The 72,089-nt window shown below is 33.5% G+C and overlaps 1 protein-coding gene, 1 long non-coding RNA gene and 2 pseudogenes across 2 annotated transcripts; 2 read left to right on the forward strand and 2 right to left on the reverse strand.

Moving 5' to 3' along the window:
- The first annotated feature begins 2,667 nt into the window (after window positions 1-2,667).
- LOC122310975 lies at window positions 2,668-4,537 on the forward strand. The gene is made up of 3 exons (XR_006242709.1): window positions 2,668-2,988; window positions 3,404-3,888; window positions 4,050-4,537. It is a non-coding gene; the product is annotated as an uncharacterized LOC122310975 (long non-coding RNA).
- Window positions 4,538-14,896: 10,359 nt separating this feature from the next.
- LOC122310414 lies at window positions 14,897-15,947 on the reverse strand (annotated as a pseudogene).
- Window positions 15,948-21,114: 5,167 nt separating this feature from the next.
- Window positions 21,115-25,176, forward strand: LOC122310972 (LEAF RUST 10 DISEASE-RESISTANCE LOCUS RECEPTOR-LIKE PROTEIN KINASE-like 2.7). Its single transcript, XM_043125276.1, has 7 exons — window positions 21,115-21,969; window positions 22,187-22,219; window positions 22,380-22,412; window positions 22,598-22,633; window positions 23,116-23,178; window positions 23,623-23,661; window positions 23,903-25,176. The coding sequence occupies exons 1-7, from the start codon at window positions 21,162-21,164 to the stop codon at window positions 25,045-25,047; spliced, it is 2,157 nt and encodes a 718-aa protein (XP_042981210.1). The 5' UTR covers window positions 21,115-21,161; the 3' UTR covers window positions 25,048-25,176.
- Window positions 25,177-43,427: 18,251 nt separating this feature from the next.
- LOC122310974 lies at window positions 43,428-45,866 on the reverse strand (annotated as a pseudogene).
- Between the last annotated feature and the right edge of the window lie 26,223 nt (window positions 45,867-72,089).

Here is a 72,089-nt window from a genome sequence, read left to right on the forward strand (position 1 = left end):
ATAAAGCAAGGTTGGTTGTCAAGGGGTATGTGTAGCAACATGGAATAGATTATAATGAAACTTTTGCTCCTGTTGCAAGTATGGATACCATTAGAGCCTTAGTCTCACTTGTTGCTTAAAAGGGCTGGAAAGTATTACAACTAGATGTGAAATTATCATTCCTAAATGGAGTGTTGGAAGAAAAGGTTTATGTGGATCTACCTGAGGGGTTTGAAAAGGAAGAATGTAAAGTTTATAAACTGAAAAAAGGCTTTGTATGGATTAAAACAAGCACCAAGGGCCTGGTATGGGAGAATTGATTAATATTTCTCTAAGCAAGGCTTCAGGAGGAGCAAAAGTGAGCCTGCTTTGTATGTAAAATCTCAAAACAGTAATGACTTGATTATAGTATCTCTTTATGTGGATGATCTGATTTTTACAGGAAGTAATGTTGGAATGATTGAAAATTTTAAAAGGGATATGATGGCAAGTTTTGAGATGAGTGACTTAGGAAATATGCATTATTTCCTAGGCATGGAAGTGAGTCAAGAGGCTAAAGGAATTTTCTGTTCTCAGAGGAGGTATACTGAAGATCTTTAAGAAGATTCAACATGGCAGGTTGTAAATCAGTGGCTACTCCATTAATTCCTAATGAGAAATTGAAGAAGGATGATGGTGGAAAGAAAGTGGATGTATCGATCTATAGAAGTCTTGTGGGAAACTTGTTGTATCTGTGTAACACCATACCTGATATATTGTATGCCACTAGTTTACTTTCAAGATTCATGCAACGTCCTAGCCAAATTCATCTTGGAACAGCTAAGAGAGTTATAAGATACCTGCAGGGAACTATCAGCTTTGGTATTTGGTATAAGAAAACTTCAAATACAAAGCTCGTGGGATTTACAGATAGTGATTGGGCAAGTTCTTGTGATGATCTAAGAAGCACTTCAGGCTACTGTTTCAGTCTAGGATCTGCTATGTTTTCTTGGAGTTCAAAAAAGCAAGACAATGTGGCACAATCAACTGCTGAAGCCAAGTATGTGGCAGCTGCAAATTGTACAAACCAAGCCATTTGGTTGAGAAGAATACTTGAGGATATGGGGGAGAAATAGTTGGGATCTACTGAAATTTTTTGTGATAATAAATCAGCAATAGCAATTGCCAAAAATCCAGTCCAGCATTGTAGAACTAAACATATTGCAATCAAATATCATTTTTTACGTGAAGTTGAATCAAATGGTGAAATTGCTTTGAATTTTTGTAGATCTGAAGAGCAACTTGCTAATATATTTACAAAAGCACTCCCAAGAGACAAGTTTCAGTTTCTCAGGTCACAGCTTGGTGTAACTGGAAATGACATCAAGGAGGAGTATTAAAGATCAGTTAGTGTGATGTTTATTTCCTAAGAACTTTTCATTTATGTTTTACTATATTAAGCTTTTCTATTATTAGCTTGTGTTTGGAAGTTGTATCTCTGCTTTTAATGAAATTTGTGAGTCTCTATGTAAGCATATATATCAGACTAATGAGAAATGAAAGGGCAGAACAATCATAATTAATCTTCACGTTGGAGATTGAAGTTTCTTTCAAAATACTCTGTTTTTTTCTCTGTTTTGCCTCTTTGGTTAAAACTAATAGATTCTCGTTCTATTCTGATGAAGTAAACATGAGATTAGCAAAAGATCATCTATTATATGCTAAGCCTGCAAAATTGTTAAGAATTTGAGTAAAGAGTTGGTAATTGTATAGAAGATGATAGCGTTGTGTTTGGGGAAGCATGGAATTTCTAACTCGGTATTAATATTTATTGATCTACATTTTCTGCAGGCTGGTGTGGACCAGTTTAAATAAAGGATATCGTCACCATTATATACAATCTGAGCTGGAATTGATCTAACACTATACATCTTTCTACAAGGTAGTGTGGGCAACTCATTGATGTCTGAATAATTATTCAAGGCATAAACTTGGTGGCTATATCTAGGGTCATTAAGACAAGACATCATAGGATAATCACTGCGTTCTTCTCCTTTAGAATGTGAACAATTGAAAAAGGAAAAGTCATAATGGTACTGATCTGTGAATTGGAAAGGTGAGGAAGATAAATTGAGTCACCGGATCCCTCTAGGAAAGCAAAGATCAGGATGATATACTTGAATTGCCTAAGATTTGTAGTCAATCTTTTCGACAAAAAGCTTGACTGAAATTGGCAGCTCGAGCACTGTATTGTTGGCCGTGGAGGTCCTTGAGTCATAAAGGAAATCGAATGGCTGGCCGTGGCTGCCACACTGCCATGAATCGGCACACTCATCATGTTGGCCTTGGCTGTGGTGTAAGATGAAAAGCATAAACAAGAAGAAATATGACTTTGCCATTCTTTTACGATCGAGCAAATGCTAAATTGTCTGATCTGGTTTTCCGACCTCTCTCGAAAGGAAAACAATCAAACTATCTTGGTGACACGACCAATTTATTGACGCAATAATCGTATAAAATAGAAAGAAATGTGATGAGACGATTAATTAACAACATGTGCCACGCGCAGGTGCCCGCACCCAACTAATTTAAACTAATAATTAGTAGCATCCTGCGACACGAGTACTACTTGCTAGTAATACTAAGTACAAAGTTTGATCCTTTTGTAAAAAATTGAATTCTATTAACAAACAGTTTTTTTTTTTTTCCCTGAAGTTATGCATGAAATTGTATATGTATAACTTGTAAAGATCATTTCTCACTACTCAAATATTGTTTCTTCACAGCTGTGGAAGCTATGCGCTATGCTCTCTCTCTCTCTCTCTCTCTCAGAAATTAGAATGAAGAGAGGTGTGCCCCTTTCTGCAGGACCTGTGGCCCTTATCATTCTAGTTGTGCGCTAGCTCTTCATCAAACTTGCAGTGCCAAGGATGCAAATCGGCACTGTGTTCCTTCTTCCTGCGGCAATATCCCCAACATTAGCTCTCCATTTGGATTGGAACACGATCCTCCAAACTGCGGCAACCCAAGGTATATCCTGTCATGTCAGGACAGCCAAACTGTGTTATACTTATTGTCCGTAGAACACTACGTACAGGAAATCAATTACACTTCCCAAACAATCCGAGTTGTAGACACAGGTATTCAGAAGGATAACAACTCCTACATCCCTTCTGAATATTTATGGAATTATACTCCATATTAAAGAGACTAAAGAATAAAACTGAGAAGAAAGGCAAGGAAAGTGCTTGACAGAATTTCACTGTTGATTGTTTTTCCTCTCATACATAATGCTCTGTTTCCATAGGTATTTATAATGCAAGTCTCGACAAATACAATTCTTAGATTAAATCCTCACTGTACAGCTCAGCTAGTTAGTTACACAAATATTCTTCCAGAGGTTTCCACAATATTCCATTAGCTCACATGCGCATTTCTATTACAGCAGGTCTGGTGCATGAGCCATCTTTTGCTGTTGTGCCATTCACTGCATCCTTTGGTGTATCGGCCAGAGTAGCGTCCTTAATACATATTATAGAAAGTGGGGAATCAGAGAAACCATGGTTTTGTTGAACTGTGAAAAGCGAGTGAATTCCCCAGGGTATCTGAACACATCTACTTGCTTTGGCAATAGATCGTATGCTTCCAACTCATCTTCATCCCAACCTGAGGTCGGGTTTAGATGTGTGATATATAGCCAGATGAACACAGGGGATGTGGAGGACTTGTGCCAAGTAGAGCATATATTCCAGACATCGTGGTCAGTCCGCAATCTGGTACTAGAAGACCCAAGTAGTATTTCCTGCACAGACTTACACAACCTATTGCTATACGGTTTTGAGCTTTCTTGGATGACCCCTACAGATTGTGGAAAGTGCGGCATCTTCGAGTTCAGCGAACAACGTCGCTTTTGCTGAAAAAGCCATACGGGTGAGTAAACAGTGCAGGTCCAATTTCTTATCAAGTAAACGATGAATGCTACTTTTACGAAATTTCTTTATGCATGTATACCCCATAATCCCCCACCTTCTTATAATATATAGGAATGTCTCCAACCGCTAACATTATTTATCTTTTGTTTGTCAAACCAGGAATCCTTGGAATACCATTTTGGGTTTACAATGGTGAGGTAAATTTTTATCTCAAAATTGATCACAATGAAAAGCTTGATATATATCTTTAATTTATGAATATATCTTATTAATTAATATATCAACATTTCATATTCCTTATCCTCCTATGCCTATAAAATGGTGTATTAAGGATTATTTGTGCAAGTTACAAGAAATTTAAAGTGAATGATATTCAGTTCATGATACCCCAAAATTGTGGTATGCCCTGACAAATTACCGATTCTCTAATTCTACGTAGCACAAATGTATAAGTCTTGATATTTGGAAGGAAGATAGTTGGTTAACACAAGATTTTAAAGGCTTTGATATAGGAATTATAGTTTTCTGTTAAGATCTATTCTACCGAGGTCTACAAACAAATCAATTTTTAAGTTTAGCTCTAATTCTAGTTTTTGTTACTTTTAATTACATAATTTAATAGTTCAAACTCTACTGAAATATAGGGAAATCTCTCTCTCTCTCTCTCTCACACACACACACACACACATATCTATATATATCCTTGATGCCTAAAAAATCATTTTTATAAATATCAATTTCTAAAAGATGAGAGAGCTCTTTGTATACACCTAGTAAAAATTGAACAAACTAAAACTTTGTCCTTTTATTTTTCGAGATATTTATTTCAAACATTTATTTTGAGATTTTAGTTTGGGCAAGTTTGACATGTGAGTTATGATCATCAGATCATTGTTGTACTCTAGCAATTTATGAAGGCCCATCACATATCAATATGTCTCAAGGCCTAGAGAGTAAGCCCATCCCTAAAAGAGTGTGAAAAACCTCAAAAAGCCTGATGCCCCTCTCTCTCTCTCTCTCTCTCTCAATTAAAGCCCACCCCCAATACATGGGCTTCACTACTCATTAAAGAAAAAAATTGATGGGCTTGGTTACTTAACACATTCCTAGCAAAATTACTAAATTATGCATATTTATTAGTTGTTGTTATCTCTTTCAATTATTTAAATGGACTTGATTAATTATTTTAGAATTAAAAGTAGTTTTGATAGATGCCAACCTTAATTTTTAAATATATATATGTGTGTGTGTGTGTGGGTGGGTGCGGGTGTGTACACCATATTGAGCAAAGAATAATAAAAATAAATTATAAAAAATTCAAAAAATATGTATAAAATATTTGTTGTTCTCCATATCTCATCTTAAATATTTATTGTCTTTCATTATGCTCCCTAGAACCTCTCTATTTTCTCTATTTTTTCCAACAAGGGAAAGTACAATTTTATTTTTTAAAAATGTATGATCGCTAACAAGAGATGAATTTACTTAAAACATAACTATTAGAAAGTAATATTTTGAAAATAAGATAAATGGAAAATGAAAAAAAGGAGACGATTTTTGGAAATAAAGAAATGAGAATGTTAACATATATAACGTAGTCAAGAAATATCACGATTTACTATAATACCTAGGAAGAAGTAATATAATAATTATAAAGTAATGTTAATGAATACAGTTATGACTTAACAGGTTGTGAGCGTGAAGAAGATGCCAATGACTAGAAAAATCAGCACCAGTGATGAGCATGTTTTCTACCAACCATTGATATCTTACTTAGGAAATGTTAAGAATTTGTAAGGTTGTGTAAATAAATTGAATTCGTACGCGATTAGACTTCACTGAGTCATCGAAAATCAATTTTTATTTGTTTAATTTTATTTTCATGATGCTGTCTTTTCAACATCAAGAGGCCCGTCTTCTATATAGTGGTCAAACATGTCTTCAATGGGACATAAATTATGCGGTCTACCCCAGCTTGCAATTGATTACAAGATTTCTGCATTGCGTATATATTGGGGTAGAAAAAAATGAAAAAGAAGATTGGCACTATTTTCATTCCTATTTAAAAGAAAAACATATTTAATTTTTCATTCACAAAAAGCTTGTGAATCACAAAGTAATTGAAAACATAATATCGTTGTCAAATGCCAAAGTTTGTAGAAAATTTATGATTTATTGTTTTCAGATATATAGCATCATAATTTCATTGCAAAATGCGAGCTCGTATATATTGGTTTTTGCTTATAGTTAATGCAGCACAAAATAATTGGAAACATTTATTGGGTTTCTGGAGTTTAGTTTATTCTTGTGACAGTCCGATTTGATGACCCGATTTGACAATGATGCTTTATAGTTTTTTTGGCGGATTTTCAACGAGTCTTGAGTGCAGGCTTGGGCTAATAGACCCAAGCCGAAGCGAACATTGCAAAGCCTTGTGGGGGCCTTAGGGTAGCACCACCGAAAATTTTTTTTGACCATATTGGTGACTTCACAATCATTAGAAAGAAAGTTCTTCACGTGATAGATCGATCCGGCAAAGCTTAGGCAGAGAGTTTGCTGGACACTCATTCGACATGTTGCTCGAGTGAACATCAGACAGAGAATTTGCTCAAGGCTCGCTCAACACCTCACTAGAGTGAATAATGTGATAATTGAGGAATTAGATTTTTCGCAGTGTAACTTCATGTATATGTTTATTATGAACAGTATGATGGTTCTATGTATTATAATTTCATGCCACAGTGTACTTTGACATTTTGCAAGATAATAAAATCCTTTGTAGTTTTGTGGACATATGTCTGTTGCCGAACAACACTTTATATATATATATATATATATAGCATTGATTTTAATATTCATATTTTTAGACACACGAACAAACACTTCATAATTTCCTGAATGAGCTAAAATTTATCAAAAGTTGAATTTGATATAAATAAAACTGTAGTGAACTTATAAAATAAATCACGATTTGTGCCTAATAAACTAATTTTCTATGATCTATGCGTACATATAGGGATATAATCGGTCTGGTTCGGTCCAGTTTTGTATCTTTTTTAGATTTAAACCGGTATATAGTGGTCGACTGCTTGTATATTGGGACGACGTTGATTATGCGGGTCTATGCGCGGCCACTTGCAATTGAAAAAGAAGATTGGCTGGGACTGGTAATTTGGTTCCTATTTTAAAGAAAAACATATAATTATTTTCGCATATGTTATGAGATGAGATGAGATGAAAGTTTAAAATTAAATAAAATATTATTAGAATATAATTTTTTAATATTATTTTTGTTTTTGAGACTTTATAAACGGAAGGACCAATTAGAAGATATTCTCATAGTTTATGCAACTCATAATAGTTGGAAACATATTGTTTAAATTTCTATCAGTTCTATTGTCTACAAATAATTTTAAAGCAAATCCTAATTTTGCACTAATCTTTGAATTAAACTAACGCGCGAACGTGCTAAATAAATATTTACAAATTCGTATTAATTTAGTAGCATTCTAAGAACTTGGGGCTTGAATGCGTCCATGGCAATTTTGAAATGTGAGTCGACCCACTTGTGAGCTGATTGAAGAAAAAAGCTCCTCGGGGACCACCGCGTACAAGTAATCATGTGGATTGGGAATATCTAAACTAAAATGAAGAAAAGTCATTAATTAGCTAGGTCGACGGTCAAGTCGTGCACTAGTGCGTGCATGGGCGTAAACAACATGCCAACGACTAGAAAAACCAGCACCAGTAATGTAGCATCATGTTTTCTATGACCCATCGATATCTAGCAGTTACTTGGAAAATACTAGCTAGGCTGAGGCTCTAACATTGGCCAGGTTTATTTATTCCAAAATCTTCTTCAAAACCTACCGCCCAATGAAGTTGCAATTGAATAGCACTGAAACTTCATGGAAATTAATCCAATTGCAATTGTAATCTAGACTACGTAATTAACATGCCAAACACGGGATACATGGTTGCATTGACCCTGAACCTTTCAACTCCAGTACTACCAAGTGTTTCACTTGATTTGACTAGGTTATGTTTGAACGTGTTGATGTGATTTCAGATGATTTGAATTGATCTATAAATAATAATTTTTTGTAGGTTTCATTGGGCCGTTGATTATGTGGCTAACCAATTCTTACCAATTAGATTTCTGCCTTGTATACGTATGTATTGGGCTAGGAAAAATGAAAAAGAAGATTAGGAGTACTGTTAATTAGGCTGCTTTATTTTATTTTTCTTTTTTTTAATAATAAAACTTTCATTTGCAAAAAGTGTATAAATATTCCAAAAATTAAGACGTTTATCTACAAATAATTTTAAAGCAAATTCTTATATATGCTCTGATTTTTTAAGACTGATGAAAGATAATCTGCTAGCTAGATAAAATATTTTATAAATTCACATTTTATATAATAAAAATTCTGAGAGAACGAGCTAATTCAGGCAGCCTGCATGTGTCCATAGCAATATATAATAAATGTGAGACCCACTTGCATGTTAGACCTTGATCCGCCAATAATGTATAATGTGGATTGGAATTAATATCTAAACCACAATGAAGATCAAACATCATAACGTGCGTGGATGGTCAGTGCATTTAGTAAATGAATTAAAATAAGTTGGAGTCAATCGCTAATAGCCAGCTTACAATTTTTAAAATTAACCGAATGCATAAATATCGCACTCTCGTGATTGTCATATTTTCCACTGAAATAGCCTTAAAGCAGATTGAGCTACCGCTCAGCCAATGCAGCAGTCGTTGCAAGTGATCAATATGATTTGATCACTTGCAAACCAGTAATGGAACATGTTTTCTATGACCCATCCATATCTAGAAATTACTTGGAAAATGTTAGCCTTTAGCTAGTGGTGGATGATCAAATTTTATTTGTTTCATTAATTTATTCAAACACAAGTCGAGTTAGAATTTTTTATCATTGAATTGTATTTTATATTTATGAACAGTTAATTTTTCCTACTGAGTTTGAACTTATTCGCAAGTTGTACGCTTACTTAATCAGTTTTTTTTAATTTCTTTTTAAAATATTTAAGAAGTTTTAAAAAAATATAATATATATACTTTTTGTAAATATGTTTTTACACATTTGATTATATATACTCATATAAAAAATCTATAACTTATATAGATTAGAGATAAATCCAGTACTGTATTAGTTTGTGATTTAATGGATATGAGGTGATTTAATGGATATGTGTCCTCATATCCATTAAATCACAAACTGCCATTTTCTTAAAAAATGGTCTAACATATCCATTTATCCAATCACTGTAGGCGGGGAATCACAGTTAGGACTACCACCATCCTTGCTTACTACCATCTCTACCACGTGCACCTTAGGAGGGAATCGTAGGCAGGACTATCACTATCTCTGCTTACCACCATCCTTACCGCTAACTCTATAGGCGAGAATCACATGCGGAACTCTACCATCATCCCTACTGTGTGCACCGTAGGCGGGAGTCACAAGCGGGACTACCACCATCCCTACAGCTTGCATTGTAGGCGGGAATCACATGTGAGACCACCACCATCCCTACAGCTTATTCTGTAGGCGGGACTCTACTACCGTCCCTGCTTACCACCATCACTACAGTTCCTCTCTCTCAAATCGTTCAATCCGTTCATTTCAAATATGTCCAAAATCATATCTCACATGACAATCCAGTTTTCAAATATACACATGAACATGCATGCAATTATGCGAAAACCTAGTTTTCATTTACAAACATGAACATGCGTGCAATTATGCAATGTATATGACACGACATAAATATTCAACAGCCAACAAATCCCAACATAATCCAATTCCATAAACAATACCATCCTCTAATCCAATCGACCCCCAAACTCCTCGAACTCAACGTTCGGTACAACCAACTAGATCACAAAAGATTTGTTAGTGCAAAATATATTTAAATCTCATAAAGGTCTTTGGAAAATTACTTACAGCGCTATAATATAATTTTTAGATGATCAAAGAGGTGCTAGAAGTGGTGGCACAGCCACACAAGAACGAAAATTGGACAAGGGTCGTGGGTTTTAAAAACCCAACTTTTGAACGGAGATAAACGAAGACTTGGGATGGCTATGGAAGGATTTAGGGGTGTTGGTGAAACTAATGGTAGTGGTGGTTGGCCGTGAGTGGCGGCGTGGGCTGGGGTTGAAGGCTAAAAACACAAATCGGAAAAATGAGACGGATGGACTTCAACGGTGGTGGATTAGAGCTAAGGAAGAGTGGTTTAGGTAGCTCGGAGGTCGGTGATGAAGTGGTAAAGAGGTAGTGGGCAAAGGTGGCGTGATGGTGGCGTAAGGTGAAGAAAACCGTAGGGGGTCGTGGGCTTCTTAGGAGTAAACGACGACGAGTTAAGGGCCGAGATCTGTGGAGAATGTTGGCCGGTAGGAGGGGGAAGCTATGATGGTGGTGGTGGTGCCATTGGGCGGCGCAATGAGCTTATGGCCCTTTCGGGCTCTAAGCGGCTAGGAGAGAGAAGGATGGGGCATGGGCGTGGTGGCTGGGGTGGTTGAGCTCGCCGAAGGTTGGGGAAGGTTGTAGGCTAGGCGGTGTCGTTGAACGATGGAGCACGACGGCGTTGAGGGTAGTGAGATAGAGACTCACGAAAGGGAAGAGAGGGAGAGGGGGTGGCTCGCACGCGGGAGGAGAAACAAGGGAAAAAGAAAAGGAAAAAGAAATGAGAAGAAGGGAAAAAAAAAGAGGGAAAAAGAAAAATGAAGGGAAAGAAATGATGTCCAGCCCTTTCAACTTGGGTCACAAAACTAATCCAATGAAAATAATTTTCAAAACAGCCAATTAAATAAATTAATTTAAACGTAGTGACTACATAAAATAAAATAATAAATTCCAACAACACAAAAATTTTAAAGCCCAAAAACTAATTTAAATCAAAAAGCAATTTAAATGCAAAACAATAATTAATATCAAGAAAGCACATCAAAAATAAATTCTACAACTTAAAAATCACAAAATAAATCCAATGAGAAACATATTAGATTTAAAACAAGAGAACCAATATTTAAATTAAGTAAAATAATCTTTCAATTAAAATACACTAAAATACGGGATATCACAAAGCATCATAATATAGTTTTGGTTACTTTTAATTACATAATTTAATAGTTCAAATTGTAGCGACATATAGGGAAGTATATATATATATATATATATATCTAACTCTCTCTCACACATGCACAATATATTTAAATTTGCTAAAAAAATCATATCTATAAGCATCAATCTCTAAACAATCAGAGAGTTCTTTGTACTCAACCTTTAAAATGGAACAAAATAAAAACTTGTCCTTTTCTTTTTCAAGATATTTATATGCAAACAATTCTTTTGAGATTTTATTTTGGACTAAGTGAAAAGATGAGTCAGGATGATCATACCTATGCAATTGATGATGGCCCAGAAAATAAGACTAGAAAACCTCAAAGCATGTTGCTTCTCTCTCTCTCTCAAGGCCCAACCCCCAATATATGGGCTTCACTAGCACCTCTCTTCTTGTCTCCACTTAGTTGAGTTACCAAAGTACAATATATATATATATATATATATAGGAATGCTACACAACCTCCCAACACTCCACACTCCACACTCCACTTTTTTTTAATTTTTTAATATTTTTTTAATATTTTTTTTGAATTTATTATTTTTAAATTAATTTAATTCTTTTATTCATTATTTATATATTAAATATTTGATAAAAGATCAAATAATAAAAATTAAAAAAAAATGTGGAGTGTGGAGTGTTGGGAGGTTGTGAAGATTTTTTCATATATATATATATATATATATTTAAAATATGATCACTAAAAATGGATGATTTGTTTTTTGAAATTTAAATATTAGAAATTTGAAAACAAGATTAATAGAAAGAAAAAGATAATTTTTTAAAAGAAAGAAATGAGAATATTTATATAATCAAACTATTTTCTTAAAAGCTTTCAAATATCAAAGTCAAACCCAATTAAAAGTTGAAATCCAAGATTCCAAATGCAGCACACAAACGCTTCTCATGATTTCTTGTGGCCAGTGTGAGTGTATGATATGAGCATTGTGAGACTCTCCTAGTAATTATGGTTTAATTATGGTGAGCTTTGTGTAATATTGCATGATTTGGGCCTACATATATATATATATATTTGCACTGACTCCATATATCTTTCATCCGTGAGCTGCTTCAACGTACGTAGCCAAGCCCACCCTATCTCTTTTATGCTAATTTGTATGTTATTTATCAATTAGCAATGGACACGTAGATGATTTTAATAATGCAATGCGTGTGAGGTCTGTTGGAATAGCGCTGTCATATGGAGTGTCAAGGAGCTTTCAGCCTGGTACTGGGAGACAATACATTTATAGTGGTCGACCCCATCTTCTATCAACGTACGTAAAGGAGAAATTAGATTTTAATAATGCAATGCGTGTGAGGTCTGTTGGAATAGCGCTGTCATATGGAGTGTCAAGGAGCTTTCAGCCTGGTACTGGGAGACAATACATTTATAGTGGTCGACCCCATCTTCTGTCAACGTACGTAAAGGAGAGTAATTTCCAGGGCAGGGCAGGTATTGGGAGAAAACCAAAATGATTGAATAAAAAAGCTCCTCGAGGACAAACCAAAATGAAGAAAAGTCTATTTCAAATAAAATAAAAAAATGAAGCAAAGTCAATGGTCAAGTCGTGCATTTAATCGGCCGTGGGCGTGGAGAAGATGCCAATGACTAGAAAAATCAGCACCACTAATTAGCATGTTTTGGACGAACCATCGAATCGATATCTTAATTGGGAAAATGTTAGGAATTTGTAAGGTTGCGTAAATAAATTGAATTCGTACACGGTTAGACTTCACCGAGACGTCGAAAATCAATTTTTATTTCTTTATTTGTTTAATTTTATTCTCATGACGCTGTTTTTTCAATGGGACATTGATTATGCGGTCTTTTCAATTTTTAATTGTTTTTTCAATTTTTACGCTGTTTAAGTTTAATTGTTTAATTGTTTAATTTTTCATAATTTGTTTAATTGTTTTTTCAATTTTTACGCTGTTTAAGTTTGAATAGTAATAGGTGAGTGGAATTACTAAAAGGAAAATAGTAATCTTCAAATCAGTATCAACAGAGGGAGTCGTCGTAGAATATGAAGCATGGTAGCTAGAATATAATTATGATATTAAAAGTTAAATGCATAACCAAATTAATATTCAAGAGTTTCAAGATTTTTGATTCAATAGCTAGGCTTTCAATTAGGAGTTGGAATCAGAGGCAAGGTGGGGGAACTTAGGGGTTGTTAGCATAAGGATGTTTTTTTTCACTATCTGCAATATAATAACTTTGTGCATTTTCAACTTTCTTAAAACCTGTGTCGGCACTAGGGTTTACCATAATTAATCCGCAGCTCTTGATTCATTCATTCAACCAATCCGTTCAACTTGACTTTGATGATTAATTCCTTGAAGAAATTGAGTACTTAAAAAAGTTAAAACAATTAATTGGAAACGAGCTAGTTACTTGTAATGGCTTCTATTCGGTTAAAATTAGTTTGAGATTCTTATCATAACTATGTATAGTGAACTAGGCTTATTCATTAAGTACGTGGCATGAATAGTGAGAAGTTTGAATACTCACATAATGATATCTTATCTGTGGCCGTAAAAAAAAATAAAAAATAAACCGGTCGGACATTTTGAAAACCGATTCTCACATTTTGAAAACCGGTTTGAATGGAATGAGACCAGTTTCTTTATATATATAATTTAATATTATATATGAAATATTTCTTATATGAATTTTTATATTATATTATAGGTGTAAATTGCTAATTAATATAAGCTAAAATTTTAATCTTATTATTTATGACTATTAATCTTATAACATAAAATTAATAAAATTTTCATCTTAAACATGAACATTAATATTAAGTTATTAATATAAACTTACTTTTGATATATATCAAGGATAAATACATTTTGGCAAAGAAAATGATATTCTCATCTAGACTTTGCATTGATTGGTTTTTTTTTTACTCAATGATTAAAAAAGTATTTCTTAATCAATTTCTGTATTTTTTAAAATATTTAAGGAGTTTAAAAAAATGGAATCTGGCTGTCTCAGTGGAGACTCTCAGTAGTCTCGGTGAGTGTAGCAGTATCCTTTGGAAAAATAAATATAATATATATTATCTTCTTGTAAATATATTTTTACACATTTGATTATATACACTCATAGAAAAAATTTATAACTTATGTAGACTATAGATAAATCCAATACTATACTAATGTGTATTAATTATTAAAAAATAAATAAGTAATGTACTTATACTATAATAAGTATATACGATAATATAAATAGACTAATATATAGTTTAATATATGTAAAGATCATATTATTATTAACATAGATAATACTTAAAACCGAAAAAAAAAAGGATCGGACTAGACCGAAACCAGAAAAACTATAAGTTTCGGTCTCAATGATGAATCGATTTGACATCGGTTCTTTTTTTAAAAACTGATATACACAGGTTCGATTTAAAAAAAAAATGTCCAAAATTAAAATGAACTAGACCCGTTATACTATATGTTTGAATCATAATTCAAAATCTAACCTCATTAGGTTAATACTAATAACATAAGGTGAATCCATAACTTAGTATATAACAAACAACTACTTAAGAGCATTGAGTCACTGCCCTTAATGATTAATGGGTCATGTACGTATATTGCGTTGCAACATACTATACCATACAAAATGGGAATCTTGACAGAAGAACGTGTCTACCATGAGGGTACTGGTCAATACTGATTAGCCCCTTCCAAACTACTAGATTTTATCCGAAACAAATATGATCATTTCAAGTTCATAGAAAAGAAACAACCTTGAATTCCTTTATGATTGCAAAATCAAAAGTAATAATGCTCAACTACGACAAGATTTCAAAACAAAATCTAAACAATTATACTTAATCTAATTCTGGGATAACCTCCAAATCTTGACCTAAATGCGTGGTAGGCTTCCGTGCTTGAACTTTTGTAGGGCCTGAGGAGGCAAAAGGATTAGGAGGCATGATTAATTTATCTTCTTCTCCTTCCAACATTTGAACTACAAGTTTCATGGAAGGGCGATCCATTGGGTGCCATTGTATGCACCATAGTCCGACAATTGCAAGTTTCTCTACAATTTTAGTATCTCCATCATCTTCAATAAAGACCCTTAGCTCTTCTTTTTGGTCTAAAAGATTATAAATCCATTTTGGAAAGTAGATCTTGCTAGTGCTTTCCACTGTGACATCAACATTTCTCTTCCCTCCAACAATTTCAAGTAGCAACATTCCAAAACTATAAACAGCTGCTTTATAAGACACATTTCCAAAGTTTCTAGAGAACACTTCGAGTGCAATATACCCCATGGTCCCTCTGCCCGTAGTCATAGATACTACACTTTGATCCTTGGAACACAATTTTGCAAGACCAAAATCATAAATTTTTGGATTAAAGTTATCGTCCAGCAAAACATTGTGGGGTTTGATGTCAAAATGGAGGATTTGGTGGTCACATCCTTGGTGAAGATATTCAATTCCTTTTGCAACGACGATGGCAATATCTTGCAATTTGTCCCATCCAAGAAAACGGTTCTTGACATTTGCTGAAAATATGAACTTCTCTAGTGAGTAATTTGATAAAAACTCATAAACTAGTGCTCGCCTAAATCCATCAGCACAAAATCCAACAAGGCGAACCACATTAACATGGTGAATTCTACCCATTATTCCCACTTCATTTATGAATTCTTCACCATTTTCCTTTAGAACTGTTGTTCAGGATCTTCACGGCAACATGAATTTGATTGGAAAGTCTTCCTTTGAATACTGTACCGTATGCTCCTTGGCCCAACTTCTCAGCAAACTGATTTGTAATCTTTTTAATATCAGCATACGAGTATCTTGTCGACTTGAAATTTCTATAATCCTCCAAGAACTTTTCAATCCTCGCCCGATATTCTTTTTCTACCATATCATTCATATAGAGACATTGGAGAGCAAAGACTACCAACAGTACAAGAAATGAACCTAAGACGGCACCTACATATTGAACAATCGCGAGTGATCAAGAAGTCTGATATATATCCCATGGTCTTGCCCGATGATGAAAATGTCATATAGCCATGGGACAACTTACCAGCAGTGACAACTAGTTTTGTTGATGTACCTGCGAAATGGTTTAACATATCAGATTCTCATCATGCTTATGATCATTACAAAACAGAGAGAATATTTTTTTTTTCTCGTGAAAGTAAGGTGTTAATGTTGTTTATTAATATTGAGTGAAGTGGTGATTTCACATGATTAATCATGATAAAACCCTTCAATATATGTGTATATATATTATATATATTTAATTTCATATTTCTTTGGTGCAAAATTAAAATTTCGTTAATGCAGAAAATTCAACTCGGCAGTTTGCAGAAGAGCCTTTGTAAGCTAGGCATTAATAAAAGTGTGAATAAATTGAGTGCAGAGGTGGAAATTAGATAGAATAGAATATATACCTTTCACTTCATCTGGTGGCTCATCGTTGGATACCAAATAAGGTGGAATCGATCTAACGTTATAAATCTTTATACAAGGGGGTAAGGGAAAGCGGGTGATGGAATCTTTAGTCCGGTTTTAGAAAAAAGAAAAATCAGAACCGGATCAATTTTGACCGATTTAAAGAAAAATAAAACCGGTACTAGATAGAATCAAACTAGAGACCAGATCAATTCCACCGGTTTGGTCCAGTCCGGTCCGGTTTACCTGTTCACCAGTTTTTTTTTATGCCCCTATTTGTATTCCTTTGGGCCAGGCTCCAACGACTCGGGTCTTTAGTCTTAGGCTGCAGACTTAGAGAAAAAACTGAGAGTTGGGAGCCTTGGTGGAGGCCGGGTAATCTCCGATGCTTGAGGCAGTATTACCTTAGTAGAATAGAGAGTTTAAAGAGTGTTTTCACTCGTCCATACCCCATGGTAGGAGTATATGTTCATCAACTGTTATTTTAGTCAGATTCCTTTAATATGACATGACTTCTGAAATGACGCCACTAATATAGCATGGCTTCCTGTCCTTTTTATCCTATAGGTGCATGTCGCCAGGCTCCTCATCCCTTGCTATCAGAAGAATAAGGTCTCCCCACATTTCCTGCCTACCTGCCTATACAATGTTTCCTATGGCTAGGCATCGTAGGGAGTGCCGGTGCAAAGTGCCCCCTCCTTCCTTGCATTTTTGGACTTGTCGTGTAATTATGGTCATCGGCTAACCTCAACTTTGAGGTTGGCGCCCTTAGTGGGCCAAGGGGCCGTCCAGTTGGATTCGGCTCCCATGATCTGGGCTTGCCTTATGAGCCTGTGGCCCGAGTGGAAATATCTGCTTATAGCTAGAAAGTCGTCAATGAGTCTCATTGCTCCCAAGAGAACCAATACGACCTACATTTGTTTACGTTGTCGCCATTATTGCTACATATAACTTATCATAGCCGATCGAGTTAACTTGTGGAAACCCTTAATGAATCATATGTTATTGGAATGGCTGCATGTGAAACCCACTCTTCTTAATGATATCATTGCTCCCGCATTTCTCTTCTCAAACCATGCCCTTTATGACCTTCGCTCCTGTTATCCTTGTAATGCCCCCATTGCAATACTAGAAGACCTAATATTCAATCTTGGGTGAAACTTTAAAAAACAAAAACAATATAACAACATTGGGCCATTGGTTGCTCATGAAATAGCTCAAAGAAATCTCATTACCCTTTTGCCAATCTTAGTAGCAAATCGTTCATCCATCTCAATAGCTCATGATAAGCTTACAATTGGAGAGAAAATTAACCAATCCGAGTTAAATATTTATGAAATTTACATTTTATACAGTCTTTTTTCTTCCAAAATAAGAACAAAATAATGGTCCGTTGAATATATATAAAGCAAGAAAAAAATGTTGTTTTAATAATAACACAGAGGGCTTGAATCTCTTTAAAGAGAGCAGGATTTTCATGCCTCAGTCTAAATTGATTTCATTTAAATGTTAATTTTATTGTATTGTATATTTCACTAACACTTAGTTATATACTTAAAACTTTCATAATAAGATTACAAAGTGATCAAATGAAGACCCATTAGTTGTTATTATCTCTTTCAATGTCGAGGGGCATGTCTTCTACATATATAGTGGTCGAGCCCATGAAGTTGATTATGCGGTCTACCACTTGCAAAATTTACACCAGCAAGATTTCTCATGCGTACGTTGCGTATATATTGGGGTAGAAAAAGAAGATTGGGATTGCTTTGGTTTTTTTTTTAAAGAAAAATATAAATTTTTTTCATTGACAAAAAGTAAAAAGATATTCCAAAAACTAAGGCATTTATTGAAAACCCATTTTTTTATAATATAGAAAATTAATTTTATGTTTTCAGATAACATAACATTGTTTCCAACTTGTATAGATATATTGTATGTGTGCATGCTCCATAACAATTTATAAATGTGAGACTCACTTGTTAGATGATTGAAGAAGGAAATCCCTTGGAAACTGTTGGAATTTATAAGTGTGTGCATGTAAACAAATTGAATTTGTACGTACGTGCAAGTTAGACTTTAGGATCAGTGGTGGATGATCTAATTTTATTCAAATAAGACTTAAGTACTTTACTATCGAGTTACATTTTATATTTAAGAATATTTTATTTATTTCTTGTTGTTTGGAGTCGCTAAAAGAAAAGTATCATAGGATAACCCTCTCCTCGTTGTGCATCTTTCTGACCTTATAAAAAAGAAGAATTTTTACTTTATACAATCTCCTCTGCATAATAAGCCATTTTTGTGAAGGCTACATGTCCTATTAATTGTCAAAATCCTTCTCGATCGGCTACTGTGGATGAATCAAGTTGTTTCATGATGTTTATATAATTTCCTAATTTTAGGCCATGTTAATTATATTTTGTATAATTTCTTTGTAATTAATGTATTTTCGTATATTATAATACAATGCGTGGATGATTATCAATAATGATAATCAACATGAATCTATGTGAGGTCTAAATTAAACAATTCGTTAGGAGGTAAGTCTTTTAAGAGGGTCATCTTCTGTGATGTTGATTAGAACCTAAAATCCATCTATCAACAAAAATAGCGACAGGCTTTAGTGCAAGTAGTCTATTGGAATGATGCTCGCTGTGATCTTTTCAATGTCAAGGAGCCCGTTTCTATATATATATATATATATATATGAGACATTGATTATGTGGCCAATCAATTCTTACCAATGAGAGTTTTGCGTTGTATATGTACGTATTGGGCTAGAAAAAATGAAAAAGAAGATTGGGATTGCTTAGGCTACATGCTTTATTTTCTTTTTCTTTTTTATATAAAATTTTCATTTGCAAAAAGTATATAAATATTCTAAAAATTTAGACGTTTATCTACTAATAATTTTAAAACAAATTCTTATATATGCTTTGATTCAAGACTAACGAAAGATAATGTGCTAGCTAAATAAAATATTTATAAATTCACATTTTATATAGTAGAGATTATGAGAGAAAGAACTAATTCAGGGAGCCTGCATGTGTCCATAGCAATGTATAATAAATGTGAGACCCACTTGCATATTAGACCTTGATCCGCCAATAATGTATAATGTGGATTGGAATTAATATCTAAACCAAAATGAAGATCAAACGCCATAATGTGCATAGATGGTCAGTGCATTTAGTAAATGAATTAAAATAAGTTTAAATTTGTTGGAGCCAATCGCTAATAGCCAGCTTACAATTTTAAAAATTAACGGAATACATAAATATCGCACTCTCGTGATTGTCATATTTTCCACTGAGATAGCCTTAAAGCAAATCGAGCTACCGCTCGGCCAATGCAGTTGGCTTTGCAAGTGAACTATGATTTGACTTGCAAACCAGTAATGGAACATGTTTTCTATGACCCATCAATATCTAGAAATTACTTAGAAAATGTTAGGAATTATTTTATATAAGGTTGTGTAAACAAATTGAATTCGTATGCGGTTAGCCTTCAACTATATGCCATATAATAATTAACTTTGTGCATTTTCAACTTTCTTAAAACCTGTGTTGGCACTAGAGTTTACAATAATTAGTCTGCAGCTTTTGATTCATTCATTCAAACAATTCGTTCAACTTGATTTTGATTAATTCCTTGAAGGATACGAGTATTTCAAAAATTAAACAATTAATTGGAAACAAGCTAGTTACTTGTAATGGCTTACATTCAGTTAAAATTAGCTTGAGATTCTTGTCGTAACTATGTATTGGACTAGTCTTATTCATAAAGTAGGTGCCATGCATAGTGAGAAGTTTGAATACTCACATAATAATATATTATCCGTTAAGAATGAGATAGGAGGGGTCTAGATGGGATAGCCATAGTGGCCGCTAGCTCCATTAATCAGATTTGAGTAGGGCCATAAAAATAAACCAAAAAACCGGTCGAACTGACTGAACCCACCAACACTGAACCCACCAACCAGCCTGTTCCAGTTTCGGTTTCTAAAAAAAAAAAAAAAAAAAAAAAACCCGGTTGGAATCAATCTGTACCGATTCTCGCATTTTGAAAACCGGTCTTATATATATATATATATATAACTTTATCTTATATATGAAATATTTGTTATATAATTCTTTATGTTGTATATAAGTTTTTATATTATATTATATGTGTAAATTGCTAATTAATATAAACTAAAATTTTTACTTAGTGATTAAAAAAATACTTTTTTAATCAGTTTCTAATTTCTTTTTAAAATATTTAAGGAGTTTTAAAAAAATATAATATATATACTTTTTGTAAATATGTTTTTACACATTTAATTATATATATTCATATAAAAAATCTATAACTTATATAGACTATAGATAAATCCAATACTATTAGTATATATAAGTTATAGATTATAGTATCGGATTTATCTAATTATTAAAAAGATAACTTTATCTAATTATTGGTATGGTGGGGGCCAGATATATTTGTACTGTCAATTTGATGGATGCAAATAATGATAAAAGATATTTTGAAACAAACAGAAAGAAAGACTCCCATTTTTAGGACTCAGTGACGCATGTGCTTACGTCTAAGTATATACACTATTAATTACATGCTTGTTTACAGCGGTTCTCTCTCATAAATTCATAATCCCCTTTTCTGGCTCTCTCTCTCTCTCTCAATGACGAGATCAGGTGTGTCGCTCCTCCCTGCAGGACTCACCGCCGTTATTGTTCTAGTACTGCTAGTCCATCAAACTTTCGGCGTTAAGGACGGTGATCACTGTGCTACTTCCTGCGGCAATATCCACAACATAAGTCATCCGTTTCGATTGAGAGACCAGCCAGCAAACTGCGGCGACGAAAGGTATAATCTGTCATGTGAGGACAAAAAAACTGTGCTATACTTATTTGGCGGAAAATATTACGTACAGGAAATCAATTACAGTTACCGAACAATACGAGTTGTGGAATCGGGTATTCAGAAGGATAATTACTCCTCTATCCCTCGTTATTTTCTTAATGACTACAAGTTATATACAATATTCGATGCTCGGACTCCATATTATCTGTACTCTGATCTGAACTGGAGTGCGGTGGCTTTTTTGAAGTGTGAAAAACCAATGAATCCTGGGATCTATCTGAACAAATCTACTTGCTTTGAGAGTGGAGTGTATTCTTCCAACTCTCCTAATAATTTGACCCAATCCAAGCTGGGGTTTGATTATGTTACATATGGGTGGACGAAAGCAAGCGATGTTGTGGATGAATCGTGCCAAGTAGAGCAGATTGTTTGGACATCGGAGCAAGGCCAATTACCAGATGATGATGAAAGAAACTTCTCCTGTACAGACTACCACAACAAATTGGCCTATGGTTTTCAGCTTACATGGTTCCCTATGGATTGTATTAATAGGTGTGGCGATTGGGTTTATTGCAGCGTTGACCCGAATGGCACAGTAGTCTATAGCGACGACGGATCATGTATTGGTGAGTAAAGAAAGCGTGCTCCAATTTCTAATCCAATATTATTATATATGTTGAATTACACAACGAAGCTAGCTAACATTTGTACATGTGTAAAAAAGGGAAAGAAAGAGAGTAATAGTAGCTATAAATAATAACAAGTACTTAAATAATATTTATGTTGAATTACACAAAAAAGCTAGCTAACCTTATTCCTTGTTTTATTTTTTTGTGAAACCAGGACTCCCTAAAGAACTATTTTGGTTATACAAAGGTGAGGTTTCTATCTCTCTATATATATATATAGGCTCATGATGTGATACATAAATAAAATTTAGTTTCAAATTATTATAATGGCTTTGATGTTTATATATAAGTTGATTTCTAAGGTACCATGTAACTTCTATATATTCTTTTCTTTGTCAAATTAACAGGATTCCGCGGCATACTACGTACTTTATACCGGGGTGAGGTTAATCTCTTTGATTCTCAATAAAACATAATTTTCTTAAAAAATTGGCTTAGAATAAAGAATTTTCTTAGTTAATTATCCAATTTAGAATGAAGAATTTTCTTAGACTCTTAAAATTATTTAAGTATTCAGCCTTTCACTTATTAATAATTTTTTTATTCATTTTTGTCACGATCATAGCTATTCGAGAAAAGTTTTTCCATCAGACAGACTACGGTAAGAATCCATAACTCACTTTTATTAATTTTCCTTATAATTATTTTTTGTCTTCAGTTGATTATTCTCTTTTTCATTTTTTAAGGTACATGTAAGTGAATCATATATATACTGACACATGCCCCTAACTAATTAAAAACAGTTACAAAAATAAACTCATGAACCCCTTGCCGTATCTTTTTTTTTTTTTTTTTTTTTTTTTATGAGAACGGCACCTCCCGCGCCTTTTATTGAATAGAACCTCACTTAAGGCAGAGGAAAACTCTTGCCGTATCATTCATATATAGCCCGCGTTAATGTTAAACGTGATATATATTAAGCAGTTCCAGCACTTAGAAATTGAATACGCTTATTATAATGACATGACTTTCATGAAAATTATAACATGAAATGCTATTAATGACAATTAATAGAAAGATGATTGATTGTGAGTTTCCAAATGCCTGATGTTAACGTTCTTCTTTTCTTCATCATTAATGCAGTAGTACCCCTGAATAATAAAGTCGATGTTCAGATCTACAGTTATTTATATGAACGTGACAGAGGTGAGGTTTCTATATATCTATATATAAATTAAAAAGTTGTTTGAAGGATATATATATGATTGAAAGACACATGAATTAATGACCTAGAATTGGATCTGTACGTTGGGTCCGATGATGATTATCCAAGTAGATGATCAGGATAATAACCGATCGAAGTGTCTACCTAATGATGGATTTGATCTTGTTTTTTGCATTCGAAACCTCGTTTATAATAACAAGCCTCGAATATTATGAGCAAACTATTCACCCTTAGCCACAGGATATAGCTCAAGAACGTCGGAAAGCTGGCATATATAGAATCTCGAGCTCAACTCAATTTATAGAACTTATTTATGCAATTTTCTTACGCCTTGAACTTTTAAATTTGTCCTAGTCTCTTGATTACTTAGTTTATTCTTTCATATTCTTGCAGTTTACTTAGTTTATTCTTTCATATTCTTGCAGTACTTTCAGTCCAACTAATGATCATTCTCATCGAGTTCGGTAAGAACCTGCATCTTTCCTTTGGTCTTCATTATTTTTTTTAATTACATTTTTAGCAAATCATTCTTTAGGCTATAAAGAATGGAAATAAATGCAATGGAAAACATTAATGAGTTTTTGACAGAAAAACTAATAGTCACTATATATGCCGATTAGTTTCAAGATCAATTTGACAGTTGTGCAACTACACAATTTTTTCTCTTATATATGATCTATTTCGGTGATGCCCTTTCTTATATAGGACCATACTGTGGACCAAAATTACTGGCGACTCCATTTGTGTTTGCATTCTTGATATATAAGTGGCGTAGGAGACATTTATCAATGTATAACGCCATTGAAGAATTTTTGCAAAAGCACAATGATCTCGTGCCAATAAGGTACTCTTACTCAGAAGTAAAGAAGATGACCAAAGGTTTTAAGGATAAACTGGGTGAAGGTGGTTATGGCACTGTCTTTAAAGGAACACTTCGAAGTGGCCAACTTGTAGCTGTAAAAATGTTGGGTAAATCCAAAGCTAATGGCCAAGAATTTATCAGCGAAGTTGCTACCATTGGAACGATTCACCATGTTAATATAGTGCAACTCATTGGCTTTTGCGTTGAAGGATCAAAGCGTGCTCTTGTATATGAATTTATGTCTAACGGATCTCTCAATAAATACATTTTTTCACAAGAAGGAAGTATTCTTCTAAGCTTTGAAAAAATGCATGATATTGCTCTTGGAATAGCTCGTGGCATTAAATATTTACATGAAGGTTGTGAAATGCAAATTTTGCATTTCGATATCAAGCCTCACAACATTCTTCTCGACGAGAATCTTACACCTAAGGTCTCAGACTTTGGCTTGGCAAGACTTTTTTCAGTAGATGATAGCATTGTTTATTTGACTGCTGTAAGGGGGACATTGGGATACATGGCTCCCGAGTTGTGCTATCAAAATATTGGGGGCATCTCAAAGAAAGCCGATGTTTATAGTTTTGGAATGTTATTGATGGACATGACAGGTAGACGAAGGAACTTGAATACATTTGCAGATCATTCTAGTGAAACCTACTTCCCTACTTGTGTCTATGATGAGTTGCACAATGAAAATGGTATAGAAATAGAAGATGCCATCGAGGAGGAAAAGAAAATGACTAAGAAGATGATCATAGTTGCATTGTGGTGTATACAAATGAAACCTAATGATCGTCCTTCAATGAACAAAGTCATAGAAATGCTTGAAGGAGATATTGAATGTTTACAAATACCTCCAAAGCCTTTCTCAGCATTATCAGAAAGATACATACAATCAGACATTGAAGAAAGTTCAAATCAGTCTTGGTCATCAATTCAATCGAGCGAATTGAGTCAATATACACAATCGTCAATGCAATTTAACTGATATGTTAGTTTGTTGATTTAGTTGCATAAAAAAGCTAGTCTCCCTAGCTAAGGATGGCAATCTTCTCATACTTCACAATTCAAAGGTTCTTCATATTATTATATATGTAACAAATAAGTGTTAGCTTTCCTTCTTCATATTGTCCTTTATTTCTGAATTCAGTTTGCTTATGCTAAACTATTGAATGGGTTTTTAGTTAATTTTTGACGAGGTATGGCGTTAATATTGAATTCTCATTGGTCGTTTCCACTAGCTTGTTGAATTTTGGATATTCTATGAGACCAATCAATATAATTTAGTTGCACTTATATAAATGTGTAGACTAATTTTGGGCTAGCTAAGTACTAGCTAGCGTATCATTGAACATGCAACTATTATTAAGAGACTTAGATGCAATCACCTTACACAGCTCCACCCCATTTAGAAAATATAGCACTATATATATATATATATATATAAACTCATGCATGCAAAAGAATATATCAATATATATACATATTTATGTGTATATAAATGCAATTTATGCATATATGTCTCTGTATATACATAATGCTTAAAGCACCCATCAAAGTTATAAAGTTAGAAAAATTAAAATGCTATAAAATGAAAGGAAAATGCTATCTACAATGCCATTATCTCACTATGTTGATTTATCATTTTGAATTCCTTTTTTTTTAAAACAAAAAAAAAAACAAAAAAAAAAAACAAAAAAAACAAAAAGAGGATCCAAAGGTAATGGAAAGTAGCACATTTTCAAGTACAATAAAATTTGAAGAGGAGTGCATTATATAACATTGCTCAAAATGAATTCCAAATATTAAATATAATAACGATATAAATAAGGAAGATACCTCGTAGTCATGTTTCATTCTTACAATTACATAATAATGTGATTGGATTATTATGTAATCACAAGTAAATATTAGGTTAATTAGAGAATAATACAAGTTAAAAGAATAGGTTCAAAATAAACACGATTTATCATGCTTCAATATAAACTATCATTTAGGGCTAAGATCAGTATATAATCTCTTTTGCATGTAGACCATTGGTTAAAAAATTATGCATGCCATGGTGCCATCATAATTTCCTTTAGCGTTTGACGATTAAAAAAACAGTGCAAGTCCATGTACAATTGCAAATAGGGCTTAAAACACTCCAAATGCCCTTTTTCATCTTTTCTTATCAACCGTTGAGCTGCAACAAAATGTTTTTTTCCATCCAGAGCATGAATTATTTTTTACAAATGTCGATCACGAAGCATATATACCATCGGCAAGATAATATCCCATTGTGTAGTTATTTTCATTGATTGAGTAGTTGACCTTTGGTGCACATTATTGAGCAAGCTCTCTAAATGGAACATTCTTTCACAATTCTCTTGAGAATTTTATTTCACAATTGTTGAAAATGAATATTCTTGTAATATATTTTGAGAATATTCTCATAATATATTATATTTTTTAATATTTTGAATCAATTTAAATTTTGGTTTGGCTTATAAATTTGGATTAATCTAAACTAGGACATAATTATATAACATTGTATATGCGTAGATATTGCAAATATCAAAAGATACGATGATATGATTGGTAGTTAGAGTAAATATTTAAAATGAATAAAAAATATTAAATTATAATATTTAAATGACATAAAGAAAAAAATAGATAAGCTGATGTATGTATAATATATTGTAAAAGTCAGTATGTTAAAAAAAGATTTTTATGATGTACTTTAAAGGATAGGATAAAAGAACCATTGGGAATGGTGTTAGCTGACCTCAGCAGTGAAATCAATTATCTATCATACCCATATCTAAATAGCCTTAGCCAACATTTTTTTAAGCAAACAAATATATAATTTAGATACAGAAACCGAGATACATGAGAAGAGTGTGAGATTCTCCAACAAACACCACATTACAATAACCATAGCACAAAAGCAAAATAAAGAAAAAAAAAAAAAAGGTTTTGGGACCAAAATCTTGGTCCCTACCTATACCCTTCCATGAGGGTATCGTCTTAAATGATGGTTATTAGCTGTTTGCACACCTATGGGAACTGTGATCCCACCGTTAAAGGGGATGGATGTTGAAGGTGCACTGCATTTTGTTGTCTTGAGATATTTTATGAAAGGACCCGTTTTCCCTTCCTCAAGATCATCAGTTAGGGAAAGCGGAAACATAGTAGGAAGACCGACATCAAATGGCCGACTGCGGTTTACTGAGTTTTTGGGGTGGGGCGTGGAGACCACGTGCTAGTGATTGTGGGATGGGTTAGGTTAGATTTGGAATATCTTGAGGTGGTGAGTCTACTAGTACGATGTGAGATAGCCATGCTTGAAAGAAACAGCATGTGAGTATCACATAGCGAGATTTTCCCTGTGGTTCTGCTTTGTCTTAATAGATCAACAGTTGGGCAGTTGCGTGATGGGGCACGTGCAGGTTGTCGATCACCGAAGTACGGTAGATTTGACCAAAACCGAGCCAGTGGAAATGAGGGGTTAAAAACCCTAGAAGAGGAACTTTTGCACAGACAAAGATTGGAAAATGAGTGGAGTGGAGGATGGGAGCCAAGACTTCATCCTCCTCTCACTCCATCCTTCTCTCCGATGGAAACACTGATGAGAAAGGGTTAGTAACTTTTCTAGAGAGAAGTGGGAGTTTCTCTTTCTAGAAAGGGCTAATCCAACCGACTAGTACCTGAATCTTTTAATTGATGCATCAAGCCATCCACATGAACAAATTCTATGGTATTGTGAAACGATAAGTGGTCTTGTCTTGACCTTGTCCTCATAATGGGCCATTATTGCCTTGCTTAGTCTTTATGATGCCAAAATTATTGTACTAGTCCATACAACTGCAGCCATGAAGTCCATCCTAATGTCACACTTTCGTAAACTTATGGTGACCAAGCCCACAATCTCATCCATCTTTCTCCACCTATTTCCTTATTTGTGCTGAAACTAACTTGTCATCACAAAGGCAAGACATTGATCAGTAGGCTATCCAAATATGATGCGGCAACGTTGTGACGTCCTTAACTCCCATGTACTGAAATGCTGGAATCAAGGTGTTGGGATGATGATAACACAAGTCACACATCCCAACGAAAAGTACTTAAGTGTGTGCAACATACAAAAAGTGTACAATAAAAGTCGCAGCGATTAATTAGAAGTTAGCCAACTAAGTACCTGAAATTTAAATATAGATTTCAAAATAAAATGGCTTTAAAAGTTATACAGTTATCCAATATAAATATAATACAAACCAATTATATAGCCAAAAAGTGGGAGACAATCCCAATACACAAGCAAGTGATCCCAAATCACTTCTCTGACAGAGCTAAATTCTCAGGCTCTACATCAATATCATCTGCATCAAAATCTACGGTACTGCAGGGTGTCAAATACCGTCACATTGTGAATCTCAGTAAGTAATAAACCAAATAGCCTAAGAGATGAAAATACATTTATGCAACAACAAATATGCATGCATATGATGAAATATGCATGAGACCCAAAAATTACAAATTTTCCCTAAAATGAGCATTTTTGCAATTCAAGCCAAATATCCCATTTGACCCAAAGCATACCATTAAATACCATTCGCCATTTTTCCAGAAAATGGCCCAAGCACAAATCCACAATTTTTTTCAGAAAACGGTCCTCATATCCATTAAATCACAAGCTGCCATTTTCTCAGAAAATGGTCTAACATATCCATTTATCCAATCACTGTAGGCGGGAATCACAGTCAGGACTACCACCATCCTTGCTTACTACCATCTTTACAGCGTGCACCTTAGGAGGGAATCGTAGGCAGAAAGCTGAAAAATGAAAGGAAAGAAATGATGTCCAGCCCTTTCAACTTGGGTCACAAAACTGATCCAATGAAAATAATTTTCAAAACAGCCAGTTAAATAAATTAATTTAAATGTAGTGACTACATAAAATAAAATAATAAATTCCAACAACACAAAAATTTTAAAGCCCAAAAACTAATTTAAATCAAAAAGCAATTTAAATGCAAAACAATAATTAATATTAAGAAAGCACATCAAAAATAAATTCTACAACTTAAGAATCACAAAATATATCCAATGAGAAACATATTAAATTTAAAATAAGAGAACCAATATTTAAATGAAGCAAAATAATCTTTCAATTAAAATACACTAAAATACGGGATATCACAAAGCGTCATAATATATGTCATCTTATACCGCTTATATGGCTTCTATTCTTGAAAATTTGAACTAGCCTAAGGTACACCATTCATGGTCATGATTCAGTGGTGCTTGGACTTTTGCACAGATATCTCAACCAATTTATTTATAGAAGACAAGATAAAAATTGAAAAACACCTTACCAGTTTATAAAACCTGTAGAAGAACAAAAGGGAAGCCGAAAAGAACATGTATAATGGAGAGGAAAATAGTTTGATTGGTAAAATTGAGCTTTTTACTACTTAGAAAGCCGTCAATGAGTCTCATTGCTCCCAAGAGAACCAGTGCAACCTACATTTCTTTACTTTTTCGCCATTATTGCTACATATAAGTTATCATAACTTATCAAGTTAACTTGAGGAAATCCTTAATGAATCATATATTATTGGAACGACTAAGAAATCCACTCTTCTCAATCATACCATTCCTCCCGCATTTCATTGCTCCCAAGAGAACTAGTGCAACCTATATTTCTTTACGTTTTCGCCATTATTGCTACATATAACTTATCATAACTTATCGAGTTAACTTGAGGAAATTCTTAATGAATCATATATTATTAGAACAACTATGAAATCCACTCTTCTCAATCATACCATTCCTCCCGCATTGCTCTTCTCAAACCATGCCCTTTATGACCTTCTATTATCCTTGTAATGCCCCATTGAAATACTAGAAGACCTAACATTCAATTTTGGGTGAAACTTCAAAAAAATAGCTATAGCCCAAAGACATCTCATTACCCTTCTGCCAATCTTGGTAGCAAATCTCTCATCCGTCTCAATAGCTCATTATAAGCATACAATTGGAGAGAAAATTAACCAATCCGAGTTAAATATTAACGAAATTTACAATTTATAGTCTTTTTTCTTCCAAAAAAAAAGTGAAACAATGGTCCGTTGAATATATATAAAGCAAAAAAAAAAAACATTTTTTTTGCAAAATAAAAGTAACATGCACGAACCAAAGTAGGATTTCTGTTCAATTACTTCTAGCAAGAGAATTGTTGATAAGAAAAGTTACAATAAACGTTGCAAAGAAGGAAAAAACATGAGACTTAAAAGAGAGAGAGACAGAGAGACCTGAAGCAAAGGATTTAGGTGTCTTTGTGGGAATCTAATGCGTGGAATCCTCTTCAAGACGTGCTAATTCTCCACCCATTATCGCCCTCTTCAACTGTACGTTTCTCTTTCTCTGATGCGATTGCAGAATTTGTTTTGTGGTTGTTCTTTGAGGAAGCCTAGTACAACATGATGGCAAAATGTGACCTTTACACATGCATGTTTAATTTTGGGGGGCGTGTTTGGAGCTCTCGTAAAACAGCTAAGCTATTTTTGGATAACATTATTTGTTGTTTGATATGTTTGGTCTAATCAATGTGACAATAAAAATTCATGGTACAAGAAAAATAATTAGATTTCATATCTAAAAAAGCAAAAGCCATTTAATTTTTATGAAAATAATAATCTTTTCCTATAATTTTGATTAAAAAAGAAGACTTTCGTAGAATATATAAGTTAGAGATCTATATATGTTTCCCTCTTCCCTCATCACCTTTTTTAGGTAGTGCATGCCATAGACCCCAAAATTGTGGTATGCCCACACAAATGGCCTATTCTCTCGTTCTAAGTATCACAAATGCTTAGGTCTTGATATTTGGAATGGAAGAATCTAAGTAGCATAAAGGTACTGATCAAATAAATCAATTTTTAAGTTTAGTTCTATTAATTCTAGTTTTGGTTACTTTTAATTACATAATTTAATAGTTCAAATTGTAGCGACATATAGGGTAGTATATATATATATATATCTAACTCTCTCTCACACACGCACAATATATTTAAATTTGCAAAAAAAATCATTTCTATAAGCATCAATCTCTAAACAATTAGAGAGCTCTTTGTACTCAACCTTTAAAATTGAACAAAATAAAAACTTGTCCTTTTCTTTTTCAAGATATTTATATGCATACAATTCTTTTGAAATTTTATTTTAGACTAACTGAAAAGATGAGTCAAGATGATCGTACCTATGCAATTGATGATGGCCCAGCACCAACTAAACCCGTATCAATATGCATTATGGCCCAGAGAATAAGACCAGAAAACCTCAAAGCATGTTGCTTCTCTCTCTCTCTCAAGGCCCAACTCCCAATATATGGACTTCACTAGCACCTCTCTTCTTGTCTCCACTTAGTTGAGTTACCAAAGTACAATATATATATACTAGTAGAGGCAACGTCCTTTGGACGTTTGCCTAGTGGGGGCACAATTTAGACTCCAAAATAAATCTTCATATTGTTATAATTTTTGACAAAATAAAATGTAAACATTTGCCTAATGCTGGAGCGTAAGTTTGGTTGTTAATAAAAGAAAATTATTAAAATAAAAAATTGTATAATCTTTGACACTATGTTAATAAAATAAATATTAATAAAAAGAAATCTAAGAATTTTTGTTGGACTAAAAAACCATAAATATTAAATCTGATGTTTTCGATAAAAGAAATAAAAGCATAGTAGACCAGCAAACTAATCATAATATACTTATTTGTACAAGCAATTAAGCTCCAATCAAATAATGTCCAAAAATCTATGAATTTTAATATTTACATGATGGTACTAATGGTAAATAATTTGGTTTAAGAATTATAGTGTGTAATATTTGTCTAAAATAATAAGATCTTCTTTGCCGTTTTCCTATATTAAAAAAATAAAAAATAAAATTATTAAAGATAAAATATTAAATAATGATATAAAAATTAACAAAAAAATGTCAATTTGTACATTACCTAAATTGAAATTTGAGGTTCTTTCAAAATTGAATTCATCTTCATTTAGATAATTAACCTATAGAAGCATTTTTTTTAATATTTATTGAATAGAATGAGAAAAGAATTGAAAGAAAGATTTTTTTTAATAACAAATGGTTATGAATAAACCTGATTGGTCAATATTGAAGTTGATGTATTGTTATGGATATTAATTTCAGAAAAGTTAATATTCGAAAACGATCCAATTTCTCTTATACAAATGCCTTCATTATCGTTTGAAGAAACAGAGAGAACATTTTGAAATTGTCTTTACCTTCGTATTTTATTATGTTGAAGATTTTTCAACTCAGCATATATCTTTCTTTTTTTTCGACGGATCTCTTTTTTTTTTTTTTTTTTTTTTCATTTGATTGGGTACTATACCAATTTCTTCTTGGTAGATCGTTTTCACTCTTTTCTGGATTTATTCATAAAAGAAGTTAGATAAAAGAAAAAAGAAATAGTGTTAATAATGTTTTAAATATATTTTTGCATTTAATAATATTGTCTTACCAGTCGGCATAAAGTTATAAAAAATTGTAAATTCTGTATCGATTTTCAAGCGTAATCTAAAAAAAAGTTTGAAAATATATCAAAGATGTGATTAGATATATACATATGGCAATATATATGCATAAGAAATATCATAAACACTTATAGTCAAAGCAAAAGAAGAAAATAATTAATTCGAAATAATTTCCCACAGATCATATTAAATGGATCAAACAAGATAACAAATCTTAGAATAAAACAAATGTATGAAAAGAAATGAATATGATGAAAAAAACAAATATTCACATAACAAGAATACAATATCATCAATTTATCCTAATTATAAGTGCACTTATATGAACATAAAAAATTGAATAATATTTTTTCAAATGAGATAGAAAATAACATACCTGAAAATGGAGGACAAATAGAGGAAGAGTGTGAACATAACAAATTGATAACAACCAGAATGATGAAAAGCCAAGTAAAAACAAAAGCAACAAATCTGTAAAAAGAATTTACATAAAAAAAATATCCTAACAATAATGAGAAATGATATAAATAAATTTAGTATTTACAAAAAAAAAAAAAAAACTTACAAGCAAAGAATTAATGCATTAAATGAAATTTATTATCAAAAATGTTCTTAATAAGACATATAAAAAAATAAAAACAAATAGAAAGCTGTAAAAAAATCAACAACCAAAAAAAAAAAAAAATGAAAATGCTACTTTTTTTAATTTTTTGTTACAATGTTTGTAATAATCACCTACTGTTTACTAAACTTTTGAATTTTTTCTAACAAATTTTGAATATAATGAGACTAAATACTGGACGTATGTATAAAAACTTAGAAACCATAACTTTGAAGTGATTAGTGAGTAAAGTAGTCTTTTGATATTTGCTTCCAAACGAACACCATCATGATGATGTTCAGGATTAACTGAAAAAATATTTTAAATTTCATTTTTTTATATTTTAAATTCTTAATACAATTTTATGTAAAATTGATATATTAAATGAAAAAAATTTAAATGAACTATGTGCTAATAGCTAGCTAAGTAACAAAAAGTTTTTATAAACATTATTATTAAATTTGCAATAATTATTAATGTATAAATTAAAATAAATCAAATTAATATCATAAATTTATCCTAATTACAAGTACACTTATATGAACATAAAAAATTTGAATAATATTTTTTTAAATAAGATTGAAATGAACATACCAGGAAGTGGAGCACAAACAGAGGAACAACATGGACACATCGAATTGATATCAACCAGATTGATGAACAATCAAATAAAAGCAAAAGCAACAAATCTGTAAAAAAAAACATACATAAAAAAAATATTCTAACGATACAAAAAATGATATTAATAAAATATATAAAAAAAAAAACAAAAATAAATAAAAGGCTATAAAAAAAAACCACAAAAGCAACAAATCTTAAATGAATCAAACAAGATAACAAATCTTAGAATAAAACAAATGTATTAAAACAAATTAATATAATGAGAAAAGCAATTATTCACATGACAATGATATAATATCATCAATTTATCCTAATTGCAAGTGCACTTATATGAACATACAAAAATTGAATAATATTTTTTCAAATCAGATAAAAAAGAACATACCAGGAAGTGGAGCACAAACAGGGGAACAAAGTGGACACAGCGAATTGATACCAACCAGATTGATGAAGAGCCAAACAAAAGCAAAAGCAACAAATCTAACAAAAACAAACATACATAAAAAAAAAATAAAAAATTCTAATGATAAAAAAAATAAAAAAAAAGATGATATAAATAAATTCACTATTTACACAAAAAAAAAAAAAAAAAGCTTACAAGCAAAGAATTAATGTATTGAATGGAATTTATTATCAAACATATTTTTAATAAACTATATAAAACAAAAAAAATAAAAACAAATAAAAGGCTATAAAAAAACCACAAATAAATGGAAATGCTATTTTGTTTTATTTTTTTATTATAATGTTTGTGTTAATAAGTTAATGTTTATCAAATTTTTAAAATTTTTCACACAAATTTTGAAAATAACAAGACTAAATACTATATTTATGTATAAAAACTCAATAACCATAACTTTGAAGTGATTAGTAAGTAAAATGGTGTTTTACTATTAATTCCTAACAAATAGTTAATTATAAGAATTCATCAACTTTCTTATCAGTTTTGTTTGTTGATATAAATCTCTTGTTAATCCGCCTGGATCATTACTTTGTTACTTGATTTAAAAAAATGTTTATCATTTTTTGTTTACAGATAATTTATAAAAATGATAGCATGAATAATAATAAAAATAAAATGATAGTTAGAAAAAAAGAATATGATGCGCATATTAATCAAAGACATTAAAAATAGAGATGAATTTTTTTGTCAACATTTTTATACAAACTATCACAAATCAATTACGGGATCAACAGTCTAAGAAGCCTCTAAATTTGCATATAAAAATAATAATTAACAATAATAAAAGATAATATAAATAAATTTAATATTTATAAAAAGAAAGCCTATAAGCAAATTTATGAGCAATTATCATATTAATTTTAAAAAGATTTGAACACAGTTGAACTGAATAGCAATATTATATATATTTAAATATATATATATACTTATCGATATGAACGTTTTTTTTTTTTGGTGAAAAGTTTGTATTTAGCTTGTGAGTGAAGTTTTAAGATTTGGGTAACTGAAAGATAAAAGCCATCTTCTAGGTTTGAAATATGGAACACGCTTTTAACAGATTTATCAAAGTAGTAATATTTTTGCTGTCCTTTCTAGCAAGACAGAGACAGGGCCCGTAGTAATAAAAGAAAATTAATTTCAAATATCAGAAATCTAGCATGCAACAGCCTACTTATGGGGTCTTCAAATATTTTTGCTGTCCTAACCCTAACCCTACGCCCATTGATATAAAAGCATCCTTATGCTTTCAGCACTCCTTTCGGCTGCCCCCCTCCTCTCTCTCTCTCTCTCTCTCTCTCTCTCTCTCTCTCTCTCTCTCTCTCTCACACACACACACACACACACACACACCTTTCTTCTTCTTGTTCTTCCGTCTTCTTTCTTCTCTCATCTACGCCGTTTCTCTTCTCTCATCTACACCATCTCTATTTCCTTCTCCATTTTTTTTAAACCTCCCAAATTTTAATTTCTATGTCTCAGATATGCCGAAATTTTTTTTTCCTTTCGTTCAACATGTATATTGCAGTGCAAGTTCTTGTTTCTTTCATCTATTTGTGCTGGGATTTATTTAGTTGTTGGTTTGTGGTTCGATTTTTTTGTTTCTTACTCGTTTCGTTTGATGCTCACGTTTTTGTTTATTTTTTTTTGCGTTTAAATCTGTGTTCTTAACATTTTTTTGGTTTATTTTCTTGCATTTATTTACAGATCTAAACAGATTCTTGCGTTTGTTGTTACATTAATGTAGAAATTTTTTTTTCTTGCGTTTCATGTATATTCTTAACGTTTTTTTTCATTGCATTTCAGATCTGTAGAAGATTTTTTTTTTGCGATCTGTGTTCTTGGTTTATTTTCTTGCATATATTTAGAGATCTGAACAGATCTTCACAGTTCTTAAGATATTTGTTTGTTCTTCCGTCTTTTCTATTTTTTGTTTCTTGTACAAATTTTATTTTTTAAAATGTTGCGTTCGTTGTTACAGTCATGTAGAAATTTTTTTTTTCTTGCGTTTAATGTATATTTGATTTACGTTATTTTTTTCCTTGCATTTCAGATCTGTAGAATAGATTTTTTTTTTTTTTTTGCGATCTGTGTTGCTAGGGTTTTTCAGTTTCCATTCCAAGTTAGTTTTTTTTTTTTCTTGCGTTTGATTTCTTCCACTTGTTTTTCTTGTTCATCGCCCTTTGATATATATTACCTTTGCATTTTTCACATCTTTTAAACAAATTTCTTTTTTCTTTCCATTTGTGTTTCTATGCTTTTTCTATTTTCGGTTAAAGTTTTTTTTTTTCTGTGTTTGATTTCTTTTATTTTTCTTCTTGTTATTCGGCTTTTTTTTTCACACTAACTTGTTATTCGGCATTCTTTGGTCATTTCTCTCGTGAAGTGCCAGCAAATTAGAAGACAAAAGATAATATTTGTTTGATTTTTTTTTTGTTGGGAATATTTTCTGTAAACTACATATGTGAATGTGCAAACATCGTTTTTATTCTGTTTCTAATTTTTTTTTTTGTCTCTGATATGTAATTATATATATTGAAATATTTCATTCATGCAAATACCGAAAGAATAAAGAATAAGAAGCATACCTTCATTTGTCGGAGATTGACGAGTAGCACCAATCGGAAAGACACGGGAAATTTTTTTTTTATTTGAGAAAGTGAGAATACAGAACACAAATGAAATGAAATGCAAATATGAAGTTTTAAATTTGTGGCAGATGATAAGATCTTAAGTGTAAAAAGACAATAATATTTAGTTGGTGAAGTAAAACGGCAGCAGGCATAACGAACTAAGCAATAGAACGTGGGGGCAAAGTCGGAAATAAAATAGAGGAAAAAGGTAGGGCTCTAAGAATGTACAAAGACCGAAATAACTGTCGGTAAAATGAAAGTAAAATGTAAATTACCGTAATTATCAAATAAAATTAAGGGTAAAATAGAAAAAAAAAAAGTTAAACGAAAATACTGTAGATAAGCGATTTGTACTTTATATATTAGTATAGATATATTTAAAATATGATCACTAAAAATGGATGATTTGTTTTTAGAAATTTAAATATTAGAAATTTGAAAACAAGATTAATAGAAAAAAAAAAAAAAGATAATTTTTGAAAAGAAAGAAATGAGAATATTTATATAATCAAACTATTTTCTTAAAAGCTTTCAAATATCAAAGTCAAACCCGATTAAAAGTTGAAATCCAAGATTCCAAATGCAGCACACAAACGCTTATCGTGATTTCTTGTGGCCAGTGTGAGTGTATGATATGAGCATTGTGAGACTCTCCTAGTAATTATGGTTTAGTTATGGTGAGCTTTGTGTAATATTGCATGATTTAGGCCTACATATATATATATATATATATATATATATTTGCACTGACTCCATGTATCTTTCATCCGTGAGCTGCTTCAACGTACGTAGCCAAGCCAACCCTATCTCCTTTATGCTAATTTGTATGTTATTTATCAATTAGCAATGGACACGTAGATGATTTTAATAATGCAATGCGTGTGAGGTCTGTTGGAATAGCGCTGTCATGTGGAGTGTCAAGGAGCTTTCAGCCTGGTACTGGGAGACAATACATTTATAGTGGTCGACCCCATCTTCTATCAACATACGTAAAGGAGAGTAATTTCCAGGGTAGGTAATGGGTGTCCATAGCATCATTTATAAATGTGAGACCCACTTGGAGACCCACTTGTTAGCTGATTGAAGAAAAAAGCTCCTCGAGGACCACCTACTAGCTAAATGAATCAAAATGAAGAAAAGTCATTATCAGGTCAATGTTTGGGCTGGGCCTCATTTATTTTTAAAGATAAAATAAGATGAGTTAAGATTAAAATTAAAAATTGAATACAATATTATTAGAATATATATTATTTTAATATTATTTTTGTATTGAAATTTAAAAAAGTTGTATTGAGATTTAAAAAAGTAACATTGTTTATTTTATTTTGTATAAAAATTTAAAAAATTATAATAATTAAATAAGATGAGATAAAAAATTTTAAAAAATAACCAGGCCAAGTCGTGCATTGACTTAACAGGCCGTCGGCGTGAAGAAGATGCCAATGACTAGAAAAATCAGCACCAGTAGTAATGAGCATGTATTCAACGAACTATCGATATCTTGGTTGGGAAAATGTTAGGAATTTATAAGGCTGTGTAAACAAATAGAATTCATACGCGGTTAGACTTCACCGATTCGTCGAAAATCAATTTTTATTTGTTTAATTTTATTCTCACGCTGTCTTTTCAATATCAAGGGGCCCGTCTTCCATATAGACTAGTGGTCGAACCCGTCTTTAATGGGACATAGAATATTATGCGGTCTACCACAACTTGCAATTGATTACAAGATTTCCGCGTTGCTTATACATTGGGGTAGAAAACAATGGAAAAGAATATTGAAATGTTGTGCACTTATTAATTAAGCAAGCGGTGGACGAGAAGAAGATATCCATTGACTAGAAAAATCAGCACCAATAGTACTAAAGCTTGTTTTTTACGACCCATTGATATCTAGGAAATCCCTTGGAAACTGTTAGGATTTATAAGTATGTACATGTAAACAGATTAAATTCATATAACGTGGTTAGACTTTAAGAGTGGTGGCTAGATGGTCTAATTTTATTGAAATACGACTTGAGTAGTTAACTATCGAATTATATTTTATATTTAGAAATAATTTATTTATTTCTTGTTGTACGTTTGGAGTCCCTAAAAGAAAAGTATGGCGGGATAACACCCTCTTGGTTGTACATCATTCATAACCTTATAGAATCATCATTCAAGATTTTGAAATCCACAAAAAAGTAAAAAGAAAAAAAGAATTTCTACTTTATACAATTTCCTCTGTGCAATAAGTCATTTTTGTGAATATACAATGTCCTCTACTTTATGGTCTTTTTTCTTCTAAAATAAGAACGAAATAATGTTCCGTTGAATATATCTAAAGAAAATAAAATATGTTGTTTTAATAATACTACAAAAGGCTTGAATCTCTTTAAAGAGATCGAGATTTTCATGTATCGGTCTAAACTGATTTCATTTAAATGTTAATTTGAATGTAATTTTTATTATATTACTGTACATTTTACTAACACTTAGTTATACTTAAAACTTCCCTAACAAGATTACAAAAGTGATCAGACAGAGACTCGTTAGTTGTTATTATCTCTTTCAATGTCAAGGGGCTTGTCTTCTACATATGATATATAGTGGTTGAGCTCGTCTTATATGGGACGTTGATTAAGTGCAATATTTAAACCAGTGATTTCTACCTTGCGTATATTGACCAGAGTAGAAAAAAAAGATTGAGACTGCTTTGGTTCTTGTTTAAAAGAAAAATATATTGTTTTTTCATTCGAAAAAATAAAAAGATATTTTTAAAACTAAGACATTTATCGAAAACCTATTTTTTAATAGTATAGAAAATTAATTATATGCTTTCATAGTACATAATAACGTTGCCACCTCGTATAGATATATTGTATCCTAGCAATTTATAAATGTGAGACCCACTTGTTAGGTGATTGAAGAAAAAAGCTCCACGATCGAGAGGACCTCCGCCAGTAATGTGGATTGGGATTATCGTTCTAAATCTAAATGAAGAAAAGTATGATGTTGATGGTCAAGTCATTAAATTTGAAATGTCGTGCACTGATTAATTAAGTAGGCGGTGGACGTACGTGAATAAGATGTCCATTGACTTGAAAAATCAGCACTAGTACTGAATTAAGCATGTTTTCAACAACCCATCAATATCTAGGAAATCCCTTAGAAACTGTTGGGATTTATAAGTGTTTGCATGTAAACAAATTGAATTCATAAGTATGTGGTTAGACTTTAGAAGTGCTGGATGTATGATCTAATTTTATTCAAACATGACTTGAGTTTACTATCAAGTTACATTTTATATTTAGGAATAATTTATTTATTTCTTGTTGTACGTTTGGAGTACCTAAGGGGCTTTGTGGATAGGGAGATGAGATGGTTTTAGATAAAAGTTGAAAGTTAAATAAAATATTATTTCTTAATATTATTATTATTTTAGAATTTAAAAAAATTGCATTGTTTATTATACTTTGTGTTAGAATTTAATAAAGTAGTAATAATGAGATAAGATAAGATGAGATGGTTTTTGAATCCAAACAACTCTTAAAAGAAAAGTAATGTGGAGGTAACACTCTCCTTGTTGTACATCATTGATATTACCCTTGTAAAAACATCACCCAAGAGTTTGAAATAAATAAAAAAATAATAGAATAAAATAAATAAAAAAAGAGATTTTACTTTATATAATTTATAATAAGCCATTTTCGTGAAGGCTACATTTCCAATCAATTTCGAGATCCTTCTCAGCCACTAACGCAGATGAATGCTGCATGTTTCATAATGTACATATAATTTCATTCTTTTAAGCCATGTTAATATTTTTCAAGACCTACGAAAGATAATGTGCTTACTAGATAAAATATTTATAAATTCACATTTTATATAGTAAAGATTCTAATTCGGAGAAAGAACTAATTCAGGCAGCCTGCATGTGTCGATACCAGTATATATGTGAGATCCACTTGCATGTTAGGCCTCGACCTGCCAATAATGTGGATTCAAAAGCGGCCAGTGCATTAATTAGTAATATAATTAAATGAATTAAATTAAGTTTAAAATTGTTGGAGCCAATCTCGGCCAGCTTATGATCATCTAGTGGTTTTGTGATGGCCAAGTTTCCTTTTATATTATATTTATTCCAAAATCTTCTTCAGTAGAAAAAATCAAGCGGTATATATAGCATATAGAAAATTAATTTAACGAATGATATATAGGAATTACAATTTTAAAAATTATCCGATTAATGCATAGATATGGCACTCGTGATTGTCATATTTTCCACTGAAATATATAGCCTTAAAGCAAATCAAGCTACCGCCCGCCCAATGCAATCGTTGCAAGTAGTGAATATATATGGTTTGACTTGCAAACCAATGTGATTAATTGACTAAATGTTTACGACTAGAAAAACTAGCACCGGTATTATTGGAGCATGTTTTATATGACGAGGATTGCTATGCATCAGCCCCTGTAGCAGCGCACTCTTTACACACCTTACGTGGCATCTATGTTTTAATTTTAAAACCCAAAACGTGCTTTTTGTTGGTCGGTTTGTATTTCTTCACCAATTCAAATTTGCCCCCCCGCGTTCTTACCTCTCAATTTCTGCCCGCCGTCTCTCTTTCCAACGTTCTTACTTCTCAGACGCAGCTGCACAGCGCTACCACTCCACTCGTCGCCCAGCTCTACTCCCTCCCCGTCGCCAGCTCATCTCATTTTCTTCCTCTCCCCACCCTCGGCGTCGCCCCCCACCCCCACTAGCTGCTTCGCCCCCCACCCCCACTAGCTGCGTCGCCCATCCTCTCCCCCACCCCCATGAGCTGGGTCACAACACATGCCGTCTTTTCGTCGGCGTCGCCCCCCACCCCCACCAGCTGGGTCACAACTCACAAGGTTGTACTCTGGAGTTTAATTTCTAGCGATGTGCATCATACAGAAACAACCCAATTAATTTCTAGCAAATTACCATTAATTTACAGCTAATATACCTAAACACTGGAGGAAAAAAGAATGGAGTAAACAAAGAGAAAAAAATAAAGAAAAAAGACCTAGAATCACAGAGAAAAAAGGAGTACTACAAGAAAAATTTTGAAGAAGATTATTTACAATAAACGATACATCACCCCTCCCACAAATCTGAGGGCTTCACGTCGATGGAATGAGGGCTTCGCGTCGGTGGATTGCGTGCTTCATGTCGGTGGACTGTGTGGTTCATATCTGAGTATGTCGAAATTGCAGAGAAGAAGAATAAGAAATCTTAGTGCAGAAGAAGAAGAAATCTCATCACAGAGAAAAGGAAGTCAAAATCTCACCGACGGAACTCGAAATCGCATCTCGCAAATCAAATGTTTGCTAGAGCTGAGGGACGGAACGGAAAGTCAGAGACTATTTTGTCATTACACAGCACCACGTAGGGTATACGTCTGGCTGCTCCCAAAAAGGGGCTGACGCGAAGATTAATTCTTATATGACCCATGATCAATATGATCTAGAAGTTACTTGGAACATGTTAGGAATTATTTATAAGGTGGTGGTGTAAATAAATTGAATTTCGTATGGGATTAGCCTTCAGCTAGTACCGGTGGATGGTCAAATTTTATTTGTTTCATTTTATTTAAACATGACAAGTCGAATTAGAAATTTTTATTATCGAATTATATTTTATATTTATGAACATTTTATTTTTCCTAGTGAGTTGGAATCAGAGGCAAGGTGGGGAAGGGGTTGTTAGCAACTTAGCATAAGGATGTGTTTTTTTTACTATTTACAATATAATAACTTTGTGCATTTTCAACTTTCTTAAAACCTGTGCCGGCGGGGTATACAATTAGTCCGCAGCCCTCGTTAGTCTCGGTGGGTGTAGCAGCATCTTTTGGAAAAATAAATATAATATATATAATCTTTTTGTAAATATATTTTTACACATTTGATTATATATATTTATATAAAAAATTTATAACTTAAATAGATTATAGATAAATCCAATACTATACTAATATGTATTAATTATTAAAAAATAAGTAATGTACTTATACTATAATATAAGTATATACTATAATATAAATAGACTAATATAAAGTTTAATATATGTAAAGATCATATTATTATTAACATAGATAATACATAAACCAAAAAAAGGGGATCAGACTAGACCGAAACTTAAAAAACTATAAATTTTAGTCTCAGTGATGAATCTATCTGACATTGGTTCTTAAATTTTTAAAAACTAATATACACTGGTTCGATTTTTAAAAAAGGTCCAAAATTAGACCAAATTGGACTGGTTACATCATATATTTGAATCATAATTTAAAATCTATTCTCATTAGGTTAATACTAATATCATAAGGTGAATCCATAACTTAGTATATAACAAACAACTAATTCAGAGCATTGAGTCACTGCCCTTAATGACTAATGGGTCATGTATAATATGTTGCGACATACTATACCATACAAAATGGGAATCTTGACTAAAGAACGTGTCTACCATAATGGTACTTGTCAATACTGATTAGCCCCTTCCAAACTACTAGATTTTATCTGAAAGAAATATGATCATATCAAGTTCATAGAAAAGAAACAACCTTGAAGTCCTTTATGATTGCAAAATCAAAAGCAATAATGCTCAACTACAACAAGATTTCAAAACAAAATCTAAACAATTATACTTAATCTGATTCGAGGATAACCTCCAAATCTTGACCTAAACGCGTGGTAGGTTTCCGTGCTTGAACTTTTGTAGGGCCTGAGGAGGCAAAAGGATTAGGAGGCATGATTAATTTATCTTCTTCTCCTTCCAACATTTGAACTACAAGTTTCATGGAAGGGCGATCCATTGGGTGCCATTGTATGCACCATAGTCCGACAATTGCAAGTTTCTCTACAATTTTAGTATATCCATCATCTTCGATAAAGACTTTTAACTCTTCTTTTTGTTCTAAAAGATTATAAATCCATTCTGGAAAGTAGACCTTGCTAGTGCTTTCCACTGTGACATCAACATTTCTCTTCCCTCCAACAATTTTAAGTAGCAACATTCCAAAACTATAAACATCTGCTTTATAAGACACATTCCCAAAGTTTCTAGAGAACACTTTAGGTGCACTATACCCCATGGTCCCTCTGCCCGTAGTCATAGATACTACACTTTGATCCTAGGAACATAATTTTGCAAGACCAAAATCAGAAATTTTTGGATTAAAGTTATCGTCAAGCAAAACATTGTGGGGTTTGATGTCAAAATGGAGGATTTGGTGGTCACATCCTTGGTGAAGATATTCAATTCCTTTTGCAACGCCGATGGCAATATCTTGCAACTTGTCCCATCCAAGAAAACGGTTCTTGACATTTGCTGAAAATATGAACTTCTCTAGTGAGTAATTTGATAAAAACTCATAAACTAGTGCTCGCCTAAATCCATCAGCACAAAAGCCAACAAGGCGAACCACATGAACATGGTGAATTCTACCCATTATTCCCACTTCATTGATGAATTCTTCACCATTTTCCTTGGAACTGTTGTTCAGGATCTTCACGGCAACATGAATTTGATTGGAAAGTTTTCCTTTGAATATTGTACCGTATGCTCCTTGGCCCAACTTCTCTGCAAACTGATTTGTAATCTTTTTAATATTAGCATACGAGTATCTCGTCGGCTGGAAATTTCTATAATCCTCCAGGAACTTTTCAATCTTTGCCCGATATTCTTTTTCTACCATATCATTAATATAGAGACGTTGGAGAGCAAAGACCACCAGTAGTACAAGAAATGAACCTAAGACGGCACCTGCATATTGAAGAATCGTGAGTGATCAAGAAGTCCTATATCTCATGATTTTGCCCGATGATGAAAGTGTCATGATATAAACGAGGGACACTTACCAGTGGTGACTAGTTTTGTTGATGACGTACCTGCGAAATGTTTTAACATATCAGATTCTCATCATGGTTGTGAAATTAAAAAACAGAGAGATTATTTATTATTCACAACCGGCATCGATTTTTATTTATTATTATTTTCTAATTTTAGTTTTTTTCCAAATTTCAGGAATAACGTTCATGATAAACACTTCAATATATGCGTGTGCGTGTGCGTGTGTGTATATGTATATATATTTAATTTCATTTTTCTTTGCTGCAAAATTAAATTTTTGATAATTAATGCAGAAAATTCGCGGCTGCAGATGAGCATTGGTAAACTAGGCATTAATAAAAGCGTGAATAAATTGAGTACAAAGTTGTAAATTACATAGAATAGGATATATACCTTTCGCTTCATCTGGTGTTCTGGACCAATTCATTTAAATAGTTTCGCTGGATACCAAATAAGGTGGAATCGATCCAAGGTTATAAATCCTTTTACAAGGGGGTAAGGGAAAGCGGGTGATGGAATCTTCATAAGCCAAGGTATGAACTTGGTGGTTAGGGCCACTAAGACAAGAGATCCAAGTGTATTTATCTTCTTCTGTTTTTTTACAGGAACAACCGAAAAAGGCATAGTCAGCTAAAGCGTTATCTGTTGCGAACTGGAAAGGCGAGGAAGGTAAATTGAGATGCGGAATATCTCTTAGAAAGCAATGGTGTGGATGATACAATTGGATTCTCCGAGATTTGTAGTCAATGTTTTCGACAAACAGTTCTACTGAATCCGGTAGGTGGAGCACCGTTTGGTTTTTATCAGTGCAGGACAGAAGAAACCCAGAAAAGCCACAGTGGTCTGGGTGTCGGTCTTGAAGTCGGAAAGGAGATCGGACGGCTGGGCCGTGGCTTGCACACTGTAATGAATCAGCACACTCATTTCAGCCTTGTACGTGGGCGGGTAAGATGAAAATTACCACAAACAAGAAGAAGTAGGAGATGATAATCATTGCCATTTCTTGTAAGCAAATATTTTGTATCTGTTTTATGGAAGGAAGGTTTCTCAGCCTCTCAAAGGAAAACAGATATATTTGTACTGTCAATTATTTGGTTTTAAAAGATATTTTAAAACAAGCAGAAAGAAGACTCACATTTTTATGACTCAGTCAATTATTTGGTTCTCATTATGTGACGCATGTGCTTTTTATTTATTTATCAAAAGGTGGACAGGGCGTCCGTATATTGATGATTAACCTTACTTACAAAGAAGAAGCCATTACAAAAGACCCACTTAAGAGAACAGCAAAACACTATCTTTGCCACAACAAAACAGAGCCTATCGAATACGTAGGTAAGGAAGATTCAACTTGTCCGTACGGATAAGGCCTCGAAACTTTGACGGCAGTGGCGAGGTGTTGTGCCATACCTGATTGTGTCCTTGAGCTCCAAACTTTGCTAGAAAATCAGCAGGGAAATTTCCTTCCTTGAAGACGTGCTGGATCAAATGCCCTCCTTCTCGTATAAGGCTGCAGCTCTCCTTCCAGAAATCTTCAAGGTACCACACTCCACACTTATCCTTGCTGAACCACTGGACCACCATCAGAGAATCAGTTTCAACTATTACTCCCCCTATCCGTCTCTCTCGACACATTCTTAGCCCTTGGAGGATGGCTTTGCTTTCTGCTGCTGAGCTGCTGCCGATGCCCAGGTTTGCTGAAAAAGCAAAAATTAAATTTCCCTTCTCATCACATAGAAGACCCCCTGCACCTGAAATCCCTGGGTTATTCAAGCTGCACCCATCTGTGTTTAACTTGAATTCTCCCTGTCTGTATTTTATCCATCTAACCACCTGAACCTGTCTCATCTTCACCGGGAGGATTTTGATGTTCATTGCACTTAGTATTTCTTTATCTCCGTTGGCAAGTTTTCAGAAGGAAGATGTTTCCTTCAATAGTCTCATCAGCCATAGACGAACCACAAACCAAACCTCTTCCATCGATTCCACATAACCCTCCATACGTGATCTGCACCTTCTTGTCCAAAGTTTCCACGTTATAATGGTGGGGAGGATTCCCATGATAACCCCCATCTGAGAGCTCCTGGACGCTCGCCTAAACCATAGATTCAAATTTTCCTTCCATGTGATATACTCCCGAAACGGAAGACCAAATGAGTTAGCATATTTCCTCCATATTTTCTGGGCAAATTTTCCAGAGTATAAGACGTGATTAACATCCTCATAGCCTCCTTCAGCACAGCACGAGCATTTCAATACCACTGGGATCCCGATTCTCCTAAGTCTGTCATCCACACTTAGGCTGTTATGCCACGCTTTCCAAACCATAATCGACATTTTTTGGGGGAGGGTCTCATGCCACACCCACGCCACCCATGGAGTTTCAGATGATCTCACACGTATACATTCCCAGGCACTCCAAGTTATGAACTGACCATCTATTACAAGAGTCCACACTAGCAGATCCTTCCCCTGCCGAGGTTTTCCTAGTTCTTCGATTATTTCCTCTGTTTTTTGCACTCCCACCAGCCTCTCCAGGAGCTGTATATCCCACTCATTGCCAAGTTTACAGTCATGAAGTTTTAAACCTGGGAGTTCCGTAAGTTGAAGGGAGTCTACTAGAGGGCCAGTTCCAGTCCACGCATCAAACCAAAAAGAAATTTGACCATCTCGCACTTTCCACCTTGACCTTTCCAGAACATGTGGAATTTGTTTCATTATCATCTTCCAGAATCTTGTTCCTTTTGTTTTGTCTAGAAGGGAGAGGTGGATGCCCTTCACGTATTTGCCCCTGAAGAATTGAGCCCATAAAGAGTTTTCCGTGATGATCTTCCATGCAAACTTCATGTGTAGTGAATTTTGGACCTCTTCAAGGTCTCGCACGCCAAGTCCTCCTTCTTTTGTTGGCTTGCAAATTTTATTCCAAGCACACTATTTTCTTTTTGGACTACCATCAGATTCTCCCCAAAAAAAATTGCTAAGGATTCGGTTGATGCTGTTTAGAACTGACTTCGGGACCTGAACCACTGAAAGGAGATAAATTGGTAAACTCAACAGCACATGTTTTAGAAGGATAAGTTTTCCACCCGCTGACAACAATCTGGTCTTCCAGCCACTTACCTTGTTTCGAATTTTATTAACAAGATCCTCCATATGACTAAAGGCGACTCTTCCTTCCACAATGTTCACCCCTAAATACTTCATCGGAAACCATCCCTCCCCAAAACCAGTAAGATGCAGAATGCTCCTTCTTCGGGTTTGCCTTATGTGTTTCGAAAATATTATTGCCGATTTTTTTCTACTCACTTGCTGGCCCGACCATTTTTCATACAGCTCAATAAGTTTAAATAACTCCTTAATAGACCGTTTAGATCCATTTGTAAATATCACAATATCATCTGCGTATAGTAAGTGAGAAATTAAAGGCGTACCTCTAGGTTGAGAGTAGCCTCCTATTAACCCACTCTCAAATTTTTCCTTTAGCATTCTTGTGAAGACTTCTTCCATAAGAATAAATAAATAAGGCGAGAGAGGATCCCCCTGTCGTAGTCCCCTTTCTCCCTTGAAAAAACCCCTTACGGTTCCGTTTAGTAGAATGGAGTACCACGGCGTCGTGATGCAATTTTCAATCAGCTCTCCTACCTTCTCATCGAACTCGAAAGCACCCAAAACATGCCTCAGAAATTTCCAATTAACTCGGTCATACGCTTTGGACATATCTACTTTCAATAAAACATTTCCACCATTCGACTTTTTGTGTATAGATCGAGCCATTTCTTGAGTTAGGCTAATACTTTCGAAAATGCTTCTGTTGGGGACGAAAGCTCCTTGTTCTTGAGAGATTAACCTCGGTAATAAACATGTTAGCCGGCCAACAATAATCTTAGAACATACTTTGTAAATCACGGAACACAGACTAATTGGCCTAAATTTATCGAAACCTGTTGGCTGCTGTACCTTGGGGATAAGAGCCACATACGATGTCGTGTAGTACCTTGGGAGTTGTTTACCTTCAAAAAATTCTGCAATAGCTTCCTCTACATCCCCCCTGACAATGGCCCAGCAAGCTTTGAAAAAACCCGACCCAAAACCATCTGGACCCGGGCTGCTCTCCACTGGAATGCTATTGATTGCCTGCCAAATTTCTTCCATCGACGGTCTCTTGTAAATATTTTTGTTCTCTTCTTCTGTGATGACCTGATCAATGAAGGAGCTCAGATCCGGCGGCTCCCCTTCAGCTTTATGACTTAGAAATTCTTGAAAATATTGGACTGCACCCTCGTGTATAGCTTCAGGGGTGTTAAGCGAAGTGCCATCTGGTTTATTCATTTTAGTAACTTGGTTCTGTTGCCTTCTCTTCAAAACTGCATGGAAAAATCTGGTATTATTATCACCCTCGCGTAACCATTTAATTCCAGCTCTTTGAGCAGTCAAACACTCCTCTCTTTTTTGCCAAATATCTAGTTCTATTTTAAACACTAGGAGATCCTGTTCCACCTCTACCTCATAATCTCCCTGTAGAATGGTTTCAAGTGATTCGACCCGCCGTTCTAGCTCCTTAATTTTTAATTCGACACGGCCAAAAATATCCTTATTCCATCTTCTCAAAACCTGTTTCATGCGCTTCATTTTAAAAGCTAGATTTTCCAGCCCACCTCCCCTTCCTTCTGCTTTCCAGCACTGCTCAACACAAGAAAGGAACTCCCCATGTTCCACCCACATTTGCTGGAACCGAAAAGGTGCTGGTCCATACCGTTGGGAATTTTGGTCGCACAATACAATCATCGGGGCATGGTCTGATGTGTTGCGCACCAGATACTTTAACTTGGAGTGGGGCAGTGACTCAAAAAACTTTGTATTTACCATCCCCCTGTCCAAACGAGCCCAGCTCCTAGCTAGACCTTCCTGCCCATTACACCACGAGAGATTATTTCCTTCATAATTCAAGTCCATCAGACCACACACATTAATCCATTCATTGAATTCCTCTAATGCTATCCTCGGACGTGGAGAGCCCCCTTTCCGCTCCTCATTATTTTTTATTACATTAAAATCACCTAGGATCATCCATGGGTCATTACTGTGATCATCTTCTTGTAAGTCCCTCCAGAGTTGTCTCCGAAGCCCATAATAGCATTTGGCATAAACAAAAGTAATGCTGAGGGCCAAGTCCCCTTCGAGTACTTTGACTGTTATAAACTGATCACTCATGCGTACAATGGTTACGTTCACATTTTTTTCCCACAAAAGCTAGATCTTACCAGCATTCAATTGGTTTGAACTACCCTCCTCCAAGCCTAACTGCCTCATTAATCTTCCCATTTTACTATCATCCACAAAAGTCTCTGCCAATGCAACTACCTTGGGCTTAAATTCCTTTACCAACTTCTTCAGCCTTCCTCTTGAGGTTCCCAGACCTCTTACGTTCCAGTACAAAATGGGACCTATCATAAATTTAATTTGGAAGGCCGGTTGATGGCCTGTTTGGTGCTTCTCGACGTTTTCGCACCACTTTTATTCTTTTTCCTTTTAGAACCACTCTGATCCTCATCGGATTGATATTCTTTTTCTCTCCCTGTTACCACATTTCTCCTTTCCTCCTCCGGTTCTGATAGTGCTTGTTGTTCCTCTGTTTCCTCTACCAGCACCACATCTCCTAGCCATTCCTCGTTTACAATATTACATTCCACACTTTGTATTACGCAAGTCCCTTGTACCATGCTATCTGGTACGAATTCCTGCTCTTCTATTCCCTCGTCCTCCCCTTCGACACAAACATTTATCTTAGGGGAGATCAAGCTGTCACACCCCTGTTCTTCGTGCTGTTCTTCGGGTTCCCCCTCCAACCTCATCGGGCTTTTACTTTTTTCTCGGTGGTCTTCCTTTTCTTTTAACATTTCCTCCCCTCCCATCGTCACTTTGACTAACTCCAAGGCATCCAGGTCCGCTTCTGTGACGCATGTGCTTACGCCAAAGTATACACGGCCAAAGAATTGACCATGGACGTACCCTAGCAGTTGATGATGGCCAATGCATGGGCTTCTCTGTCTCAAAAAGTCCACGCCCCAATGCATGGGCTTCACTACTCTTTATAGAAGAATTGATGGTCTTAATTACTTAAAACTTCCCTAACAAAGATTAATAAAGTTATCTCTTTCAATTATTTAAATGGATTTGATTTTTATTTTTAGGATTAAATTTAGGGTGGCTTAGTATAAATTGAGATTTAAAGAAAAATTGTATTTATTTTTAAATTTTTAATATAATAATAGGATGCAAATTGTATTTTTAAATCTATAATTTTGAAGCTTCTTTAAAAATCATTATTCTAATTTTTGATATACGAGAAGGTTGTAATAGAAATAAAAATATGCCGAAGAATGAAAAAGAAAATGAGATAAATTATGATTAGAGAGTTGTGATAATTTACGTTATCGGTTTCGCAATTCTTTCTCTATTATTTTGTTGCTTCCAATGTCATCTGTTTTCTCAAAAAAAAAAAAAAAAACAGTTTTGAGTCATTTTTTATTTATTATATTCTTTTTATGTATAGTTTACATACTTTTCTTTAGGTTTTCTATTTTATTATTATGTTTCCACTTTTTTGCAAAAATGTATACACTACAAGAAATTTAATTTTTAGGGACGAAATTTCTTAGGGATGAAATTAATTTCGTCCCTAAAAGTACTTTTCTGAGACGAAATTTTAATTTCGTCTCAAAACATGGAAAACCTTATAAATCCGTTCGAACTAAAACATAGTAGTTCAAACTTGAGATTCTGAGACGAATTAGGTCGTCTCCAAAAATCTATACCGTTCGAACTAATTAAATTTAATTCGAACAGAAAATTAATTAATTCGAATGCAATATTATTGGTTCGAATTAGTATTAACGTGTTCGAACGGTATTATTTAATTGAAAAGATATATTGTTAAAATTGTAAGAATACATATTTTTTCTATTAATTTTTTATCATTTCCAAAGTAAATAAAAAGTTCTATATATTATATATTATGATTTACAATGAATTAAAATATTTACAAATTCATAAATAATTAATTTTATGTAATTAATTTAAAAATATTTTAGTTAACTAAATATTAATTTAAAGATAGTGTCATTTTTTCAATTATCGTGAACACTAAGTATAGGGGGGAGTTCGGTCCGGTTCGGTTCGGTCCGGGGAGGTTTTGTGGACCGGACCGAACCTATTCGGTCCAGGGTTTTCTCACCCTGGACCGGACCGAACTCCCTCAGGACCGGTTCGGTCCGGTCCTATTCGGTCCGGTCCGGTCCGGTCGGTCCATTCGGTCCAAGGTTGACTTTTTTTTTTTTTTTTTTTTTTTTTTTATCTAATGACATTTTTTTAATACTTATGTAATTATATTGTAATATATTTAATATATATATATATATAGTATACTATTATATATATATATTAGTAATATGCTAATACTATTAGTCTATTAGTAATAATACTATAACTAATAACTATATGTAATAATAACTATACTATAACTAATAACTATATGTAATAATAGTTATAGTGATAACTATATATGTAACTATATGTAATACTAATAACTAATACTATTAGTCTATTAGTACTAATAACTATACTAGTATTAATAACTATACTAGTACTAATACTATAACTAATAACTATATGTAATGATAGTAATACTATATGTAATACTATATTAAATAATGTAATACTCTTATTACTAATACTCTATGTAGTTATAGTGATTTAATACATATTATAACTATAGTCTATATTAGACTATTAATATTTTTTTATACCATATATAATTATATAATTAATTATATACAACTATTATATAAATAATATATATAAATATATATTTTTTTAATTTCTATTCGGTCCGGTTCGGTTCGGTCCGGGGTGAAAAACTCCCGGACCGGGACCGGACCGAATCCTCTCGGTCCCTTAAAAATTGGACCGGACCGGACCGGTCCCAATTCGGTCCGGTTCGGTTCGGTCCAAACAGTGCCGGTCCGGTCGGTTTTGCCGGTCCGGACCGGCCGATACTCACCCCTAACTAAGTATAATGAGAAGAAAATATAATTAACAATAAAGAGGCTAGCAAACACTAAAAATAAAAACTATACTGCATTAATTACATTCCAAAATGAGTTAGACGTTCTATACAACATAAAAAAGTAAAAAAATTACTAACAATATTTATTTATTATATAAATCAAAATCCTTCTATAAAGTTTGCAAGCGTCCTTCTAGGTCCTTAAGCTTCTCCATCATGGGCTGAATGAAGTCCCTCAATAAAATGTCGCGGTGGTCCGCCAATATAGCTCGTACCTCATCTGGAGTAGCCCTAGCAGGGTGTCTCTCAATAGGGGCAGCAATAGTAGAAGCTGTATCTGTAGGCAGAGGCTGATCCTGTAGGACTGCACGAGTCTTCGACAAGTGACCCTTGCTCTTACTGAATGTGATCTTGTTAACGGGCCCCATCTGTGGCGACCTCCGCTCAGTCAAAGTCATTGTAACCCCTGAATGGAGTAAGAGGTTAGATATCAAAAGCGCAAATGGTAGAATACCTCCACCCAAATAGCGTGATTCTGTGCGAATGCGGAGGAAGAAATATAATGCCAGATCAATCGGCTCCCCCTGTGCTAACCGTAACAAAAATCTGGCCCGCTCGATCCCAAAATCAGTCTTATGTTTTTTCGGATCAATGTTATACCCAACAATCAAATTAAGCATTCTGAAAAATGCTATACAGTCGGCCTGTCGGATCACTTTACTGCCATCATATGGAGGAGCCTCAGGGTCTCGCACTAGGTCACGAACCTGATCGTCTGTGAGACCATCATCAGGTACCTCATCACCGCTCTCGCTATCATCCGAGCTAGCATCCAGCTCTGCGGTCTGTACATCCGGCACTGGCGATGAGGATGCGACTGTTGTGTCCTCTCCAGATGGTGCAGTCGCTGATCTCGCTGCTACTCTTGCTGCTGCTGCTGCAGGATAGGCACCGGGCTCTCGCCGCAAATCTAGAAACTCAGCAATAACGCGGGGAGAGAATATAATACTCACTCCCCGGACTACTAGGTTATAGCATATAGCATCACCAGACTGCTCACCCATGGCACGGTAAAACTCACCGACCATCTCAGGATATGCTGTGCCCCTTTGTCGACAGATCGGGGTCCATCCACGATCGGTGATGATGTCATGTATGCTCCGCCCCTCCCAAGTGAGGTCACGGAAGTCACCTAGAATGATCTCCCGCTCAACTAGTATAGGCCTGACGGCCGGCTGAGAAGGAGATGCGGAGGTAATTTCGACTGTCTGGGGTCTGGAACGTTTTCTTCCGCTACTGCTTGCCATTAGTATACTGTTGATGTATAAAAGATATATGTGATCTAATTAAAGTGAATTAGAGGAATGATGATGTTGTGCTGTCATGGTTGACAACTGCTTATTCGAATGGCCTTTAATTCCATTCGAATTAAATTATATTCATTCGAATGAAATTTAAATTCATTCGAATGAACATAAAATTAATTCGAATGACCTCAGATAACTCCATTCGAATTAGCCTAAAATCCATTCGAATAAAATTATATTCCATTTCGAATGAACCTAAATTTAATTCGAATGGACTTGACTTCAATTCGAATGGAATTTATATTCATTCGAACGGACCTGAGCCAAACAGACATGGCTGAGTCGACTCAGAACCGAACCGACACATTCATTTTTCACAAGGAATCCAATATTTTAATCGATAGAAATGATTTAGGAGTAAATCCCTATCATTTCTACCGATTATAGTTGTGTCATTTGCCCCCAAAACAACAAAATGGGGCCGGATTGATTCAAAATCCGACCCCCCCAAAACTAACTAAAAAACTAATAAAAATAAAGCACATTTAACCCATACCTCTTGTTCTAGGAGATTTGCAGAGTTGGTCGGAGTTGGTGGCGGCGTTGTGGCTGCTAACGGCGGAGGAATCGAAGAGTTTGAATGAGAGGAGGCACGAAATGAATGGAGAAGAAACTGGTTCGCGGCTTAAATAACGTGATTTCGTTCAAACGGAAGTATAATCAGTTCGAACTAAAAGGGTATAAGTTCGAATTAAAAGGGTATAAGTTTGAACGAATTATATAATACTTCATAAAAATATATATATATATATAAGTACAAGAGATAAAACAATTGAGAAGTATTAGTAATACCAGTATATAATACAGAGTATTAGTACTAATAAAAAATTTCTCACTAGTATATATAATAATATATATTAGATAACTATATATCGATAGTATAGAGTTTTATACTAGTTACTTATATATATTGTAAGTATCTAGTATATATATATGTAATAGTATATATATTATGCATTAGATGAGTATAAACCTGTATTGTCTAAAGCATTGCATTATAAAGTAAATATAGTAAGTATATAGTAAAACATTGCATTAATTATATGTATAAAAAACATATTTCTAATATATTTAGTTTGTATATTAATAATAAACCAAGTACTTGGACTATATTATAAAGTATTATAGTATTATCAGTTTTCATATTTTGATGCTATCTATACTTTAATATCACTTAGTATTATACTATTAGTGATATTTAGTATTATACTTATAGTGATACTAACTTATAAGTATAACACTATTAGTGATTGTAAATAAAATATTATACTATTTTAAATACTTAATATTATAGATTGATAAGAAACTTAGTATTATGATATTAGTGACACTTAGTATTGTATAGTCTATATAATTTTTACATATACACATAATAATATTGGGTGTATTATGTGTATAGTTATATATTTCTCTAATTATCTGTTCGAACTAATATAATGTTAGTTCGAATAGAGATAATTCATGTTCGAATGAATTTTTTTTGTTTGGAGGGAAAATTCGCGCCAAGTTATCAGTATATACTGGAGAATATTCCTTTTTCTGTTCGAACTGGAAAAATATTAATTCGAACGGGAAAAAATTGTGGGAAAAATTAGCGGTATTTGGATTTTCGCGTTTGAACTTATTAAAATTTAGTTCGAACTGAAATGCACATATTATTAATCCGATCCTTTTATTTCATTTTCACTCGGATTGAAGATTGAGAAAAGGAGAGAGAGCGTGGCAGAGGCTGTGAGAGAGTGTTGTGGAGAGAGAGAGCTTGAAAGCATTGAGAGAGAAGAGATTCTTGAGAGAGAAAGGAGAAGGACAAGAGGTAAGTTGTTTTTTTTTTGTATTTTTCATTCCGATTTTCGTTTACAAATATCTATAGAGTTTTTGCATTTATTTGTTGGGATAGAACAATAGTTTAATGTGTTTTATGTATATATAGGTATTGTGGATTGACTGAAATTTGAATTGCTAGTACAAGAGGTAAGTTTCATTAGTTTTCTAAGTTGTTTAATAATCATATTTAGAGATATTCATATAGTTTTCAATGTGTTGTATTGAAATATGGCATCATAAATGTGAAAATTGTGTTTTGTTTATCAGTTTTGTGCTCTGTTTCGTGACTGGTTTCTGGGTTGGTTTAATTCAAACGCTTTGAATACCGTTCGAATTTATTTTTATTTGTTCGAACAGAATATAACTCGACCAGCGTTCCATTCGAACTTATAGAGTGTTTGTTCGAACAGTATCAATTAAATACTTATTATTTGCAGTGATAATTAAATAGCAGTTAATACTCCAAATATAATAATAAGATAGTTAATTAAAAAATTATAATTAAATATTTGAACATAAGTAAGTACTCAAGTATTAATTATGATGATTAATACATAATGTATAATTAATTATATCTATGATATAGTTTAATTAAATAGCTTAATACTCCAAATATAATAATTAGATATTTAATTAAAAAATTATAATTAAATATGTGAAGATATTTAAGTACTCAAGTAATAAGATGATTAATACATAATGTATAATTAATTATATCTAAGTACACTAATTAAATAGCTTAATACTCCAAATATAATAATAAGATATTTAATTAAAAAATTATAATTAAATATGTGAAGATATTTAAGTACTCAAGTAATAAGATGATTAATACATAATGTATAATTAATTATATCTAAGCACACTAATTAAATAGCTTAATACTCCAAAGGAATAATAAGATATTTAATTAAAAAATTATAATTAAATATTTGAACATAAGTAAGTACTCAAGTATTAAATATTTCAAAATCTTTAATGGCCCATCATGTATACTTGTAATGTAATCTTCTCATGTATTTGTGATGTATGCTTGTTATGTTTACTACTGAGTGTTTGGATTTTGTAGTTATTTTACATGCAGTTAAACCTTAGACCCGTTCGAGAGTTGTGGCCAAATATTCTCTTAGAGAATATTTGGGTATAACTCTTGAATTGTTCAAAGTGGACAGTTTGGGATTCTATCATCTATATGGCATATATACTTAGTTATAACTCCTGTGTTAGTCAATTTAAATTTTGGTTTAGCATTTTCCTACATTCTTCGAGTATGTAGTTCATAAGTTTCTCGGCTCATGAATAGGGTCGACGGCTTATCGTGACTAGCATACTTGGAGAATTGTAGGGAAATGCTGCCGAAATTTTTACTAACATACGAGTTTTAGACTGAGTATATATGCGATATAGATGATAGTCTCTCGAATGGGATAGGACCAACTACCTTAAAAGTACAGGGTAATTAAACACATGTATTGTAATAGTTGAATGATAGTGTTTATCCCATGATTGTGGTTTTCTTTTATAGATGGATAAAAGTTGGATGTTGTTGGGAGATAGACTTGGTCGAGACTATAAGCAATATGCACAAGGGGTGAAGTCTTTCTTAGAATTTGCTTGTGGGAGTGTTGATAGTCGAGGATTTATAAGATGCCCATGTAAGAAGTGCAAAAACCTTAGTTCTTATAATATGACGGCTGTGGAGGATCATTTATTCGTAAATGGAATTGATTCTAAATATTCACATTGGGTTTTACATGGAGAACCATTTCCCCAAGGAGTTAGATTTGGCAGTCATCTCAACCAGATGGATGAATGTAACGAGATCGACACGGAGGACATAAATGTTGATATTTCTGATGATGGTTATGATAATGGAGAAGATATGACTGAAATGTTAGGAGATCTTGGCGCAAGCATATTTGGTGCCAGGGTTGGAGAAGGAACATCTACCCAGTCATTTGAGGGAAATGAAGACTTTGGATCATTGTGGGAGGATGCACAACGAGAATTGTACGAAGGGTGCACCCGTCATAGCAAGTTGTCATTCACTGTCAGGTTGCTCCATATAAAGTCTATTTGTCGTATTTCTGCAAAGGCTATCGATATGCTGCTTGAATTATTTAAAGAGGCTCTGTCAGAGGATAACGTAGTACCTCGAAATTTTTATGTAGCGAGGGTTAGGATTTGATTATAATATCATCCATGCATGTAAGAATGATTGTGTTCTCTTCTGGAAGCAATATGCAGAATGTGAATCATGTCCGGTGTGTCTTAAGTCAAGATGGACATCAGATAAGCGTAATGTACCCCAGAAAGTGCTAAGACATTTTCCGCTTATTCCTCGACTTCAAAGATTATTTACTTCCCGGATGACTGCGAAAGATATGACTTGGCATCACACAGAAAGAGTTCAAAATGATCAATTTCTCACTCATCCTGCAGATTCCTTACAATGGAAGAAATTTGATGACGAGTATCCATGGTTTGCTGAAGAACCTCGCAATGTACTTCTTGGTTTAGCAACTGATGGGTTTAATCTATTTGGCAACATGAGCACTTCTCATAGCACTTGACCTATCATAGTAATGCCTTATAATTTGCCACCATGGAAGTGTATAAAGGATCCTTATTTTATGATGACTCTATTGATTCCAGGGCCAAGGTCACCAGGAAATGAAATAGATGAATATTTGCAGCCAATGATGGAAGAGTTGAAAGAGTTGTGGGAACAGGGTGTCAATACATATGATGTGGCCGCTTCGCGTGAATTCAAAATGCATGCTGCAGTACTTTGGACAATAAATGATTTTCTGGCATACGAGAACTTGTCTGGGTGGAGCACAAAGGGAAAAATGGCTCGTCCTATTTGTAACAAAGATACACAGTCTCAGTGGTTAGCGAATGGCTGAAAATTATGTTTCATGGGACACCGTCGATATCTACCTCATGATCATAGATGGCGAAACAATAGGGTAATGTTTGATGGAACGGTTGATCGTAGGTCATCACCGCCAGAGTATTCTGGCAGTGATATTCTCACTCAATTGGCAGATGTCCCAGACAACAGATTTGGAAAGAATGCAAGATGCCGAAAGAGGAAAAGACAAGCAGTGGAATTGAATTGGTCCAAAAAAAGTATTTTTTTTTGAGTTTCCATACTGGTCTACCTTAACACTGCGTCACAATCTAGACGTAATGCACATTGAAAAAAATATATGTGAGAATATTTTGGGTACCCTGATGTCAATACAAGGAAAAACAAAAGATACAGTCAACTCTCGTAAAGATTTGAAAGAGTTAGGAATCAGATCAGAGTTGCATTTGCAAGATACTGGGTCATCAGCTTATATGCCCCTTGGATGGTATACACTTTCAAGTGATGAGAGAAAGAAATTCTGTGATTGGTTTATGACAATCAAATTACCCGATGGTTATGCTTCGAACATGTCAAGATGTGTCCAACCTCATGATTGGAAGATAACTGGTCTAAAAAGTCACGACTGCCATATATTTTTACAGCGATTGTTGCTAGTTGGTGTGCGCGGAAAGCTTACTCCAGATGTTCGTACAGCTATCACAGAATTAGGGCGATTTTTCAGAAATATTTGCAGTAGAACGTTGAAAGTTGATGCCTTATTAAAAATGGAAGCTGACATTGCATTGATATTGTGTAAATTGGAGAGTTTGTACCCGCCTTCATTCTTTGATCGCCTTCATTCTTTGATGTAATGGTTCATTTGGCTGTGCATCTCCCTCGTGAGGCTTTAGTTGCTGGCCCCGTTCAGTATAGATGGATGTATCCTATTGAACGGTTTTTGGGAAAACTTAAACGATCTGTGGGGAATAAGGCTCGTCCGGAAGGATCGATCGCAGAGTCATATATTCATAATGAGTGGCATACATTTTGTTCAATGTGTTTTCGTGGGGTTGATACTAGATTTACGAGACCGGATCGAAATTATGAAGGTGGACAAATGGGAGTTTCGTCAGCATTTACCGTGTTTTCCCAGAAAGTACATCCTATAGGTCCACAAGGGGGCTATGACCTATGTGGGCGAGAGTTTGAAAGAGCTCGATGGTATGTCTTAAATAATTGTGAAGAGATTGAACAGTATTTGAGGTTCGTGATGATCATCTAATTTGGTAGTAGTATTAAGTGCATTTCTAATAATATAGTATATATTGATACAAATTAATAACTCACATTAACATATGCAGCGAACATATACAACTACTTCACACGAATGGTGTGACTGACGTAGAAAAGACGCATGAAGAAGAATTTGCCTCATGGTTTGAACATACGGTATTATTCGGGAAAAAATTATGCTTGAAAGTATTTTAAACTTTATTTAATTTGTAGGTGTCATCATATTTATATATGATATTGATATAAGTAGAATAAAATTTATTTATGTAGGTTGCATCGAAATATAATGAACATTCAGGTGAAATCTCACCAGAAGTATATGCTTTGGCATGTGGTCCGTCTAAGCGGGCTATCCAATATTCAGGATGTTTGATGCGTGGATATAGATTTCACACAGCAGACAGAGAACGATATAGGAAAACTCAAAATTGTGGGGTTGTTGTCGAAGGAAGCCATGGGGATGAAAATATTGATTTTTACGGAATTGTGGAGGATATCATAGCATTAAAGTATGTGGGGGGATATATGGTCTGGTTATTTAAATGTAATTGGTGGGATGTCTCGAATCCTAGGTTGGGAGTGCGTAAGGATGAATATTTTGTAAGTGTCAATACATCTCGCAAATGGTATGAGGACGACCCATTTGTTCTCGCATGCCAAGCAAATCAAGTTTTTTTATTTAGATGATCTGGAGTTCGGAAATCCATGGAGAATAGTCGAGAAATTTGCGCCAAGAAATGTGTATGATTATATTCCAGAGGCAGACAAACCACATGAAGAAGTTGATAGTCCAGACCATGAAGAAGCATATCAAGAAAATGAATCAGGCATCAATCTATTTGTTGATCTAAGCCATTATGACATGGTCCCATTGCACAGAGAAGATGTTCAACCCGAAGTAATTGAAGGTGACATGTCGGAAGAACATGAATCAACTGAAGTGTCTACTGAGGATGAGAGCGATTGGTCCAGCAATACTGATACCGAATGATTTTCAAACAGATATTTGTGTAGGTAAAATTCTTATAAAAATATTTCATGTATTTTGTTCGAATAATAATTTATTATAATTTCAAACAGATATGCCTCCTAAACGCAAAAGAACACGTGAGCCATCCCCACCACTTAGCGAATCCCCGTGTGCTTCACCTGCCAACAATGGTGGGCCACCGTCACCAGAACCAGAACAAGGTATTTTTTCACTGGATATCTTTCAAATAAGATTAATTTAATTAAAATATATTCTAAGCCATTTGTATATATAGCTGTTGTAAACCAGCGCCGAGTTAGAGGCATTACGAGGGGTGTCTGCATAGAAAAAGTAAGGAAAGTGGGTAAAATTAAAGTTGATATATCTGATGATCACACCGGTGGCTCTGAGGATTCGGCAGCTTGGCTTGCTTCTTATGTTGGTACACTTACTCGCACGTATGCACCGATGGCTACATCATCCTGGGCTAAAGTTCCCCAAGATGTGAAAGACCACATCAAAAATCGTTGTCTGGTAATAAGTTACTTTGTATAACATTTTTATTTAAATGCGAATGTTTGAAATTATACTAATTGTTTATAATTCTTTGAAGGACGAGTTTGAACTAAATTTTGGTCGGTGGGAGGATCGACTAACGATTGAAGAACTCATGTCGAATGCATTCCGGAGGTACAAAGGTCGATGCCATGCACACTATCAGAAGTTTAGTATTACGATAGAGGCGCGTCAAAATCCATTCCAAACAATGCCACCAAACGAATGGGAGAAAGTTTGTGATCTGTTTGAAGATCCTGCTTATCAGGTAATTTCGCTACTATATTTTTTTTAATAATATATAATAGATGTATTAAATAAAAATTATAATACTTTTTTTTAGAAACGGAGTACAGTGAACAAAACAAATAGATCAAATTTAACGATACACCATCACGCGGGTTTTCGATCTTTTCATCGCTTGTAAAAAAAAATGGTTAGTTCTTATTGTCTCCATTAAATCTTAATATATACACTTTTTTCGTATAAATTATGATATTAATTTTCATTTTGCAGCAAGAAGAAAATCCTACTGATTATGATCTGACCCAATTGTATGCTAAAGCACATAAAAATCGTGATGGTGTTTGGAGCAATCCTGAGGCAGAGGCAAATTATGTAAGTTTAAGTTTATTTAATTTCATTGTCTAAATATATTTTTGTTACATATACTAATTTTAATGTTTTTCTTTTTCCAGGACAAGATGATATCTCTTAAAGATACTGTTGCGAATCCATCTGATGAATCATCTGTCAACGATGCTCAAATCTTTTCTCAAGTTCTTGGATCACGTTCTAGATATTTGAGGGGCTTAGGACGTTGCGTGAAGCCATCCTCAACATCTTCATCATCTTCTAAAGCCAGATTGAATGACGACAAGACTACAAAATTAGAGGAAGCTGCACTTGAGATAGAACGATTGAAATCGAAGGAAAAAGAGTTGCTGACCCGATTAGATCAAGCAGCAGATTTAGAAGCAAGATTAGAAGAGAAGTTACAATTAAATAACCAAAAAATGTTTGAACAATTTCAATTAATGATGTCCCAAAACCCTATACCACCACTACCACCACAATCATAATTCATTTCTTTTTTTTTTAATTGCCTTTAATATTTACGATGTTTGTAAACATTTGAACAATTGATGTATATAGATTACAATTTGTATTAGTGTCAATTTCATTTTGTTTGATCAATGCCGTTTGAATGGTAAATTACCATTTATGCATACATTCGAACAAAAACATATCCATTCGAACCAAAAAATTCTCATTCGAATAAAAATATACCCATTCGAACTTACCGGGAAATACAATCCATGCGTTCGTTCGAACAACTAAATACTCATTCGAATAAATTCATTTCTAAAAGTCCGTTCGAACAGAAGATTTCTGTAAATAGATTATTTGTTCGAACAGTTAATATTTCTCTTCGAACTAAAGTCGCTTACGAACTTTTTTGTTCGAACAGACGTGGTCAGATATGGTTATTGGTTCAAATTAACATTTCATGTTGTTCGAACAAAAATATTTTCGTTCGAACTTGATTCTGAGACGACATTTTTTTGTCTCAGAAAAAATTTCCCGTTCAAACGGTTTCGACCGGTTCCGCCCAATTTCGTCCCTAAAAATACTTTTTGTCTCAAAAAATCATATTTCTTGTAGTGATAGGAAAATCAATTTGAGGGGCCTTTGCCTAAGTCATCTGCCCCTTGAGCGGTCCCTTATTAAACCTAGTTTTGATGGATCATGCCAACCTTAGTTTTTAAATAAATTTATATATGTATACCATTTTAAGCAAAGAATAAAAAAAATAAAAATACAAAAAATATATCCGATATATATATAAATATATTTCTCTATTATCTCATCTATAATATTTATAGTCTTTCAATAAAAAAGATCAATTTTTTAAAACATAACTATTAGAAAGTAATATTTTAAAAATAAGATAAATAGAAAAAGAAAAAGAAAAAGATAATTTTTAAAAGAAAGAAATGAAAATATTTATACAATCAAACAACTTTTTTCGAGGATTTGAAATAGTTAAATCCAATTAGAACTCAAAATGCACTTGCAGTTGACAAATTCAGAATGCAGATCGTGATTCCTTGTGGGCCGAGCATATAAGCCTTGTGAGACTCCCTCTTCGTGGTTTAATTATGATGAGCTTCCTGCAAGAAAAATTCTGGAATATTGAGCGATTTTAGAGTATTGGTATAGTTTCATCAAAATTATTTTTAAAATATAGTTAAAAGTATATATTTTGTATAAAACCAAAATCATATATATTTTGTATAACCCCACATTGGATTAATCAAAATAATAATACAATATTATTTTTTAATAATAATATTGTATTATTTTTTTCATATTTTGCAACTATATTAACTATATGTTAATTGTTTTAAAAAAAACTATATGTTAATTAATAAATTAATTTTTATTAAAATTATTTGTTTCCCAACTATTATTTTTTCTTAACCTATTATTTTTCATCTACAATAAATGTACAGGAACCTTACCTCCTGCTTTTATATTAGTTTTAATAGTTTCCTGCTTGTGTAATATATAATTAGTTTTTTATTTCCAAATTTGAAGGACATTTTGGTGATACTGTAACTTATATGTAGACCATTTTATTAATATTTAGCCAAACTTTAGAGATGCACTGGCTAGTGCTCTTAGGCATACGATTTGCGCTGACCCCATATATATATATATATATAGTTTATTGTTACTATGCCTATATTAACGTTTAGTTCAAATTTATGCTATTTCAAACTCTAGAGATGTGACACTTTTGTTTTTGAATTTTAATAAAAAAAAAAATCAAAATTGAGTTTCCCCTTTGGTTTATAAGATGTTAGCACCAATTTGACCATATTTCTGAAGTCCTTTCTAAAAAACTTCAGAAAGCCATCAGATGTTTTGCCACTGCTTTCAAAATGGATCTCCATAATAAAAAATTCCCCTACTTCTTCCATTTTTGCAAGAGATACAAGGTCAGTTGGATATTAAAGTGGAGCTACAATTGTAATAGTGATTTACTAATATGAAATTAGTTTGTCAAGTGGTGGAACAGATTTCCCAACACAAAATGTTATTGACAATGTTGCTCGAGATTATTCTCAGACTGCTCCAAATCTGAAGAGTGTTGAGGAATTTCCACCTGCTAAACATATAACTTTGCCTGAATATCCAGACAATCAGGCCACTACTTCTGCTAAATCTTAGAAATTAAAAAATTAATTGGAAATGAGCTAGTTACTTGTAATGGCTTACATTCAGTTAAAATTAGCTTGAGATTCTTGTCATAACTATGCAGTGAACAAATTCTTATGCTCTAATTTTTTTAAGACTAACGAATGTGCTAAATAAAATATACTAAAATTCACATTTTCGTAACATTCTAAGTACTAATTCAGGCCTGCATGTGTCCGTAGCAATTTATAAATTAAATATGAGACCCACGTTGGATGATTGAAGAAAAAAGCTCTACGATTGTGGACCTAAGCTAGTAATGTGGATTGGGATTATTCAAATCAAAATGAAGAAAAGTCAAGATGTGGACAATCAAGTTGTTGACTTTGAAAAGTCGTGTACAAATTAATTTAGTAGGCCATGGACGTGAAAAAGATGTCCATTTACTAGAAAAATCAGCACAAGTAATGGAGCATGTTTTATACACCCATCGATATCTCGAAGTTACTTGGAAAATGTAAGGAATTTATAAGGTTGTGTAAACAGATTGAATTCGTACGATGCTATACTTTATGAGTGGTACTCGATGGTCTAATTTTATACCAACATGAGTTGACTTTGAATTTATTATCGAGTTGTATTTTATATTTTGAAATAATTTATATATTTTTTATAAGTTTAAACTTACTCGCAAGGTCATGTAACTTTTTTTTCAACAAAATAACTTATATAATAGTACTTGGCATATGTTTATCTACAAATTTTGACTAACTTTATGATTTGGTAAATTTCCTTATATAATTTATCTATACACATTTACTGAATGATTCGTTCGTGAATATAAAATTCTAATCGGTAATTAGAAGGCATGACTCATATAAATTTTGACTATCGACCCTCACAGGGAGATAGGTTGTATGGGCAATTGGGATTGAACCCGCTCCCGCCTATTGAAACTCACGAGGAATGTAAGTTGTCGAGCAGCCGAGGGCTGGCCTGCACTTCATCGTGGGAGGGATAAAGCTGTCTTAGGCATTACATTCATCCCTTTCATATTCTGCAGGGAAGGTAAGTGTCGGACAGCTGAGCAATTGGTCCGCACTTCTCCATGGGCTGCCGAAAGGTTGGATCCACTCTCATCCGTGAACACGTCAAGTGCAATGTACCCCATGGTCCACTCTCATCCGTGAGGGAGGTTGGATCCACTCTCATCTGTGAACACTTCAACTGCAATGTACCCATAAAGTTTATGGGTTGAAATTCAAAGATAGCATTTCCTACAAAAACCAACGATGGCAGTATTTTATAGAACACAACTATATTGCATTACATATATTCACTTTCTTGGTTGAAAGTGCGCACATTGAAAACCGATTAATTAAGCATAAAAAAAAAAAAAAAAAAAAAAAACCAATCCAAACTAACTTGGGTACCACGTTTTGTTCTCTAATCACCAAGAACATAACTAAAAGATAAGCAAAAGAATCAATGAGAGAAAAACAAAATACCATCACAATACTTGCCCTTAGGGCTACCATACAAAAATGAAAATCTGTAAAATTTGCACTCAGACAATTCATTTATATCATACCAATCTGTGAAATAAAATGCTATATTGTAGCCATAACATTAGAACATATTACCTGTTCAAATCCGTAGCTGAACTTGGAGGGAAGTAGAAGAGCAGCCTCTGAAGCAAAAGAGTAGCTTCTATCTTATGGTCTGGCCTACGTTCTATTACCAAATCTGATGGTGTCTCTTTCAAAAAGTTCATAACAGAGATCCACGAAGAAGAAGACCCATCCGAATATCTTACGGCCTCTTGAAGACCAACACGAATGAAGACGACACTTGACCCACACGAATGAAGACTAGACCCACAAAAATACCTACACAGATCCACTTTAAGACTTGAAGATCTCGGTGCCGAGGACAAGCTTGAGTAGAAAACAACATCACGAAGCTGAACACGGCCTCAAGAAGAAGACGACGCCACGAAGCTTCAGACCAGACCACCACGACTCCACGACCCAAGCTTCTATGAGATCAAAGACCACTGCAAGCTTCAGACCAGAGCACCACGAAATTTCTATGAGATCGAAGACCACCTATGCCCAGAACACCACAAAGCCACGAACCTTCTGTGAGCATGAAGATGAGGTTGTAGAACAGAGGACCAAGAAGCGGGACTCAGCTCTGAAGTTTTGATCTCGATCCGATTTTTATTTATTTATTTATTTATTTATCAAAAATCAGACGATGATGTGGCGACTCTGCGGCAACTATATGCGACAACTGAATGAAGCAGTCTCGGCTATGCAAATATGTTGTAGTAGTGCCATAATATATGTCATGTTATACTGCCTATATAACTTCTATTCTTGAAAATTTGAACAAGCCCAAGGTACACCATTCATGGTCATGATTCCGCGGTGCCTGGACTTTTGCATAGATATCTCAACCAATCCATTTATAGAAGACATGATTAAAATTGAAAAACACCTTACCAGATTAAATCTATAGAAGAACAAAAGGGAAGCCAAAAAGAACTCATATAATGAAGAAGAAAATAGTTTCATTGGTATAATTGAGCTCTTTACTACTTAGAAAGCCGTCAATGAGTCTCATTGCTCCCAAGAGAACCACCACGGCCTACATTTCTTTACGTTGTTGCCATTTTTGCTACGTATAACTTATCATTATTGATCGAGTTAATTTAAGGAAATCCTTAATGAATCATATATTATTGGTACGACTGTGGAAACCCACTCTTCTCAATCATACCATTGCTCCCGCATTTCTCTTCTCAAACCATGCCCTTTATGACCTCTAGTTATCCTTGTAATGCCTCACTGCAATACTAGAGGACCTAACATTCATTACCCTTCTGCCAATCTTGGTAGGAAATCACTCATCCATCTCAATAGCTCATTATAAGCATACAATTGGAAAGAAAATTAACCAATCCCAGTTAAATATTTAAGAAATTTACAACTTATAGTCTTTTTTCTTTCAAAATAAAAGCAAAATAATGGTCCATTGAATATATATAAAGCAAAAAAAAAAAAAAAAAGTTTAATTTTTTTCTAAATAAAAGCAACATGTACGAACCAAAGCAGGATTTCTATTCAATTACTTCTAGCGAAAGAATTGTTGATAAGAAAAGTTACAATAAATAGAGCAAAGAAGGAAATATATATATCTAACTCTCTCACACACAATATATTTAAATTTGCCATAAAAAAATCATTTCTATAAGCATCAATCTCTAAAAGATTAGAGAGCTTTTTGGACACAACCTGTAAAATTGAACAAAATAAAATCTTGTCCTTTTCTTTTTTCAAGATATTTATATGCAAACAGTTCTTTTAAGATTTTATTTTAAACAAACTGGAGAGATGAATTATGATCTTGGTCATACCATTGCAATTGATGATGGCCATCAGTAACTAAAACCATATCAATATGCCTCACGGCCCAAGAGAATAAGACCACCTACCAAAAGAGCGTGGAAAACCTCAAAGCTTGTTGCTTTTCTCTCTCTCTCTCTCTCTCTCTCTCTCAAAGCCCAACCTCCATTACATGGGCTTCACTACTCTTTATAAAAGAAAAAATTGATGGGCATCACTTCTTAACACTCCCAAACAAGAGTACTAAAGTAAGGGCCAGAGACCATATAGTTGTTGTTATCTCTTTCAATTGTTTAAATGAATTTATTAATTTTTTTATTTTTTGGATTAAACCTAATTTTGACAGACGCCAATCTTAGTTTTTAAATACAGTTTTATATGTTTACCATATTCAGCAAAAAATAACAAAATAAATATATTAAAAATATGTATGAAACATATTCTTCCATTAAAATCATTTGTAATAGTATTGTCCTTCATTCCACTCCCAAGCACCTCTATTATTCTTATCTCCACTTTGTTGAATTAGAAAAGTACAATATACATATATTATATATATAGTTTTAAATATGATTGCTAAAAAGGGATGATTTTTTTTTTTTTTGAAAACAAGATTAATAGAAAAAAAGATAAATTTTTAAAAGAAAGAAATGAGAATATTTATATAATCAAACTATTTTTCTCGAAACTTTCAAATAGTATCTGAGTCAAACCCGATTAAAAGTTCAAATCCAATATTCAAATGCGGCACACAAACGCTTATCATGATATGAGCCTTTGAGACTGTCCTAATTATGGTTTAATTATGGTGAGGTTTTTGTAATATTGCGTGTGAGGTCTATTGGAATAATAATGACGCTATCATATGAATGTCAAGGAGCTTTCAGCCAGGTATTGGGAGACAATATATAGTGGTCAACCCCGTCTTCTATGGGACGTCGTTGATTATAGGGGTCTACGGCCACTTGCAATTACAGTCATTTAGAATCAGAAAGTATCTAATCTTATTGTTATAATTTTTTTAAATTTTTATAAAAAATATAATAAATAATTCAATTTTTTCAAATTTTAAAATAATAAAATATTAAAAATAATATTATAATAATATTTTATTCAACTTTTATATTTCATTAAAAACCATCTCATCTTATATCTAAATCCAAACTATGGTGTCAACCAGATTTCTACTTTGCGTATATGTTGGGTAGAAAAATAATGAAATAGAAGATTGGTCGGGACTGCTTTGGTTTCTATGTTAAAGAAAAACATATATATTTTTCGTTTACAAAGTCTCGTTTGTTTTTATAGATGAAATACGATGAGATAAAATGAATTAAGATGAAAGTTAAAATTTAAATAAAATATTATTAAAATATATTTTTAATATTATTTTTATTTTTAAGATTTTAACGGAAGGACCCATTTGAAGATATTTGATAGAAATTTAAGCAACATGTTTCCATTAATTATTTTGTGTTGCATAAACTATGAGAATAGCTTCTAACCGGTCCTTCCTTTAAAGTCCCAAAATTAACACACTCGAACAAAGGATTGCCACATCATCACCCATAGAAATTACGTTGAACCGCATAACACAAGATCCGATCCTCCTCTTCCAGATCCTTATTATATTTGTGTTGCATAAATATAACAATCAGCATGTTTTCTAAGAACCATCAATATCTTACTTGGGAAAATGTTAGGAATTTGTTAGGTTGTGTAAATTACAAATTGAATTCGTACGCGGTTAGGCTTCACCCAGTCGTCAAAAATCAATTTTTATTTGTTTAATTTTATTCTCATGATGCTGTCTTTTCAATATCAAGGGGCCCGTCTTCTATTTAGTGGTCGAATCGTCTTCAATGGGGCATAGATTATGCGGTCTAACACAGCTTGCAATTAATTACAAGATTTTTGCGTTGGGTACATATTAGGGTAGAAAAAAAATGGATAAGAAGATTAGCGCTGCTTTGGTTCCTATTTGAAAGAAAAACATATATATATATATATATATATTATATATATATATATTTATTCACAAAAAGTTTATGAATCACAAAATACTTAATCGGAATGATGATATCGTTGCCAAATGCCAAAGTTTGTAGAAAATTTATGATATATTGTTTTCAGATATATAGCATCATATATAATTTCATTGCCAAATGCGAGCTCGTATATATTGGTTTTTGCTTATACTTTATGCAACACAAAATAATTAGAAATATTTGTTGGGTTTGTGGAGTAGTTTATTCTTGTGGCAGTCTGATTTGATGATCCGACTCGACAAGGAAGTGTTATGATTTTTCTGACAAATTTTCAATGAATTTTGTGCCATAGAGCACAGGCTTGGGCTGATAGGCCCAAGTTAAAGTGAACATGGCCAAGCCTTGTGAAGGTTTTAGGACAGCACCATCGGGATAAATTTTTGACCATCATGTCGGTGACTTAAGAATCGCTAGAAAGAAAGTTCACACAACAAATCACTTGAGCGAAACTCAGGTAGAGAGTTCACTCGACACACACTCAACATGTCACCCTAGAGAACATTAGATAGAAAGTTCGCTTGAGATTTGCTCAACAACTTCCTCAAGCTAAAAATGCGATAATTGAGGAATTAGGACTTCCAGAGTGTAACCATATATATATATATATATATTTATTATGAACAGTATGACAGTTCTAAGCATTGTAATTTCCTCCCACAATGTACTCTACTATCTCTACTCACTGCTATTCATAAAAAATTGAGCTCAGCTCAACATCGAAACGCAGCCAAGCAAATCATTATGCTCTAATATTTGAAGACTAACGAATGGGCTAAATATATATTTACAAATTCGTATTTTGAAATGGGCTAGTTTCCTTTATATTATATTTATTAGCGATCAAGCACATTAGTTAAACATTCGCCAGGTTTATTACAAAATCTATAATCGCACTCATTTCGTAGGAATATTCTTAAAGTAAATCGACTTACGTACTGCCCAGGGAAGTTGCAAGTGAAAAGCACTGAAACTTCATGGTAAATCCACTTGCAATTCATGTAAGCTGGACTACATAATTATTAACTTACCAAACACATGATATATGGTTGCGACGTGATTTGACTGATCTGAACCTTCCAACTTGCAAACCAATGTGAAGGGTTTATTTTTCACTATTTGCATTATAATAACTTTGTGCATTTTCATCATTTTTATAAAAAGTGATAGGGTTTACAATTAGTCCACAACTTTTGATTAATTCTTTCAACCAACTCGTTCAGCCTTTTGATTAATTCCTTGAAGGATGTGAGTATTTCAAAAGAACAAAATAATAATTGGAAACAAGCGTTATTCTTACATATTTATTAGTTCACAATTAAACAAAGTGAAAATTAGCTTGAAATTGTTATCGTAATATAAACTATGAATTGAACTATGCTTGTTCAAGTACATGGCATGCATTGTGAGAAGTTTTAATACTCGCATAAAAGTATCTTTTAAGAATGAAATAGAAGGGACCTAGACAACGAAAAGTCGTAGACGTTCTCTAAGTCAGATTTGAGCCATTTATAACTTTTTTTTATTTTTTATTTTTTTATTTTTTTTTAAAAAAGAGGGTGGGACCTCCTTACTTTATTAATTTAACCTCACTTATGGCTGAGGAAAACCGCTTACACAAAGGACAAGACTAAAAAACTTACCCCAAAACATGTTGAAAAAAACTCTACTTCAAAGATACCACAACCTCGCTCATACTAAACAAGCCTA

The sequence above is a fragment of the Carya illinoinensis genome, chromosome 5 (genome assembly GCF_018687715.1).
Source record: "Carya illinoinensis cultivar Pawnee chromosome 5, C.illinoinensisPawnee_v1, whole genome shotgun sequence".
Taxonomy (NCBI): Eukaryota; Viridiplantae; Streptophyta; class Magnoliopsida; order Fagales; family Juglandaceae; genus Carya; species Carya illinoinensis.

Coding starts and splice junctions, on each gene's coding strand:
- LOC122310972 (XM_043125276.1), top strand. CDS start 21,162: ATGACGAGATCAGGTGTGTCGCTCCTCCCTGCAGGACTCACCGCCGTT. Junction 21,970..22,186: donor CGACGACGGATCATGTATTG/GTGAGTAAAGAA, acceptor TTGTGAAACCAG/GACTCCCTAAAGAACTATTT. Junction 22,413..22,597: donor ACTACGTACTTTATACCGGG/GTGAGGTTAATC, acceptor TCACGATCATAG/CTATTCGAGAAAAGTTTTTC.